The sequence below is a fragment of the Cololabis saira genome, chromosome 19 (genome assembly GCF_033807715.1).
Source record: "Cololabis saira isolate AMF1-May2022 chromosome 19, fColSai1.1, whole genome shotgun sequence".
Taxonomy (NCBI): domain Eukaryota; kingdom Metazoa; phylum Chordata; class Actinopteri; order Beloniformes; family Belonidae; genus Cololabis; species Cololabis saira.
The window spans coordinates 17,717,029-17,779,186 of NC_084605.1; the positions used below are offsets into that span (position 1 = coordinate 17,717,029).

At 39.5% G+C, this 62,158-nt stretch overlaps 4 protein-coding genes across 4 annotated transcripts in view; 1 reads left to right on the forward strand and 3 right to left on the reverse strand.

Moving 5' to 3' along the window:
- ccr10 (chemokine (C-C motif) receptor 10) overlaps positions 1–169 on the reverse strand; it is a 1,417-nt gene extending 1,248 nt beyond the window's left edge. The window contains exon 1 of the mRNA XM_061708112.1: positions 1–169. This exon is cut by the window's left edge and continues 1,248 nt beyond it. Coding sequence (XP_061564096.1) covers positions 1–169 — 169 coding nt within the window.
- A 26,744-nt stretch (positions 170–26,913) lies between these two features.
- On the forward strand, positions 26,914–33,580 carry LOC133419011 (receptor activity-modifying protein 1-like). Its single transcript, XM_061707993.1, has 5 exons — positions 26,914–26,950; positions 27,121–27,213; positions 28,277–28,387; positions 28,671–28,818; positions 32,684–33,580. Exons 1-5 carry the CDS (start codon positions 26,914–26,916, stop codon positions 32,919–32,921), a joined length of 627 nt encoding a protein of 208 aa, XP_061563977.1. The 3' UTR covers positions 32,922–33,580.
- Positions 33,581–38,473: 4,893 nt separating this feature from the next.
- Positions 38,474–43,836, reverse strand: LOC133419239 (UDP-glucuronosyltransferase 2A3-like). The gene is made up of 2 exons (XM_061708297.1): positions 43,771–43,836; positions 38,474–42,033 (listed from the first exon to the last, which is right to left on the reverse strand). Exon 2 carries the CDS (start codon positions 42,021–42,023, stop codon positions 40,422–40,424), a length of 1,602 nt encoding a protein of 533 aa, XP_061564281.1. The 5' UTR covers positions 42,024–42,033; positions 43,771–43,836; the 3' UTR covers positions 38,474–40,421.
- A 4,250-nt stretch (positions 43,837–48,086) lies between these two features.
- plaub (plasminogen activator, urokinase b) lies at positions 48,087–58,495 on the reverse strand. The gene is made up of 11 exons (XM_061708176.1): positions 58,214–58,495; positions 58,058–58,121; positions 57,881–57,985; positions 57,646–57,799; positions 56,220–56,317; positions 54,586–54,627; positions 53,645–53,837; positions 52,523–52,674; positions 50,921–51,061; positions 49,236–49,384; positions 48,087–49,155 (listed from the first exon to the last, which is right to left on the reverse strand). Exons 1-11 carry the CDS (start codon positions 58,274–58,276, stop codon positions 48,961–48,963), a joined length of 1,356 nt encoding a protein of 451 aa, XP_061564160.1. The 5' UTR covers positions 58,277–58,495; the 3' UTR covers positions 48,087–48,960.
- Positions 58,496–62,158: the final 3,663 nt, after the last annotated feature.

The following is a 62,158-nucleotide window of genomic DNA, read 5'->3' on the forward strand; positions in this document are numbered from 1 at the left end:
CTACGCCCAGCAAGAAGATCACACAGAAAATACATGTCTGGAAGATTTTGATGATGGCCTCCTGTTGCTCATCAGGCCCACACCAGTCGTCATCACACGTCATCACATCTGAGATGTTGCTGCAGTTTGAACAGTCATCAGGATCAGTGAAGTTGTAATCGCACGCCATTGCTGGTGGTGAAGAAAGAGTACACATATACTGTAAGCCATTGATTTTACAGAAAAATGATAAAAGGCATGTGAAAAAAAGACTAATTATTTAACAATTAGTTTACAATAGTTAACAATTCTGCTAATTCTGGTTTATTTATTAAACCCACAAGAAGAATGATCAATGTGAGCCACCTGCTTTGTCACTAGCTTAGCTGAACATCAGATTTTATCCTGGTACCGACCACAAAGGATGTATGAAGTCACACAGTCATGTATATCTATACATGAATATCCATCAACCATTTCAGCTACCACAGCAATCCCTGTCTGCACATCCATTTGGCCCAGTTTTATGCCGGAAGCCCTTCCAGCCACAAATAAACAAGTTTTTCAGACTGTGGAGAGGAAACCCAAACAAGCATGGGGAGAACATGCCAACTCCTGGGAATTGAACCAGGAACCTGCCACTAAACCACGTGCTGCCCAAAGTATGTATATGTATGTATACACACATACAGGTTGATACATATGTGTATGTATATCAAAGTAAAGTGAAGTTCACCATACGTCACCATAGTCGGGAGGCGTTATCCGCCAAACATAAGTAACCTGTGTGGGCGTGTAGAAGGACGTATTGTCCCTCGATAAGCAGGGTGTATATGCTATCACACAGGTAAAAAAAACACCGTCAGACAGATATAGTTTTCATAACAAGGATGGATGAACATCGGGATGAGTGTTTCTACGCTGGGCTGTGCCTCTTGTAAATCCTGTGTTTGTCATTTTTGTGTCCACTTGTTCAAACATGGAGCATCCTCTGTGGTTCTGGACATACGGAATACGTGGTCCTCGGCTCCAATGGTGGGCAGCTCGCAGGTCTCCTCCTCTCCCAGTTACTCATCTTGTAAATATAGATCCTACCCAATAAAAAATTAAAGCTGCAAGCAGCGATGAAAGGGCCCTCGCGCGTGCAATTTGCACCAATTAAGGTCAAGGACTCAAAACTAAGTCCGATGACACCACCCACAACTCTTTATGTCAAACCATTCAAAAGTTATGGCAGAAAATAGGAACTATGAAATATCGACCAATCAGAAGAAGGGGCGGGGCTAATTCACACCAATTATGGTCAAGGGATTCAAAACCATGTCCGATGACACCAACCACGAGTCTTTATGTAAAACCATTCCCGGTGGGGGCACGGTGGCGCAGCTGGTAGTGCAGCTGTCTCACAGCAAGAAGGTCCTGGGTTCTATTCCCACCGGGGACGCTGTGGGCGCTGAAGTGCGTGTTAGTTCCCCCATGACTTCGGCGCCCACCCCCTGGGTGGGGTTCGAAAAGTTTTCTAGGGGGCGCTGTTGAGCCATCTTGCCACACCCATTAATGCAAACCATGAAATATCAAATTTATCGCCAGGCCTGGCTTGCGTGCAAAATTTGGTGACTTTTGGGGAACTATCAAATATGGAACAATCAGATGAAGGGGGGGCGCGGTTTTTGGCGTCTAGCGTCGCCACGGTAACGCTTTTGAAAGAGAAAAGTAATGCGCGTTGTCGCAGGATGGAGACGCATATTTTGATGTATAACACACCTGGGTGCACGTTACAGTTCGGGCCGTATTAACTGCCGAAGGAATGGCATAAATTGCGCCAAAATTACGTGATTAATTCAAAATGGCCGACTTCCTGTTCGGCTTCGGCCATGGCGCCAAGAGACTTTTCTTGAAGTTGCGACATGATACAGGTGTGTACCGATTCTTGTGCATGTACGTCAACCCGTATTGTGGGGCTTTAAGCACAAAGTTTTCTAGGGGGCGCTGTTGAGCCATTTTGCCACGTCCATTAATGCAAATCATTAAATATAAAATTTTTCGCCAGGCCTGGTTTGCGTGCAAAATTTGGTGACCTTTGGGGCACGTTTAGGGGGGCAAAAAGGCCCTTCTTTCGTCAGAAGAAAGAATAATAAAAATTCCTAGAGATACAATAGGGCCTTCGCACTGTAAGTGTTCGGGCCCTAATAAAAATAAAAAATCCTCCCATGGTGGGCTGTACTGAGGTTATGTGATCAACAAATACTGTACTTCTCACAACACTTGTGTTCACATTAGACCTGAGCCGCGGTTAAGACTACCCTCGGAGGAGTTATTTGCGGGCCAGTTCGACACGCCTTCACGCGCCGGTCAATGTAAAGAGGACAAGCAACACGCTAGATCCACACAGTAAATGCGATATCAGATTATGGGAAAGGGGCTTATAAAAGTGTTGGAATGCTGATATATGAAATAGGCTACATGTGATGTTATAGCATTATGAATTTAAGCCCAGTCATTAGTCATTTTGAGCCTGCAAAAGTTATTAATAGAATAGATAAAATCTGACCCAAGGCTATGTCAAACAAGCTGAGGGATGTTGTCAACAAAACAACTTTCTCATTCATTTGTTTTTCTTTAAATATTTTTATGGCTCTAGTAGCCTTTATTGAAAGGAGCTTGACAGAACCTGAAGGGAAAAATGAGAGGAAAATGTTCAGACTGAGAGCTGAACCTGGACTGCCTGCAAAAGGAGGCTCAAGACACCTTTTTAGCTTGGCTTTTATCTGATCTCATTTACCTAGTCTTTTCAGCTATTTATTGTATTTATTGTATTTACTTTTTTAGCTTTTTTTATTATCTTTAAACCTTTAATCCATTTTAGTGACTTTGTATTTTATGTTATTTATTATTCATCTTAAGTTTTGTATAGATTTGTGTGTGTCTGCTCCGCCCATGGGGGTGTCGTCATGGGGATCCCTCAGGCCTGGGTAGCTGGAGGTGGGACTCCACCTTCTGTGTGGGGTCTGTCCTGGTCTGTCCGGGTTGGGGGGGTCTCTGTGGCGATGCTCCTTGTGGTCATGGCCGGTGGAGCCCCTCGGTGGGGACGGCCACCCATAGGTAGTGTTTTCCTCACCTGGATCGTTAGTGCTAAGCCATGTCACCAGTCCACTTATTGTGTGTGTGTGTGTGTGGGCGTGTGAGTGTATGCACATGTGTATGAGTGTGAGTGAGGGTGTGTGTATGCTTGGGGGGTGGGGGGTGGGGTCGTATGGGATGTTTTAAATTGTACTTTTGATTGTTATTTTATTTTGTATGTAAAGCACCATGAGTTGCATTTACACTGCATGAGTTGGTGCTATATAAATAAATAAAGTTTAAGTTTAAGGGCGGCAGTTTCTGGTTATGGTGAGCCTCCTCAACCAAGTGAGCTTTCTGGTGGGCATTCTCATTAAAATTGGATGTACAATCTATGTACTTATTTTGCAGCTTAGTTGTGTAAAAGATATAATTTTCAGTCTGAAAGATTTCCATCGTGCAGTAATAGCAATCTTATGGTAGTAGCAGTCGTTCCCCTTCAGGCTGAAAGCCAGCTGAATGGCCTCTGTCCTGCAGCAAAATCCTAGCTAACTTCCCTCCAAATCCCTGCTGCTGGAGTCCCCATCACCCCCCCCCCCCCCCCCCCCCCCCCCCCCCGCATTTCTCCTGGGAGTGTCAATGTGTTACTGTAACTCCAACTATTCATTGTAAGACAGGGTATGACCAGGAGGTGGCGGCATTCTCACAGAATTCTCATCCTCCACAGTCATTCTGACGTTATCAGTCAGTGTTCTACTGTTGGTTGGACAAATCGTTTTGAAAAGCACAACAAAACGTGCTAATTGTACAGAACACCATAAACTTGCAAGGCAAAACTTTCAAAGCAAACAAAGAGACGCCTGTGGTTCCAAGCTAAAGGGGGGAAAGGTTTTTATTAGTCTCATCAGGGCTCCGTCTCAAACCTGATTTAAGCTTCCACGTTAAACCAACGCAGAGCCTACGCCGTTGCTGTGACGCCGTCGTGAACCCTTCGGACTTCTCCGTCACTCCATTTTGCCGCGGTGCAATACCCCCCAGAGTGCTAGTTGATAATATGTTTAGCTTCCAGCTTTTCCGGTCACAGTGAATCGAAGAGATAAGGACTATTGTGCAAAAAACCAGAACAATCCCCAAAAAAAATCACACACACACGATGAAAAGAGCGCTGAAAGTTCACTACGGAACCGGAAATGCGTTGCTACCAAGCAAACCAATCACAGCCCTCTCGGTCTGCGTTGGGTCTGCGTCACCTCGACGCTGTTCGGATTAAATTAAATTGTTAAATGTATGAGGGTTTTTTTCTATAAGATTGTACACTGATGTTTGCTCTCAGCGCAGGACCGCCTCCTGTTTTTATGAGCAGACTGATTAGCTGAGTTCTTCTTTAGGTGAGGTTAAGATTAATGGTTCTCCTCCTGTTTTTCTCTGAGTTTTGTTTGTAGTAGATCTTTGCTGGGTTGGCATGTCGGATTAGAGATAGACAACAGAAAATATATGGCTGAAAGTGTGACATGTTTAAGTTTCTATGAGCGTTGGAGTGTATGGCAAGCCAAAAGGGCCAAAAAGTGGGCATGAAATAAACGCCCGTGCTCATAACGGCGTAAAAAGCGGCGTTTCCCGTGGTCGGCGGTTGCACAACATTAAAACCAACGTTTCGTACAACTATGACGCGCGTAAAAAACACAGTTTTCGTTCAAACTTGAAATCCCTCCCCCTTGATTTTGGTCTGCTCTGATGCCTTTCTCATCAGCTCTTAACGATTAACTTTTAGTGGCTGGAAAAATCAGGGGGGAAGGAACTTAAGTGTTTTATATGCATAGTTGTACAAAATGGTTTTAATGTCGTGTTTTATTCGCTCTTAATGAGGACAGCGGGAAACGCCACTTTTTGCACCACTCACATAAAACACAGATTTTTATGGTGGGTTTGTGCTCATAACAGCATTTTTTTACGCCGTTTTGTTCAGCAGAGCGTTCATTTCATGCCTGTTTTTTGGCCCTTCTGGCTTGCCAGAGAGTCAAAGGTAGACTCTGTTAAGGCTGAAATATGGTTCTGCGTCACACACACGCAGAGCACACGGCGCAGTCGTGACGCCGTCACGAACCGTTCAGAGTTCTCCGTCTCTCCATTTGGTCGCGGTGCAGTACCCCCCGCGGCCACTAGTTAGCGATCTTTTTCTGAATGGTTTATCCAACTTTTTCCGGTCACAGTAAATCAAAGAAATAAGGACAACTATTGTGCAAAAAACAAAAACAAAAAAAATCACACATAAACGAAGAAAAAAGCCCTGGAAGTTCACTACTGATTCAAACCGGAAACCGGAAATGCTTCGCTTTCAAACGAACCAATCACAGCCCTCTCGGTCTGCGTGTGGTCGGCGTCTCCTCGACGCGTAGTTACAATTTTCGGGAGGTGCACGTCACTGACGGCGCATGTGACGGCGTGTCCTCTGCGTGTACAAAAACCACACGCCGTAGACACGGCGTCGTTTTGACGCAGAAGCATAATTCAGCCTTTACTGTGCTCTGAGCTTCCAGCTCATGCAGCTGTCAGGAGCTACCGACCTATCAGCCAATCAGAAAATAGATTTTTGAAGGCTTAGCGGAGATAATCTAGGTTACAACACACACACACAAACACACCTACACACACACACAAACACACACACGCTTCTTTCTTTCTTTCTTTCTTTCTTTCTTTCTTTCTTTCTTTCTTTCTTTCTTTCTTTCTTTCTTTCTTTCTTTCTTTCTTTCTTTCTTTCTTTCTTCTGATGAAAGGAGGGCCTTTTTGCCCCCCTAAACGTGCCCAAAAAGTCACCAAATTTTGCACGCAAGCCAGGCCTGGCGAAAAATGTGATATTTAATGGTTTGCATTAATGGGCGTGGCAAAATGGTTCAACAGCGCCCCCTAGAAAACTTCGTGCCTCAAGCCCCACAATACGGTTTGACGTACATGCATCAAAATCGGTACACACCTGTATCATGTCGCAACTTAAAGAAAAGTCTCTTGGCGCCATGGCCGAAACCGAACAGGAAGTCGGCCATTTAGAATTAATTGTGTAATTTTGGCGCAATTTATGCCATTCCTTCGGCAGTTAATTCAGCCCGAACCGTAACGTGCACCCAGGTGTGTTATACATCAAAATGTGCGTCTCCATCCTGCAACTACGCGCATTACTTTTCTCTTTCAAAAGCGTTACCGTAGCGACGCTAGACGCCAAAAAGCGCGCCCCCCCTTCATCTGATTAGTCCATATTTGATAGTTCCCCAAAAGTCACCAAATTTTGCATGCAAGCCAGGCCTGGTGATAAATTTGATATTTCATGGTTTGCATTAATGGGTGTGGCAAGATGGCTCAACAGCGCCCCCTAAAATACTTTTCTCTGCCATAACTTTTGAATGGTTTGACATAAAGACTCGTGGGTGGTGTCATCGGACATGGTTTTGAGTCCTTGACCATAATTGGTGAAAATTAGCCCCGCCCCTTCTTCTGATTGGTCGATATTTCATAGTTCCTATTTTCTGCCATAACTTTTGAATGGTTTGACATAGAAAGTTGTGGGTGGTGTCATTTCTGATATGCTTAAGGGGGGCGGTGGCCATGAGTGCGAGGGCCCGTTCATCGCTGCTTGCAGCTTTAATTTTTATTTTTTATTATTCATCACTGAGACAAGTTATTCAATATAGCCTGAATGTTGTGACGAGACAACGGCACTGGAGTGTTATCCTTAGTTATAGAATAAATAAAACGGTGTATTTAATATAGTCTAAGTTGTTCTCTCTGAAGAAGCTGAATCTATGGGACACTGGGAGGGAGACATTCCTCCACACATGTGCACCCCCATGCACCCCCCCTCAAAACAAAATCTCACTCCACGCAAACTTAAAAACTTGAGAGCCATGGTCTTAAGTACTTTAGCAGTGACACACAATAACTAATAAATATAATATAAATGTACTTTTCTTTTTTTAAGCACATCTTTGATTTGAATAAACTTTGGTTCAATAAATTATTTGTTTCAAAGTGCATTATTTTTTAAATTATTGGTTTTTACACAATGCCATTCTTTAACTTTTCTTTTTTTTTCACCTTCATAGTGGAAATGCTTATTGCATTAGAGGTGGTGACTTTTCCAAACTCTGACCTTTCACAGTGCTAGCAGACGCTGGGTGATTGCTGTTTTGGGAGTCTGTCTGAAAGGAAAAAAATATCATTGGTAGCCAATATAATAATGTGTTAGACACATTGGTTTGAATGGTGATGAAACTAGACGTGCCTACATGCACCGCTGCCTGATTGAAGCACATTAGTTGTGGAATGTTTACAATAACAACTGAAGAAAGAAAAAGTTACATAGCATTGGGAGCAAAGCAGTGGGGGGGGACTTGGAGATGGTAATGTTCTGGATGATGATGTACTTTACTTTACACATAATTCATTGCATGGGAAACAGACTAAACCTAAAATTCTACGTACCGGTAATTACTTTTCTTTCATTTGCAAATTGTAAAAATGTAATGTTTGGAACAGATAACAGTGCAGGCTGCACACTCCTATTCGTGCTTTACTATGTCATGAACACCATGACTCATTCTGGGAGTCCTCAAAACAAAACAGTAACACCGAATTGCGTGAGTAACATAATTGTTAACAAAATAACTCTTTTTTTACACAAAGCCCCCAGAATGACTTTGAGTAGAATTGTTCCCTCACGTTAAGATATCAGGAAATACCAAGTCTTTTGTAGTGAAGTTGAAAGTCAGAAATGTGTCGCTCTTCTCCTCAGTGTCAGCAGGCAGTTGTGATATTTGAGTCACTTCACAGCAGGTTGCGTGAGACTGGCATCAAGCTGTTGGCAGAGGGGAAACCGTGGGCACTTTCAAGGTCTACAGATCAGTCAGTGTCGCGTGCTAACAGTTTTCATTAGTGCCACAATCACCTTTTTTCATTTCATCTCTGTCCTAGTCACTCTGTTCACACGAACATTTTTTTTTAACTTAAGAACATTTTAGTTCTTCGCTTGATAATTGAGACTTGTTAAGGAGTTCCCCTGCAAGGTAAGAGAAAAGGGAGAATAGATTATCTCCATAGAGTTTAGAATCTAGTCAAAGTTTGGTTGGAGATTACAATACACTTGAAGCGTTGTCATTAGAAGTAATTTGAACATCAATTTAGGAATTTAGGTCTGTATTACAGTCACGTATTTCCGTAATTTTTCATTGTTATATTGCAACACTGGTGCTAGATGAAGAAATGCAAGAGCAGTGAGAAATGTGTGTTACAGTAATTAAAAGTAGAATTCATTAACTAATCCATGTCCACAAATTGTCTCATAGCTTTAGAAAGTGAGCATTTTTGAGAAGTTAAATCTATTTTCCAGAAATTTAAGAGCGCTCAAAAAGTTCCTTTGCTCATTCATGGTTTCTTTACCTATTCTTGCTGCTTTTAAATGAAAACTCACATTGATCCTCTTAGAGAGACCGAGGCTCTAGGTACGAGTACTGTATGTGGTTGAGGATTATAACGGTTCTTGTCATGGAAAAACTCAAACATTATATAGATTCTAACAAAAGGTCCACAGCTGTAAGGAGCAGGATAGTGAGGGGAACAGCTGTTTAAATGCAAAATAGTAACGGGGGCCAGCTGCGAGAGGGGAACTGATAGTGGGGGATACGGAGGATGTGGATGCAGATGAAAGGTGTTGGTGTTATCTATTTTGTACTGTATGCCTTCTCTAAGAGAACTAGCACCTATGTGTGGATGCAGGGGGCCACAATTTCCCTTGAATGACCATTGTTTCAATGGTCCATCAGGTACCCATTCCCATATAAAAGAAGTCAAACAACATGTTGCTTCAGACTCGACTGTCCAGCCTGCGTGCTGCACGTTGACTCTCCTGATTGCGCATCAGTTAAAATAAACTTTGGTAATCTCGAGCTCACCGGTGTTGTAGTTTGTTAAGGATCTGTACTTTACTTTGTGCAATTTATAAAATTTTCACAACATTCTCAACCTAACTGAATTTGAAATAACAACTTTGTTCCTTTTTACATGATTCCTGAGGGACATAACCGACATGGATATTATGTATTTTTCATTTTTACCATTATGCTAATGATACATCACTGTTATAAAGATATTATATAAATATATGGCTATTTATATATGATATAAATAACTAACTCCTCGCACCCTCTCGCCTTTGTATTTAATGCACCTTTATTTCTACCACTGGCTGATGAGCAGAAGTGACAAACACCAAAACTGTGAAAAAAACCGTCTCAGTAGAACCAGTGCCCCCTTTTAGAACTCCCTTAAAGCATACATGTTTGAAGAGGGCTTTTTCTTTTTTTAACTGATACTTGATGTAGATTTTTATTGGTTGACTGCCCTCATAGTTTATGATATATTACCTGGCTGTGGTGTTTTGTTTGAGAAAGCTGTTGTACCTAATTTTACAATATTATCTGCTGCTTGTATAAATACATTTATATGGATTTTTTTTTTTACTTTGATAGCTTTGTAGAGATTTCCCAAGTGTCTGCAGCAAACAAATATTTGAAAAAAATCCCATGAATATGAGTCATATGTGAACAAAGATTTGTAATGAACCACAGCCACACACTCTAAGTAATTAAATACTGATGGTGTTGATATCATGTAGCCTTTTTGTGATGAAGTTACTGTAAATAATTTTTTTTTTACCTCCAAACTGCTGCAAGATCTGGGAGGTATGGCAAATGGATGTGCAGTCCTGTTTGATCTATTGTTTGAACTTGAGCTATCCCAAAGACCTGCAATACACTTTTGAATTTTTTCTGAAGATGCTTATGGGATTGGATGGGAACAAGCTCTCCAATGAGGTGCAGATCCTGAAAAACAAACTGCATGAGTACTGTATGTTAGGATTTTATGAAATTGTTAAAAGCATGAGGGGTTTTTCTATAAGATTGTACACTGATGGTTGCTCTCAGTGCAGGACCACCTCCTGTTCTTATGACCAGACTGATTAGCTGAGTTCTTCTTTAGGTGAGGACGGTGAAGAGGAACGGATGTTTAAGATTGATGGGTCACTTCCTGTTTTTCTCTGAGTTTTGGTTGTCGTAGATCTTTGCTGGGTTGGCATGTCGGATTAGAGATAGACAACAGAAAATATATGGCTGAAAGTGTGACATGTTTAAGTTTCTTTCCCTGCAGTTGACCTCCCAGATAAGGTTCAACAGATAAGGTTCAACATCGGCTCCTATAACGTACAAAACACCTCCCTTTTTCAGTATAAATATGACTGAATTGATGACAACAGTGTGCATTTCTCTCTTACCTACAGTATGTGGTTTGAGAAAAGTGGACCTCCGGCTGGAAAACATTGTGCATGATATAATAAAAGCTTGTATTAACATTTGATTCTGTTCACTGGTTTTCTTATGGTGCACCAGACAAACGAACACGAGGATCTTTCAAGTATGTCACCCGGAGTGGATAAGACTGGACTGTTAGTTGGACTTGTTGATTCAAAGGCAAGGAAAGATCTGAGGACCATTAATGATTGTGCTGTTTCAAGTTTTTATCTGTGGTAAACATTCATGTTTCTTCAACATGTGGTGTACTGTAGTTAAATTCAGGTGAGGCCACTTGCAGCAGGCAAACTTGACCTTTGGACAAACATGTGGATGCCAGTATTGATACTTAATAAGGAATAAAAGCCCGACAAAACTGAGAATTGGAAAAAGAAATACTGACCTAATGCTGACTGGACAAAAATATTTGAAATGTAAAACGGAAGCACTTTTTGTTTTGAAAAAAAAATTTTCCCATTTTTTTATCACCCACTGCTCCTACCTAAGTCAGAAGGGGCAGTGTGTAGCCCAGGACTGCTGCATGTTTTTGTGAGGGTAGAAAGAAAAGCAACAGCTTTAGGAAATGCGATAGAGTTTAATGATGTAGTCAGAGGTGGTGGTGCAAGTGTTGAGAACCAGCTCACTGACTAGCAGTTACAGTAATCTATGAGAAGCTCCCAGCTTGTTGCAATTTCACTGACGATGATGCTCTAAATGAGAGTTTAAAATGCACAACAGTAATGTAGAATGTGCATGTTGGTGTTGTCAGTAATTGTAACGCTGTGCATTTGTGTTAACTTTGTTCCCCCTTCATAACTCTGCAAAAATGCATGTCCTTGTTCTTCTGTTAAAATGTTAGTGGCTAAAATTGTAAAAAAATATATATATTATAATATTTAATATGGAATATACAAGTACATCTCAAAAAAGCGGATTAATGTGAAAAATATTTGTACTTTTTCATTAGACATTTAAAGTAACTGGCTTTCAAGTATTTCTCAGATTCATTTTGAACCATTTCAAAATATTCTACTTTCTTGAGATGCACATGTGTGTGTGTGTGTGTGTGTGTGTGTGTGTGTGTGTGTGTGTGTGTGTGTGTGTGTGTGTGTGTGTGTGTGTGTGTGTGTGTGTGTGTGTGTGTGTGTGTGTGTGTGTGTGTGTGTGTGTGTGTGTGTGGTACCATGCCATTTTGTTTCTGTTCTTTTGTATTTTGTATTTTTCATAGTCTCTGATTTTTGACTTAGTTTATATAAATTATTAGTTAATTGCTCAAGTTTATTAACCTGTTTTAATAAAAGTTTTATGTGAATTTAAACAACTTCAGTTGTATCAATTTGATATCCACACCTAAATAGAACAGCTTTGCTGCACAATCAATGTAAATGAGCAACATAGCAATGTTATATTTCGTGTAGTAAATTGAATTCTAAGTAAGTAAGTCATGCTAAGTAAAATGAACCTGTGTGTGTCAGTACGTCAAAGCCAATGACCAAAAGTTAATTCAACATGACTCTATGATGTAGCATTTAAGCAACAGAAGTTAGTTAGACCTACTTAAAAAAATGTTGACAGCTTTGTAGGATGGTCAGAATAAATGCATCAACACTGTTTACTTTACAATTTAAAGTGTTGCTTCTTGTCAGTTTGTGCTTTGTAAACTATTAATGACATATTTTCCCACAAATTACACTAAAAACCTGACAACTAATGGCATAAAATATAAAAGTAATTTAATTAAATTATATCCACTTAACATCAACTGTACCATGTGATTTACTTTTACAAAGCTTCTACATTTTCCATTTGGTTGACAATATCAAGACTTTTCCAAATTCGCCTTGATTGATCTCCATCAATACATTAAATATCAAATTAATTTCACCCACTAAACTACAATCATTTAAATGTATTATAATGTCATGTGTGACAGTTGACGGGAGCTTACCTGTGTTGTTAGAGGTGTTGAGAATTGAGAAGTCTTCTTGACTTTTCTGCACAACAGACCCGTCCACCTACACTCAAAAACATCCCTGTGGCTCATCCTCCACCACCAGCAGCCAATGAAAGCAGCTCTGTGTTTTGCTGACCTTGCCATGCCCCTGTGATGTAGGGTATGTATGAAACCTCTCCACCCAACTCTCAGGGATTACACTTTTTTCTCAGCTGTTCACCACTCATATTCCAGGTTAGATTACTTTTTAGTTAGAAGCTCTCTGATGAGAGATATCTCAGAATCCCAAATCCATCCAATTATTATTAGCGATCACGCACCAGTTTCTTTCACTCTGGGGAAGAGGGGGAGCGTACCACCCTCCAGAAATTGGAGATTTAATACATCATTGCTTAAAGACCCTGACTTTATTAATTAAAAAAAAAAAAAAGGGACATATATTTGCAAAATAACGATCAACCGGAAACATCAGCGAGTGTTCTATGGGAAGCAGGAAAATGCGAGTTAAAATAATTTCCTTTTCTTCAAATAAGAAAAAGAAAGATAACTTAAAAACAAAGGAATTAGAATGCGAAATTAAAGCGTTAGAGGAGGCCTTCCGGACCTCTGCAGACGAACATATCCTTAATAGAATAAGGAAAACTAAGATAGAATTAAATCAAATATTTGACACAAAAACGCAGTTTCTAGTACAAAGGCTTTGCATGGAAAACTTTGCATACGCTAACAGATGAGAGAAATATTTAGCCAATCAATTAAAAGTAAACAAGGAAAAAACAACCATAACATCCATTAAGGACCAATCAGGGAAGATTACGCATGATCCCTGTTTAATAAATTCATTTTTTTTTCAGAATTACCCCTCCTATTATACATCCAGATCAAACAGGTTTCATTAAGGGTAGACATTCTTCTACTAATACTCGTAGATTGCTTAATATTATAGATTATTCGAGTATCAATAAACAGGAAACTACTATCATATCTATAGACGCAGAAAAAGCATTTGATCAGGTAAATTTGAAATTTCTATTGGCAATTCTACCTAAATTTGGATTTGGCAAATCTTTTATCGACTGGATAAAGATATTATATAGCTCTCCCAAGGCACGTGTAAGGACAAACGATCAAATCTCAACAAGCTTTAACTTGCAAAGAGGTACCAGACAGTGTTGTCCTCTTTCTCCTTCACTATTTGAAATATTTATTGAGCCCTTAGCAGCTGCTATTAGGCAAAATCTAAATATTAAAGGTATACAATGCAAAACATTAGATCACAAAATGAGTCTTTATGCGGATGATGTACTACTACTCTTCCTCAAGAATTCACAAACCTCACTATCACAGACAATTGCACTTATAGAGGGATTTTCATCTCTATCTGACTATTCTATTAACTGGTCTATTAACTGTATTAACCACAGTTTTGTGCATTAACTGCAATTTCCGAAATACAGCCAATACTAAATTACAATCAGGAAACATTAGATATCTAGGCATAAACATCTTCCCTAGGCTGTCAGAGTTAATAAAACTAAATTATGTTCAGCTTTTAAAGAAAATAGAAGATGATCTTACCAGATGGAACTCTCTTCCCATTTCACTCATGGGAAGAATTGTCACCATCAAAATGATGGTTTTACAAAAAATAAATTATCTTTTTTCAATGATACCATCCAAACCCCCTCCCTCGTTGTTTAAGTCGCTGGATTGAAATGTGTCAAAATTCTTGTGGAAGAATAAAACTGTAAAAAAATGTATTAGCTTAAATACATTACAAAAACCCAAAGAATGTGGAGGCTTAGACTTACCTAACTTCCAGTATTACTTCTTAGTTAATAAACTACAGTATATTTTAAAATGGTGTAAAAATCATTCTTTAGATAGTCAATGGCTGGATTCAGAACAAGTGTTTTGCAATGATCTGGAAATCTCAGATTTACCATTCATCAGTCAAAGCATTAATTGGGTTTGTATGTGTATGTATATGTATACATATTGTATATGTATGTGTATGCGTTATGTATGTATATATATATATATATATATATATATATATATATATATATATATATATATATAATGAATAATAATGACTTGGATTTATATAGCGCCCTTCAAGGCACTCAGAGCGCTTTTACAGAGATCATTATTCATTCGTACACATTCTCACTGGTGGTGGTAAGCCACGTTTTGTAGCCACAGCTGCCCTGGGGCAGACTGACGGAAGCGTGGCTGCCATATCGCGCCAAACGGCCCCTCCGACCACCACCAACATTCATACACATTCAAACACATTCAGGGGCAAGGTGGGTAAGGTGTCTTGCCCAAGGACACTACGACAGCAAACTGGGACAGAGCGGGATTCGAACCGCCGACCTTCCAATCATTGGACGACCCAGGACAGAAGAATATATAAGACAGAAGTTTACCAGATATAGTATTATTTTACCAGAAAACAATTGAGTTTAGACAAAAAAGTCTGGAGAAATCAGAGCCTGCAAGGCCGTGCAACAACAACAGACTGCAAACAACAGGTAGTGACGCAATGCGTGACGCAATACGTTACCCAATCAGGATCAGTCTCCAGTAACTCCAAGTGACTTCTCTGGTCCGCGTTTATAGGCTTCTTTACCTAGTGGGGTCGGGTGGGTGGTGATCCTGTAGCCCTTGGGACTGGGGGTTGACTTGGGGTGCTGGGATACGGGCTTCTAGTGGCCCTTGGGGGGCGGGGAGTGGGGGGTGTGGGGGTTGTCGCGGTGGAGCCCTGTCCCTGGCCTGGAGGGGACATTGTGGGTTTATGGGTCGTTAACCCGTGGTGGCGGGTGGGGTGGTTGGGGAGGGCCTTGGTGGGGGCCGCTGCCTTAAAGGGGACCTATTATGAAAAACAAGTTTTTTCTTGCTTTAACATATATAAAGTGGTCTCCCCTCAGCCTGCCAACTCAGAGAAGGAGGAAAGCAACCAAATTCTGCAGTGTCTGTACAGCCCGCCCATTCAGATTTGCGCATTTTTGTTACGTAACCAAAATGCAAACCACGCCCACAACTCTAAAACCGTGTAACTGCATGCGAGCGTCCGACTATCGCGTAGCACTGCGTGACATCGGACGCTCTCTGTCCATCTCCCTCCAGCAAGCTTCCACTTTATTGAGGTTTTTGTAGTGAAATGAGGAGGTATCATAGAGATAACTTCTCATTTCAACTAACTGGATCAGCCGTTCCTCATCCGTGACCATTTCCTACAGTGCTTTCAACCGGCTTTCAACGCGAGCGGCAGGAAACGGACAGCTCAAAACGGCACGCCGCGTCGTGCTGAGCAGCGCTGCGTCGCTGCAGCCAGTTAGGACAGTCCAATAGAAAATAAACCAATGGAATTGATTTTGTCGCTGACGCTCGCTCGCATCGCATGCAGTTAGGACACGGTAACTCCGCCGGCCGGAGCTTCCACCATTTTTTCGTAGCGGTGTATCGCGTCATCGCGTCAGGCAGCCAATCAGCACAGTGCCTCATTATCATAGCCTCCCCACCCACTCAGAATCCCACATAGAGAATTATTGTCCATGTCTTTGTCAGTGAGTGTATGTGTGTAAGGGTTTCCTGCGATGGAAGATGCACCAAACTTTGGGCCTCCATTGGCAGAAAGTAAAAAAAAAAGCCTTTGGTCTCTGAGGGGCCCGCTTTCATAGGGGCGGGTGCGCCTGCCTGCGTCGTTTTGACTGTTACACACACACAGTTACACAGACATACACACCTGCTCACTCACCTACATACTCACTCGGCAGTTTTGGGGGACAGATAATCGCAGTAGCCTAGCTTTGATTCAGTCTCAGTGACCTGAATGGTTGCTGTTTGTGTATCAGCCTGTTCTCGTGTCTGTCTGTTTGTTTGTTTGTTTTCTCTCTTACAGATTTCAAAGGCTTGTGTGCGTGTTGTACGTTTCCCTGTGTTTCTCTCATTTCAGACTAGCAGCGATAAAAAAAAGCCATTCAAGAACATAGGCAGCATGAGCTACCATTTTGCTGTCAATCAGAAATCAAATTGTGCGGTTAGTATTTAGTTCAAATCCTTCTTTTAAAAAACCTCCAATAATTGTGTCCTTTGTAATTGTAGTCAATGCAACGTTCAGGTTGATCCTGCTATGAATTTTGTACTAAATCCTTAAAATTCTTAAAATATTCCAGTTTTCCAAAATTCAAGGCCAATTGGATTATAATCCACCTCCTTCAGACCTTATTACTTCAGCATTCTTTAAGCTAGAGACGCCGTTCAAACTTTAAACTGAGACTTTAAACTCTTACCAGTTGATTCGACTTCTTAAAATGTTTTGAAGATTCTGAAATATTACCCTTTAAGTTTTTTTTTGTTTTTTTTTAACTGCATTTACAATGGATTTCAGTTGTTCAGTTCAGAATGTTCAGAATTCATCACAAACCTTGTGGTCTTTGGGGCATTATTGCAGTGCTTTCTTTAGTTTCTCACTGCCAGATGGACCCCCACCGGCCAACCACTGTCGTCATTGTCACTGAGGGTTGGCCCCTTCCGGTTTGAGGCAGAAGCATTTGCCTCTTATGACACTTGGCAAGCAGTGCCTCTAATTAACCTGCAATGGCTCTGCGCCCCCCACTTTGGGAACCATTGATTTAACCAAAGATTTCCCCCCAGCATCATTACCTAAGAGAACCTTAGGACCTGGATTGCCATCATCACATTGTCAGAGGAAACACATTTGAACTACAGTAAATGTAGAGCATGAGTTAAAGCGCAAACATGTTTTCTGAATTCTGCAGGAAAGGTAACAATGACAAACACCAGACCACAGGGACTGGCTGCTCGAGCATGAGAAACTTGCATGTGTGCTTCATTTTGAACTCTCTAACATGTCAACAGCTGCGCTGTATACCAACCCACGCTTAGCCGAGCTCCTGACTGCCCCGGGACTCCCTCTTCTGGAAGTGACAAGCCGTCGTGGAGTCACACGCACCTCACTCAATAATCAATTGTCTTCTCGGACATATATACTTGGATTTCTCTGAACCTCCAGTTTAATCCTTAGCTAGATTGTTGCCTATAGCTTGATTTAGGTGTGCATGTAACCACACTGACTGTGGTAAATGTTTGAGTTCGAACCGTTTGCTTGTTTGTGTGTGTGGTTAATGCAAACTGGTGTGAAACTGGTGACCTGCTCTTCAACCTGTGAGCAAACCCCTGGCTCAACAGTCATGGATGCTGTGTAATTCAGATGGCATGCACATCAGGCGCAGCAGCTGTTTTCACCTTCAGTTGTTCAGATTAAATCAACAAATTATTGAAAAACAAGTTTTAAGACCAAGATGTTTTCCAACACTTGGTAAAATAAATCTAAGTATCTTTAGCAAAACACGTGCCCTGGTGTGTTTTGAAGACGTGAAATTGTGCATGTGTAAATAATATAATGAACGTAAATAAATAAATTAAGAATATTAATTTGAAAAATAAATAAATAAATAAGTAAATAAATAAATAGATAATTATCATATAGAGTGATATAATATAGCACGATATAATATAAAGTAATATATGTAATACTATAATAGCATATAATATATCCTAATATAACATAATAATATTATGACATATAACAAAATGATGTCACCATACTATAATATATACCAATATAATAATACTATAATATAACATCCCATAAGATCTCATAACATAATATAATAATACACTACAAAACAATATATCATGATAATGCCAAGAATAATTATTAGAATTAGAATTGGTAATATATATATATTGCAATGAGGGGCGAGGTCGGACCGGGGCATCAGGGAGGCGAGCAGGGGTTCCCCACCAGACTCCAAGTTGCCCTATATTGTTTTTAAAATTAAGGTGAAAACCTGAAGTGAGTTGGATAAATATTTTGTAATTGGAACTAAAATCTCATCATCCATAAATACAAAGTATTACAAAATAAGTACAAAGACTATCCATGAATGGAATGAATATTTTGTATTCTTTTCTTTTTAGATAGTTGAACTTGTGCTTTTTTCCAAGAGCAGAATACCGGTAGTTGGTTTTTAGCCTCTAGAACAGGCATGTCAAACTCAGTTTGGCTCTGGGGCCGGATCCAGACTTTTCTGTCTCAGGTGGGCCGTATCAGTAAAAGAATGTCAATTCCAAATATTTAGCTTTTTTATCAGTACTATGCTTTATCATTCAGCCTACATTTGTAACCTACCCTACATATTATAATGACGGATGACAAGGGATCTTCTTTAAGCACAACACATTTATTCACAACACATTCATCACCAAACATGAAAATCATTTATTTTTCTCAATTGTTTAACAACTGGTTTATTTTAAAAGTTGCGTGGATGTAGTTTTACACCTGAACCAACTCACCCGACTAAACAAACTCAAGTTGGAGCTATGAAAAAAATATTTTTGCCTTAATTGTCATACTGCTTTGAAATAAAAAAAGAAATACAAAATAAAAAAGTTATAGCAGTGCATAGCCAATAAGATTAGACTACATCAAATCAAATCACTAGGCTGGGCCTACTGAAGCTGAGAATATACTGCACAATATTAAAGGAGCTTGAGGCATGATTGAGGCAGGATTTATGATATAAATTCGTAAACGTTTTAAGTTTTCTAGTGATAATGTCAGATGAAGCGTTCCAAACCAAAACGAATGAGCCCTCTAGTGTATCTCTCCGTTGCCTTGAACAGGCTGTGTGCTGCAAAATGTGCTGCAATTCCGGGCCGGAATTTCCCGCGCTGTCCTTCGGATGTGACGTCACATGACGCTGCATGCGCGTTCTCCCCGTTCTCCCGTGCCGGCTTCGCTGTTGGCTGCAGTACCCCCAACGGCCGTCGTGGTGAAACCACGTCTTTAATATGAAACCAGATGAATCTTATCTTTAATGATCTGTATTCATGAGTGCAAACAAATTTTGTGTCATCACACATTTTTCCCTCTCTCACTGCAGTCTACTTGCTGCTGCTGGCTCCTGAAACTTGGCATCTTTTTTCCTTCACAAGTGCATCAATAATAGGTGTCCAATCCTGAGTAGCAGCATATTTAACAATGTCATTTAAGTGTTTGTTAACCTTGAGCGCTGCTTTGTTTTATTATTGTTAATTACGGAGCACCTGTTCACAAAGATAAGTAGTTCCAAACATGGATAGAACCTTTGCAGCCATGGCTGTTAATTTGGGGTAACCTGGCACGAGATATTGATAAAACGTATCCAATCCCACGGACCCAAATTTATCCTTCATAGTGGAATCGCACTGCACGTCTATAAACTCGAGTTGAATGTCAGCTGGCATATCAGAAGGCTTCACTGTAAATGGCGAGTGAAAAAAGCCAAATTTGTTCTGAAGTTCACTGAATACCTGAAACCTCTGCTCAAACTCTCGCAGCAAATCTGTTATGTTGTCTTTATATTTATCCAAATCATTGTCTGGACGGTCCGCTGCCTTCGGACGCACAGCTGTGAGACAAGAGAAATGTGCGGTGTCACCGTTGGATAGCTGCGTCTCCCACAGTGACAGTTTCATCTTGACCGCACTTATGCTGTTGTAATATTGAGTGACAACTCTGTTACAGCCCTGCATTTTGGGAATGGTGTGTTGACCGATAACTTGTTTAGTAGTGGTGAATGGTGAATTTATTTGACTTGGAGGGGCGGAGCAGGGGTCCCAGCCTAGGTGGGGGGGCGAAGCATTCCAGATGGGCCCTTGTGGCCTAAACATCCCCGTTAAAACATAATCGCTAAAAAAATGCCACAGATCAGCGCCTCTGACACACAACCACAGCACGCAGGCGACACGGTCAGAACGATTCAAATGAGGTTCTAGCACCATGGATTTACCAGTCATTATGTCAAACTTAATTATAAGCCTAATGCAGACTTTAACATATAAGTATCAAACTGGAGATAAAAATCATGATGTCTATGGAAGCCCATTTCCACCAGTAAAAGAAAAAAAAAAGATTAAATCTTAGCTTTAAAAATAAAAATATCCCCACGGTAAGTCATAATTATGACTTTCTATCTCATACTTTCAACTTTTTATCTCATACTTTCGACTTTCTATCTCATAATTTCGACTTTCTATCTCATAATTTTGACTTTTTATCTCATAATTTCGACTTTCTATCTCATAATTTCGACTTTCAATTTCATACTTTCGGCTTTCTATCTCATAATTTCGTCTTTCTATCTCATAATTTTGACTTTTTATCTCATAATTTCGACTTTCTATCTCATAATTTCGACTTTCAATTTCATACTTTCGGCTTTCTATCTCATAATTTCGTCTTTCTATCTCATAATTTTGACTTTTTATCTCATAATTTCGACTTTCTATCTCATAAGTTCGACTTTCAATTTCATACTTTCGACTTTCTATCTCATAATTTCGACTTTCTATCTCATAATCATGACTTTCTATCTCATAATTTCGACTTTCTATCTCATAATTTCGACTTTCTATCTCATAATTTCGAATTTCTATCTAATAAGTTCGACTTTCAATTTCATACTTTCGACTTTCTATCTCATAATTTCGACTTTCTATCTCATAATCATGACTTTCTATCTCATAATTTCGACTTTCTATCTCATAATTTCGACTTTCTATCTCATAATTTCGAATTTCTATCTAATAATTTTGACTTTTTATCTCATAATTATGACTTATCGTGGGGATATTTTTATTTTAAGTTTTCATCTTAGCCATAGATGTCGGATTCGACGAGTAGCACAATTCAGACACACGTGTTCAACCTACACGACAACAGTTTACAATGTGCGACAACATGTATTTAACACTGGCCGAGCGACACAGCGGTCAAACAGCAACAAACAATATAGGAAAGGCCATATATTCAGCGTCATGACAATGTTATCAGAAATAATTAATATTATGACAGCTTACCAATGATGGTTTCATCCAGCGGTGGGCAGAGAACCACAACAAAACATATTTACTTCGGGGGGGGGGCACATTTTACGATCAGCCGGTTCTTCATCGCCGCAAACCTTTCAATCACTTTACTCTCATCAATGGCGATGTCCCTCTTCATTGAGAGCAAGGTGAAGTTTGAGGCCTCATCCATGCAGCCCGGAGATAGTTTTTAATCATTTCAGCCTGCTGAAACTCAGCATGACTTTGCTGCTTTAAGGCTACTTCTGATGCGACAACTGGCTAAAGGCCGATTTATGGTTCCGTGTTACACGGTAGCCGACGGCGTAGGGTATGCGGCGACGCGTACCCTACGTTGTAGGCTCTGCGTTGGTGTAACGCAGAACCATAAATCAGGCTTAAAAGTAAACAGACAACATGCGCGCACATACCCGTGCATGACAGGCAGACACACAAGGGCAGAAGGGACTATTTCTTTTATTTTTATTTTTCAAACAACTTTATCCTTATAAACCCAAGTGTTATAGTCCAACTTTCCTTATTTTATTCAGAACACCTATTTTTTTTCTCCTCTTCGGCGTGGGCCCCCACGGAGCAGTGGGCCCTGGGCGGCCGCCCCCTCTGTCCCCCCGCCTGCTCCGCTAGTGCTGGGACACTTTGCGTTGCGCATGTTTACATCCTGTGACTAACTCGTGTCAGTGCCGCAAGTTGGACGTGAGCGCTTTTACACATTTACTGCCCTCTAGCGGCCCGAGGGAGCATTTGGTTTGTATTTATTTAAAAAATCATAACTTTTGATAGAAATGAGATAGAGGCTAGCTTCTTTTTTTGACATGTTCAGAAATGTATGCCGGGACAGATTAAATCATCTAACGGGCCGCGGGCCGTATGTTTGACACCCCTGCTCTAGAAGGTTCTTGGTTCAAATCCAAGCTGGGTTCTCTCTGTGATGAGTTGCATGTTCTTCTTGTGCTTAAATGTTTTTTTTTCTACATGAAAGTTGATTGGTGATTCTGAATTGTCCACATGAGTGCAAGTGCACATGGAGCCTTGTGATGCATGGTTGGTCTGTGTGTAGCGATCCCACCTCACAGCGAATGACTGCCAAGATGAGCTCCAGCCTCATGTGACTTTTAACAGGATAATGCAATTAATTTATAAAAGAAGCATTTAATGAATTTGTTGTGGAAAAACCTATAAACACCTCTGTATTATATGTTTAAACCACTGGGTGACTATCTGGGCTGAGTGCATTAAATTATCATCAGAATCAGAATCAGAATCAGAAAAGGCTTTATTGCCAGGTCAGACATAATCAGACGAGAGAACTTGACTCCGGTTTACACCGATGGCACCATTAATACGGACGCCATCATGAATAAAGACTTGAGAGATGATCCAAGTTTAGTACATTTAATACATCATTTGCATACAAGTGGGTCAAAAGGTACATCAGGAGTCTCGATGCAGAAGTGACACAGAAGTTTAGGATGCATGGTACTTTGAACACCGCAAAATGATGAAGACTAAACACTAAAGGTTCTCATAGCAGGTCATTGCTCCTGTGTGTGACAACGGAGGTGAAACTCTCAAAGACAAAATATGACTGCACAAACTGTATCAGGCTAAGACTGATATTTCCATCACATAATTGATTTTTCAAACCAGCAGCATAGCATTTCCATGTTCAGAACTGACAGCTCAATTAAAAAAGAAGTCTTGTTGTAACTGAATATTCAGTTTCTATTTAATTGTCATCTTGAGAAGAATTTAAATCTAGTTAAATACACCCTCCATTGATTAAAATAAGCAGCTGTTCTTTAAATCTAGATTTAATTTGCAATAAAATTGTGCATCGATGTGAAACTGGATTATTTTTTTCTGTACTGCGTCTGACAAAGATTCGCTTCCTACCGCAACTTCACACCTTCTGCTTCTAATATTGCAGACTCGCACCAGCAGACGGAAGCTCAAACTAATGTCTCACATCGGAAAACCATCAGTCTTTCAGCACATTTACAGCCGATCTGCACCAGAGCCATGGGAAAAAATGCTTTCAAAAATGTAAAGAAAATAAAAAGATAGATATGCTTTGAGTTTTAAACTTAAAGTTTATTGAGCTCATGAGTTGAGCTCATGAGTTTATTGAGTTGATGTTATTGTATTTGCGGAGGTCCTACATTTCTGGAAATGTTTATAATACTGGTTTTGACTTTTGATCTATTCTTTGTACTTATTAGGAAAAGTTTTAATAATGTTTATATGCTTGAAGTTATAAGAGCTGGCAGGACTGTTCAGAAACACGAGAGAAGGGTAAATCTTCAAGTCAAAGGGCAGGATAAATGCTGCTGCTTGGAGGAAGAAGTAATCGCCCCGGGGATCTCTTTGAGATGTATTAAGATGGAATTGGTTGTTTTTTTCATAATATGCATTTTTATGGATTTATTTTTATCTTTCGCTCTTAAAAAGAAAAAGTATAGAATAATATATATTTTATTTTCTACCGCAAGTGGCCTCCACATGAGTCCTGATCCCTTTTACTGCCAGTCAAGCCTACAACTATTTTTCATCACTCAAAAACATTTCCACAGGTATTATTTTTATTAATTTTTACCAATTTATTATAACATTTATGCATATTGACTAAATCATGATTTAAGAACCGGTTAAAGTTGTTTTTATGTTGTGGATATTTGTGGAAAACATGATTCTTTGAGAGAATCAGTGCACTGGTTGTGAATATCCCAAAAAATGTTGTAGTATACCTTTCTTAAAAACATTCAACTGGTTTTACACAGAGAATGATTTTTTTTTTCTTTTTGCCAAACAGCAGATTCTTAGAAGACCTCACAGATCTCCTTCAGGGTTAATGTGACATGGTGAGACCTGAGCGGTGAAACAACCCGACTGTAAGTGGGACAATCCTGACAACTCTGTGTCCTATGTCTTTCAACAAGCAGAAAACCACTAAATGCCAAAGAAGTTTCCTGTCTCTGCAGTGTCTGCAGTCAGTGTTGATGAAAAAACAAAAACTTCCAACATTCTGCACTCTACACAAAACAACAAAAACGGGATGTTTTTTTCTTTCTCTTTTTTTCAGGGGAGTTGTCCTTCACCTACTGTAGCTTCGTTTGTCCTAAATGTGCATCAATCAACATGTTGTCTGAAAAGACTCATTCAAATATTTTTTACATTTTAACGGTGGCTTCCTGCACTTCTGCAGGAGGCTTTACGTAAGCCAGCAGAGATTGTTTGTATGTTTTCCTGATTCTGGTCCTGTTCCCTTCAGACGGCCACTAAAAGAAGCAGGAAATCCCTGAAGATCTGTGAGTAGAAGCAGGAAACTGGGTGTGTCCCATTGGGACACTTCCACTCCAACACGGAGATGTATCAGCCTAGTTTTTGATGCTATCGTGTGTTTAGGTCAGTAGCCCGACGGGGGAAGAGCACTTTCTTCTTTTTAATAGGCGCCACAATTAACATGTCATTTTTGTTTCATGTATCTGGCATACAACTACTACAAATACTGTATGAAAATACAAAATACATCATATACGTCGTTGTTATAAAGGCTGTGCAGTATTTAAGGAACATTAAGCAAACAGGAAGAGGAAGTGCATTTGTTGAGGACTATGTTCAAATGTGTATCATAATAAACCAAGTTGGAATATATTTTTAAGCTCTTCAACAGTGTGTGTGTGTGTGTGTGTGTGTGTGTGTGTGTGTGTGTGTGTGTGTGTGTGTGTGTGTGTGTGTGTGTGTGTGTGTGTGTGTGTGTGTGTGTGTGTGTGTGTGTGTGTGTGTGTGTGCGTGTGTGTGTGTGTGTGTGTAGAACATTTCTGCAGTTAATTGTTTATTTTTAAACTGACAAATCATTTATCAATTTACAGAATTATTTACAAATGAATTCCTACTTTTCAACATAATTTGTTTTCTTTTGTTTGTTTAGATGTTTTTTTCTACATTTCTACCTTTATTTAATTTCATTGTACATGTATAATTACAAAAAAAATAAAGAAACAGACTAATTTTATTGTTATTTATAATTAGCCTAATATATTAATTATTTTGTTCCCCGTTGACAAAGATAAAATGTTTAATGTGTTAACCACTGAAGCTGATCTGGATGTTCTCAGTCCTTAGAAATGTTTGAAGTGAAATGAAAAATCAAAAATATTCTTAAAAACATAACCAAATGTTGTTGGTTATAAGCCACCCAGGTTTTGAATTATTATATACAAGAACCAAAAATGGAAAACATTTCAGATTTGATCCTTATTTTGTAGATTTTTATATGTAAAAGGAGCAGCTTGGACAGAAGGTCAGTTCCTTTTTTTCTTCTCACACACTACACAGCCTCTGAGTGACCAAAAAAACAAAACCACACACGTGCAAACGCGCGCACTCCCACGTGTAGCTTCCTGTCTGGAAATTCCTATATTCAAACGATAAGATCTAAATAAAGTAGAGTATAGTGATGTGAGTGCATTTCTTTATACAGTCTGGCTGCTGTTAGGCTGACTCTTTGCGTTTTCCACTCTGAAGATAGTGATCAGTGGCGTTTTTGTTGACGACAATCAGGATCTGTGACTGAGATATGTGGCATCAGCTTTCAGTACCGACACAAAACTCTGAATCTCCGCTGGTTTTTGTTCATTTCTGCTGACAGAATATCACCAGGCTCCTCTCTGCATTTGCCGATGACAGGAACCTTCAGGTATGCAAACAGACACCTGTACTACCATATTTGCATTTTGAGAAATTAGCATCTGATTTATCAAAGTCTGGTTGGGAGTTTACTGTTCCTTACTTTAAACATCAATGCTTGCTGCAGTCACTTCATTTTTACATCAAGATAAACAGGAACACACAAGATGTGAGTCATCTCAGTATGCATCATCTTAAACTGACAGCATCTCGCTGGAGTTTTTATTTACCAAGTGCTTTCACATACTTATCAAGAGAAAGGTGGAGAAAATCTACCCTCTAAGATTTAAGTAATACTGTACACCAGTTGTTTTGGCACATCTCTAGGAATCTACTCGCATTTTAACCCTAAAGGCCAAAACCTCAGCTTTTTCTCCTCACACCCAACAGATCGAGCAATAATGAAGCTGCTGTGTTGATAGAAAGATAGAAGGAGGTGTATTTAACTTTAATTATCTATTTAATTTTGAAGATGTTGTTCATTTCCTGCCTATAAGAGAGCCTTTTCTTCTTGACAGTGCAAGTTTTCAGTGCCTTCACTGTTACAGAAGCAATTATGACATTTTTGAGATGCAACAGCTTAAAAAAGCCCATTCATTTTGGATCAGATTATCAGTGTGGTACCAATGCACAAGACAGGCAGAAATTAAACAGATTCAATGGAGTCCAAATAAATACAGTCCAGAAACTATCCGTTAAAAATAATCAAACATTTTTTATTCAACAAACTGGTGTGTTCAAATTGTAAAATAAAACATTTAAAGCTCTCATCACTTCCTGGCTGCTCCTATTTTCCCATCATCATCATCAGGTATTTTTGCACCTGCAGCTTGAACACATTCATACACATCCACATGCAGCAGGAATAAGATAAAAAGGGTTGGGCCTCTTCCTGAACCCAGCGAGCTCGCCGGCGTATAGCTCCAGAAAGGAGGTCCCTGCTACTCCACCATGATCTTTTACCTCTTCATCCCTGCTCTCCTCCTTGGTGAGTCTGCACACTTATTGGGCATTTCATCTTTCATTCGTGTTATATTTATTTTTTCTTTAATTACTCTGTGGCGTATTTCTTCCCGATACGTGGGAACTGATAAGAGCTTCTTGAGGTTTTTTTTTTTAACATGACTTATTGTGATGATGAAATTGTCTCTTGTCTAGGTTTTGTGGAGTCACAACTAACACATTTCTCAGAGGAAATCTTGAGTAAGGTTGTGAACAACCAAACATTCGGCAAGTTCACAAATGACAACAGTAAGTTCACTTCTCGTGTCTTCATCACTGACTCTAGTGCTGATCAGTTACATTGTTGATTGATCTGTTAGCCTCTTAAATTGTCTAAATACAACCCACAATGCAAAGATACCCAATGTATTACCATAGATGGGATTGGGAAGGTCTTCATTTCTCACAGTCCCACACTAAGGAAAACATGAGTATTACTTCTTCACTCTTCCACATGGGGGATGTGTTTTATATTCCTGCAAAACAATGTTTTATTTATTTGTTTCAAGTTTAAGAAGTACCTGCATGAAAAACCAACTGATTAATACATTTTAAACACATTCTAATCACAAGTTTACGGCTGGATTTAGCCACACAGCATTAAAACGACTGAAAGCTGTCTAATGTACAGTACATATCACCTTTACGTTGCAGTAATCAAGTTTTCTGTATATATATAGTTTTTCTGTATGTATATATATGTCTGTATATATATATATATATATATATATATATATATATATATATATATATATATATATATATATATATATATATATATATATATATATATATATATATACATATATATACACATATATATACATACATATATATACACATATATACATACATATATATATATATATATACATATATATATATATATATATATATATACTGTATGTGTGTATATATATATATATATATATATATATATATATATATATACGTATATATACACATATATATACATACATATATATACACATATATATACATACATATATATATATATATATATACACATATATATACATATATATATATATATATATATATATATATATATATATATACTGTATGTGTGTATATATATATATATATATATATACATATATATACACATATATATACACATATATATATATATATATATATATATATATATATATATATATATATATATATATATATATATATATATATATATATATATATATTATTATGGAGAGCACAATCTCACATGAACATTTGAAATCATCCACTTACCATGCGCTGTTAAATAAGGTGAACAAACTCTTGTCTGCAGCTACGACAAGACCGAACAATTTGACTACCGGTTTGTTCGAAGATGAGCTGACTGAAATTGAGGCTGTGCTGCGCGAGAACCAGACATATGCTGTTATCCAAGAGGACAATGGTGAGAAGACAGGTCATGTGCATGTGATATGCAACCATTCTGTTGCATTCAACATTTCCATGATGATTCAGTTTCTATGCATTTTAAATATTGTGAAATTGTATGAAAAGGTTTGGACTATCTAGTTTTCAGTTTTCAAGTACAAAACATAGATAAAAGAAACACCTGGTGCTTGATGAGCTGCTAACTTCCACTTTACCCACAGAAAAGCATCAAGTTTGTATTTGTGTTCTGTGTACCTGTTAGTAAACGTATGCTTCAGGTATTTCTATTCATCCGACAGAAAGGTCCCAGCACCAGGAGTTCCCAGACAAACAGTACAATCATGCTGAGCTGATATACTTCAGCCACAGTGTCTGTGGTAAAGTGTTCCATCAGGAGATGCAGGCCATCAGCACAGAGGACTGGTGCGTCCTAGACAACATCATCAGGTGGGTTTTTCTTTCTCTCTTTGTCTGTACCTGTGATTCAGTCATTGGTTTCTTTGTGTGTTTCCTGGAAGCCTGATGGGGATTTTCCATTTTCAAAATATGCTAAAGTTGGACTGGTCTTATTCTAATACGTGTGGAGGGAATAATAAAAGCAAAATACTTCAGGAACACCACAACAGCCTGAGCTCGATTGGTCCAACGTCAGTTAAAAACAAAATCACGTGGACACTTTAGACACAACCGTGAAAGTAAAAGTATGACTTTATCTTTATGTTGTGCCTGTATACAAAGATAGGGAAATGAAAGCAGTCTACTCTTTTTCAGGAGTTATATTATTTTAAAGTAATGTAATTGATGACATTCTTTATTCTACTCCAAGTTTATCATGGCTTTTATTTTGAAATTATTGGTCTTTTGTAAAAAAAATTAAGAACTGTTCTGAAACAAGAACTAATGTTAAATTAAACTGTGACCTCAAAAGAGTTATATGTTTTTTTTTTCTTAATAGTTTTTATTTTTATGTTGTTTTTCCACTTTGTTTGATTATTTCATTTTAGTTTTAATTACTTAAACAAGCACACCAGTAGTCTTAGTTTAGAAAAACTGGTTGGTTTTAGTTTCGTGTTAGTCTTAGTTTTTGAGGTGGTGACTAACAGATTGACAAAAAAAAAGCTAGGAGGAAATAAACTTATAAACAACTCTGTACAGTACAAAAATGTCTTTATTCTTAACTTTGAGTAATTAGAGTGAGGAAAAAATTAATCAAGTAGAAAAATGAAGCCACAAACAAAAAATGTCAATACACGACATGAAAATGAAAACAAAGTTCATTTTTCACGCTAGTTTCAGTTTTAGTCTTAGTTTTTGTAAACTTTATTAGCTCTGCATCCATCATATCTGCTTTGATATATGTACAGATATACTTGTTAACTTCATACACACACACACACACACACACACACTCTCTCTCTCATACACACAGTAATTAATAGTGCATGACTTCTGGGATGTAGTTTGTGTATTAGACTGGTCATCTAGGGCTTTTCCAGGAATTTTTTAAAAAGCTCCAATTCGTGCAGTTTTTTCTTATCCTGCACATTATTTACTACATTTTGCAGTATCTGTATGCACTTTTTTACATTTTGCAGTATCTGTATGCACTTGTCATGTAGTATGCAGTTTTGAAAACAACCGCTCCATTGACTAAGTTGGCATCATTTCACTCTTGGAGGAAACATTTTTTCTCCTCCATTTTCTTCTAGCATGAATGGTCTGAACAGATCGGGCCGTGAAGGCAGCAGACAATATGTTGCTACCACAGAAGTGTGAATGCGTCCACTATTGGCGCTTTTCCACTAGTACCTACTCAGCCCAACTCGACTCGCCTGGGTTTTGTGCTTTTCCACTAGGGGTCGAGCTGGGTCGAGGTGGGTCGAAGCGTGCCGAGTAGGTACTTTTTCTGTAGCTACTCTGCCTAGGTTCTAAGCGGCTGAGTCGGCTGCATCTGACGTCATCACACTACACGCCACCGATTGGTCGGGGGGCGTGGCCGTCAGACGGATGTGGACATCAGTGAAAGAGCGACTCGACAGGCAATGGCAGCGCAAAAGTCTGTCTCGTGATCCAACTCTGAGGTGCAGATGTTCATAAACCTGGTGGCTGAGGAGAGAATTAAAAAGGGATCTAGACAGGCGATTAGGAACGACAAGATCTACCAGGAGCTCTGTCACTTCATAGCGGCTCCCGGCTGACTTTTCAGCAGCGCCGAGACAAACAAACAAAAACAAAAAGCGTCACCGCTTGAAGCTTCTCTCACTCATTTTTTAACTTGATATTGAACACAAGCCACAGACCCAGCAGCACATTTATCATCTTCTCCAGGTTCTACATCTTTAGTGTTGTCTTCTTCGTTTAGATCACACAATCAAATATGTCACAGCAGCTTCGCTCCAACTGGCCTACTTCTCATCTGGGTATTGAAAAGAAACAAGGGCAAGGTGAGTGGAGGCGAGACGAGTCGAGTCGGGCTGAGTAGGTACTAGTGTAAAAGCGGCATAAGTGATGGTTCATGCGAAATGCCAGATGCCTCCAAGACCAGAGACAAGGCAATGTTTTCATGAGGTTTTTATTTGCATTTCCCACGATATTCATTTTCTCTTAAACACCATTTAACAACTTAAACCTGGTAAAAGGTCGGTGGTGGGCCTGGTGATACTCTTTCACTGCCCCCACAAAGACGCTCTGTGTGCATATGTGACATAAAATCTGGTTGCTGCCAACAACACTGCAGCACAAAAGGGGAAAGTCTGCCAAATGCAGACTGTCCACAGTTATTCACAAGGAAGTTCTTTATCAGAACTATAGCGAACCGTCCGATAACATCAGTGCACAAACTCCTGGCTATCTTGGACAATGCCAGCCACCCTCTGCACAGTCGACAACCGGAGAAGCCGGTTCAGTAAGAGGCTGCTCCTCCCCAAGTGCAGGACCAACAGACTGAGAAACTCCTTTGTCCCCCGTACCAAACTGTTCAACTCCTCACTGGGGAGAGGAGGGCCAAGAAGAACTGAAGAACAGAAGAACAGAGGGACTGTGGGGGGTCAGTCAGTCTGTCTGACTTTCTATTTTTAGTTTTTATTTTTATTTTTACCTTATACTTTTATTTTTATTATCTTTATATGGGTGTTTGGTTTTTGGGGTGTTTGATTTGTAAATGACAGTGCTGTGTGAGTGAGATGGAGATGTCAATTTCCCCGAGGGAACCTCCCAAAGGGATTAATAAAGTCGTCTGAATCTGAATGTGAACATCAAGGACATTGGCTGAAGAGTAGATCTGGGCATAGTTCACAGACATACCACTCACACAAACACACACATGCACACAATAATAAACACACTTCCCCCACTATTCAACACCTTCCCTGGCTCCTCCCGTATCAACCCTCCCAACACAGCAAACCAGATCTAAAGGCTTCCCTCACCCCCCGCTCTCACCCCCACTCCCTCATCACAATTTCCGTTATCTGCTCTGTTTATGATGAAGCAGGAAGTAGTTTAAGTTAGGTTGGCTGTGCCACCATGTGTGAGAGCTCCAGGGTTCAAGAAAAGACGTTTTAGTTACATTTAACAAAATCAGTTTTTCATCATGAAGTTACATCATATGAAAATATGCAGGGACTTTGTCTTAAATGCTTAAATTAAATAAATTATTAGTGTTTTTTTCATTGCCGACACGTTGTTGAATGAAAATGGTCACTAGTCTTTTAAAGGTACTTCAATATTATTTAAAGTGTCCATATGGTGTATCCTGTTTAAACAAACATAAATGTGAATAAAAAGGTTTTACTCATGAAGTAATAAGTGTGAGAGTTGAAACGGAACGATAGAATGTAATTTGTTCTGAACAGCTGCATGTGTAAACAGATTGTAGTTACTGAGTCAACGCAGCAGGGGGCGCTGCAAATGAAGGCGTCACTTCACAGACGTTTTTCTAATCTAATCTTTCTGTCTTCATTTGAGATTCGTTCTCTCTATTTCAAGCTTTCCTGAAACAAAACACAGCTCTGTCCATTTCATGACACTTTCTTGTTTTTGAATCTTTTCATATCAAATTTTGAATGATATATGAGACAATAATAGTTTTAAACATTTTTTTCCTAGTTCATTAATCTGACACATTTTTTAAATCAATTAATCAATTGTACAAAGCTTAAGAAACCAGGTTTGTCTAATTTGATTTGTTCAATACCTGAATATGTAAAATATGTAAATATTAAAACTCACAGGCAATAAAGAAGATGTTTTTTCTTTTTCTAACTGTTAATCAATTATTCATCATATTTGAACTCATCTCCATCTACTGCAGACCTTACAACGACTTAACAGAATGCTTGAAGAGGCTCGCTGATCTTTGCTACAGCTACTTCCCGAACGCCGACATTGAAGACTTCTTCCTTTTCATCCACTCCAACTATTTCCAAAACTGCACCAATGAAGAGGAAGTCCAGTTTAAGGACGCTCCTCACAGCCTGGTGATCGTACTCACCGTCATCCCTGTGAGCATCATCCCTGTCCTGGTTTATTTGGCAGTTTCAAAAAGTTAAGTGCTGGCTGTGATGCAATAGAGGGAACGAAGATCGGCACATATTAGGAAAACAGTTTGAAAGTGTACAGTATTCAACCCCAAATCATAAGAAGCTGTGAAGGTCAAAAAGATGAAGGCATGAGTACAACACTGGCCGGCCTTCAGTGTCGATCCGTACCTGATTGAAAAAACTGAAACGATGACCACCTCGGATTGCTGCACATCTTGGTAGCTCCGACTCCAGAACACCTTTAAATGTTTCCAGAAGGAATCACAACATTAAAAAGTGTTGAAAGTGGTTCATTTGCTGTAAGCCCGAATGCAAACATGGATGTATATTTACAAGTCAAATTATGTTTAGATTTAAAAAAAAAAAAAAAAAACATTGTATTTAGAGTATATATTTTCACTTTCTTTTTATTGCATTTTCATTACTGTTATAACTGCTTCTGATTGGGGTGTTTATTCGTGTTTTAATGAGAATGTCTCAACAGAGACAATTTTATGAGGAGATCAATACTGCATCCCAGCTGCTCAAAATTCAGGCAAGAATTGCTTCTATCAGTAAACTTCCATTGGCATTAAACTGATATGATACAATATGTTGACAGCTTATTATTTTCATCAGTTTTTTTGTTTTTAAAAAAAAAAAATAAATAAAATTGTCAAATTGTTTAACTTAATTGTGTTGTGAGTACGTCAGAGGGCTACACAGACAAAAGTCCCAAACAAAAAAAATCCTCCAGCAGCATAATCTCAACTACATAGTAATTAAGGTTGAACACAGCAGATAGTCGTCTGTCTGTTGCAGCTGCATGTTGTGCTTGCACTGTACAGTCAGAGGTAACTCTATCCTACATCTGTCCTGGATGATGGAGGCAGCTCTCCTCAATAACTTCTTCAACTGCATTGTTGAGTCCTTGCTGAGCAGCTGCATCACCGTGTGGAGGGCAGCGCTGCAGAGAGTGGTGAAGTCTGCATGGAAGATCGCCAGGACTCCCCTGGCCTCCCTGCAGAGCATCTACCAGCACAGAGTCCACAGGAGAGCTGCTGCCATCATCAAGTCATATGTCTCACATTTTTTATGTATATTTACACATGTGCACACACACACACACACACACACACACACACACACACACACACACACACACACACACACACACACACACATATAGAACATATAGAATCCCTTAATAAATCAATATAAATAAATTAATCCGTTTTATATGAATGTACACAAAAGTAATAAATCTATACCCATCTATATACACATACCTACAGTGGGGCAAAAAAGTATTTAGTCAGACACCAGTTGTGGAAGTTCTCCTACTTAAAAAGATAAGAGAGGCCAGTCATTTTCATCACAGGTATATCTCAACTATGAGACAAAATGGGAAAAAAATCCAGAAAATCACATTTTCTGATTTTTAAATAATGTATTTGCAAATTATAGTGGAAAATAAGTATTTGGTCAATCACAAAGGTTCATCTCAATACTTTGTTATATACCCTGGCTTTGTTGGCAATCACAGGTCAAATGTTTTCTGTAAGTCTTCACAAGGTTTCCACACACTGTTGCTGGTATTTTGGTCCATTCCTCCGTGCAGATCTCCTCTAGAGCAGTGATGTGTTGGGGCTGTCGCTGGGCAACACAGACTTTCAACTCCCTCCAAAGATTCTCTATGGGGTTGAGATCTGGAGACTGGCTAGTCCACTCCAGGACCTTGAAATGTTTCTTACGAAGCCACTCCTTTGTTGCCAGGGCGATGTGTTTGGGATCATTGTCATGCTAAAAGACCCAGCCACGTTTCATCTTCAATGCCCTGCTGATGGAAGGAGGTTTTCACTCAAAACCTCACGATACATGGCCCCATTCATTCTTTCCCTTACACGGATCAGTCGTCCTGGTCCCTTTGCAGAAAAACATCCCCAAAGCATGATGTTTCCACCCCCATGCTTCACAGTAGGTTTGGTGTTCTTTAAGAGGAGCCTCTTAAAGAAGAAGTTACAGGTCTGTGAAAGACAGAAATCTTGCTTGTTAGGTGACCAAATACTTATTTTACTGTGGAATTTACCAATTAACTCCGTAGAAATCCTACAATGTGATTTCCTGGATTCTTTCCCCCCATTCTGTCTCTCATAGTTGAAGTGAACCTATGATGTAAATTACAGGCCTCTCTCATCTTTTTAAGTGGGAGAACTTGTGCAATTGGTGGCTGACTAAATACTTTTTTGCCCCACATATACAAGCAGACGCTTAACAAACAAAGAACACATAAATCCTGTTTAACATGTCTGCAAAGGGGTCAAAGAAGTAAACCTTATTTAATCCTACGCCGCCTCTCATTACACTTTACATTCATCTGGTTTTCTGAGTCTTGTGAATTTATGGGGAAAAAACAAAACATTTACATATAAAGTAATGCAGAAATTCATCTAATATTAGTTTAATGCTAAATTTAGCACTGTAAACATCCAGATAGACTTTCACCTCCAACTACACACTCACGTGTAGTATGAGTGTGTGGTGGTTTCACACCCACATTCACAGTGCACCCGAGAGCACTCAGGCTTCCCCCCACCTCCCAGAATCCCATCATGCTGCACTCTGACACCAAACCCACCCTTGTGCAGGCAGCGCAGGTTCACTCAGGTTCCTGTCTACACCCATTTCCTGTCAACCTACTTCGAATAAAGGGCACTCGTGTCAAAAAAAACAAGGTTCACCTCAGATCATCAACCCTGTACTTGTTCAGAATCACCTGTCTGAGCCTTTTCTTAAACAAACTCAGGCTTGGACGTTGCTTCAGTTCCGGTCTGAGTTTATTGGATGTTGAATGTGAGGTTTCCAGCAGATCGTGGTCGATCACACCCAGAAACTTAACTTAATTAACTCTGTCTACATGTACACACCCTCTATCCCTTTTAAATCACTGTTCCCCAAATGTAATGATACTTTATTTATATAAAACCACGTTTTTGTTCAGTTCTAAGGTGATGTGAGAAGGTGAACAACCCCTCTCCTTCTCACCGTCACTGTCGGGCTTTGTAAATATGTGTGGCGTGTGCCAGTGTTGTATCGAGATCAGTTCCCCCGTCAAGATGTGTTTCCCCCTGGTCCCGCCCCCGTCCGAAATGGCCCGAACGGTCGTGCCAAAAAGTGTTTAAAATGGTCAAATATGATGATATCAGCCTGTAAATCACAGGACTTATCTGTGGTGGTGAAATAAGTCAGCAGTATGAATTTGAAAGAAGTGTGAGCCTCCCTTCATGATAAACAGAGGGGGAACGCATTCTGACAGCAGTATTTCAAGCTGTCAAGCTGTTCTAATTTATGTAGAAAAAACAAGCTTTAGATTGTTTTTAAGACATTCAAGGCCTGTTTAAAATATACATTAAATGCCATAATATGTCCCCTTTAAATAGGGGAAAAGTAGTGAGGGAAGATGTATAAATGACGGACACAGCTCACACAGCCACACAGGGGCTTTATCGAGCCGGGGCCCGGGTGGGCATGGCCCATGGTGCCCAGGGGTGGTTGGTTTTTTGGTATATTTATATTTGCAGTAATAATTATATTAAGTTGTATTAGATGTGTGGGCATTATATGAAGTGTTTAAAGTCTAATGATTATTGTTGATTATATTATATTTTGGGTGAGGTTATACAGCAGTTGGGGACCGTTATGTTACGTTTGCCCCAATTACGTTTGGCAGGCTGCTGTATTTAAAGGAGCTTGAGGCCGGATTGAGGCAGGATTTATGAAAAAAATTCGTATACGTTTCAAGTTTTCTAGTAATAATGTCAGATGAAGCGTTCCAAACCCAAAAGAATGAGCCCTCTAGCGTATCTCTCCGTTGCCTTGAACAGGCTGTGTGCTGCAAAATGTGCTGCAATTCTGGGCCCGAATTTCCCACGCTGGGCTGCGGATGTGACGTCACATGACGCTGCATGCGCGTTCTCGTCGGGGGTACTGCAGCCAACAGCGAAGCCGGCACGGGAGAACGGGGAGAACGCGCATGCAGCGTCATTTGACATGTTTTCAGACAGCCAAAGTTTAATGTTTCCAGGGTACGTGATGAACTAGACTTGAGTGGAAGACAGCTTTGCAGATCATGTGCATATATATGAAAAGAGATTATGACGGAAATGATTGACCCTAACGGCAGCATGTACTGTATAATGAAAATAGGACAGGGCCCAAAATGGATCCCTGAGGCACACCAGAAGTCAAAGGGGCTGAGGAAGATGATGTGTCAGTAGTTTCTTAAATAGGATCTGAACCACTGCTGCACAAGACCCTGCAGGCTCACCTGTTGATCCAGAAGTTTCATGAGGACTGAGTGGTCAACAGGGTCTAATGCCGCAGCATCAATAGCAGCACTGGTTTATTAGCATCCAGGGACAGGAAAATGTCGTTCTGGTCCTTTAGCAGAACAGATTCATTACTGTTACGGGTTCTAACTCTTGATTGGAATATCTCATAAGATTTTTATTTTCTAAAGAGGAAAGCAACTGGGTGATGAACAACTTTTTATAGAACGTTGGATAGAGAAGTTAAATGAGACACTGGTCTAAAACTGGAGAGGACTGTAAGATCAGGATTATTCTTTTTTAGCAGAGGCCTCACCCCAGCTTGCTTAAAAACAGTTGGTACGGATCCTGAACCAAGACAGCTGTTCATAAACAAGAGGAGACAAGGGCTTTCTGTGTGAAAAATCTGTTGACATGGAGACGTGTCCAGAAGACAGCTTGTTAGTCTTGACTGCTGGACCACTTCAGAGAAGAATGATAAGGACACAGACTCAAACACATTAAACTGAGCAGAAGGCGCAGAAGAAGAACATATATCGTGACTTTTTTATGATTGTTCAACCTAACAGAAGATTTAAGATGTTTATTTTCATATACAACAGGAAAGCAAGTTCTCTGTGATATGAGATTCTTTCTTTGCTGTCCACCCTGATGCTGGGGTATAGGTACAAAAAATAGAAAATACACAGTGTAATAACAAAAAAATGCAAAAAAGAATCAATAAAATACAGAAGAAAGTCAGTCTCAGGTTGACTTTGACACATTTGATAACATTAGAGGTGTGCTGGTTCAGTTATCAAAGAGTTATTAATAATTGTCCTTCGACAATTATTCATAATTAATAAAGTAGATTATTTATCAAATTAAATTATCAAAATGAATTAATCAAAACGGGGCACCACCTGACTTATCAGGAAAATGATAACTAAACAGCAAAGTCAGTCTCAAGGTAACAGTTATTCCACAGAATAACAGTGAAGGAAGGAGTCCGAGCACAGACCTTTGCAACCAGCAGTTGTGACAAATATGTACAAAATAAACACAAACAACTTTTCTCCTTCAAATTATTCAGAATTTATTTACACCCATGTTAAAAGATGATAAAACAACACTTAGGATAAATTCCGACGCCTAAACTACACATGAACAACAACTAACTAATCATTAAACACAAACTTCAGATCATCTGTGTGTATATATATATATATATATATATATATATATATATATATATATATATATATATATATATATACAGCTCGCTTAAATATGTCATTTAAATATATCAACACTGCCCTCCCCCTGACATTTATTTATTCTCACAGGACTACATGCATCCTCAACACATTGCACACCCCCCTCTTTTTTGTATCTGTCCTTTTCTGATTATAAATACCTGGCTGTCTTAGCGAGCACAACGCATTATATATTTATTCACACACACTACAACACATTACACACTCTCCAAACTGCACCCCTCACTGTCTCGCTCCACTTTTGTCTTCGGCAGAATGTTTTTCTTTCTCCTTTTTTTCTTTTTTTGTTTCTCTTCTTTCTCATTCCTTTTCGTGAGCGACTAATGATATATAATAGACTGCCAAGGGGGCTGGTAAAGGAGACACACTCACGCACATGCAAACATACACAAAAAAAACCTTGTTTGGAGATTAAAATGCATATATATGCTTTAGGTTTTTACCAAACTTTGTATTGACCATTAATATATATGCAGACAAGGAAAAAAGAAAAAAGAAAAAAGAAACCTGCAGGACAGTGGGCCCCAAGGACCAGGGAGGAGAAACACTGCTGAAGATGATGAGATAGTCAATGTATACTTTAGGTTGAGTAACATTATTCTGAAATTGTTTACAGTTTGTGAATACGGTTTTGGCAAACTAAAGAACCTGTTACCCGTCTTTGGTTCTGAGAGAAAGTTTTTCTAAAATGTTCATTTTACACTCAGTTATATCAAGGACCAGTCGCCAAAAAAAAACAAGTTTTTTGGCAAATTGACTGCTCTTTCTTTTTTATTATTATTATTATCATTACCTTTTTCATTTTAATTCTCAACAGCAAAAATATTATTCAGGTGCTCTAGAAACCACTGGTAAAAAAGTAAATAACTCTTATAATATGTACCGAATCTCTTCATGTTACATCATATCTTAAACTTTTAAAAAAGTACTAGCACATGAATGAATGCTAGTGAATTTAATTACATCGTAGGAATTTAAATAATCAGACGTCAGAACAGTGTCGTTATAAAATCACAAAGCTTTGTGAAAAGGTTGATTATTTTATATGATTATTTTTGTTGTTTAATTTTGAAGGCTACACGACAACCAATCAAGTTATAAAGTGTTACAAATTTGTAAACCAAAAGTAAGCTTTAATAATTAATTAAACTCTAGTCACATGTTTAATATGAATCCTAATGATTTCCATTAAAATCATCTGAGGTGCATACATTAAAGGATGGTGCAAATGTTACTCTGCATTTCAATACCATGTGGCTGGATGTCGTTTCATGCAAATGCAACTCAAAAGAAGGGAAATGTGCATTTATCTTTGTAAGTGTGCTATTTCCAGTTGTAGATCCATACAAAGTGTTCACTTGTGGAACATAGCAGTAGTGGAAAAGAGCAGTATTAGGTCAAAATAAAATTATGATTAATGACATTTAAGAAAAGGAGCTTTATGTAAACAGTACAACAGTGTGACTCCGTCTGAGGTGAGTGTCTTTAGTAATGAATGAAGCTCTGAGAAGCAATCAGTTCATCTTGAACTTGGACTTCTCATAGGATTGGATGAAAATACAAAAAAAGTAGTCTGAGCAACACATTTCTACTGAGCTGGTTCATGTCAGCCCAGCCCAGTGTGCTTTCCACATACATAACATTTTGAGTATTTTTTAAACAAACAAATAAAAAGTATATGAATTCCTTGCATGAAGATACCTGTCAAGAAGAGGTTATGTAATTTGCATGTTTGTTTGTTTTTAGCAATTAAAAACATTTTTTTATGTAGAAACCCAATAAAGTGTCATGCAGACTGGACTCATTTTAGTTAAAATTGTCAAATACATCACTGGCCTGTCAGAGGTAAGATTATCTATTTTAATAAGCAGTAAATTGGCATTAAAATGATGCAACAGTGTGAGCTAAACAAATTACATTCACGTTTTGATTGCATGTGTGAGGAGTCACTCCTGCTTTGTTTTACTCTTCCTGCACAGTCGAAGGAAAAGGAACCTTACGGCTCCAACTACCACGGCTGTCGGCAATAATAGGATTGACAATAAAAAGCAGAAAACATCTACTGAATAATAAGCATACCAGGGCATCTTGTAAGACTCTGTACGTAAATGTGCCGCTCCTTTGTGCCGCATAACAAACTCAATCCAATAAACAGCAGTGTCCAGAGGATGCACTGGCTTATCTCGATGGAGGGCAGACAGCCGCTTCATGTTGTTCCTGTAGGAGGGATTGTAAAGAACCTCTTGTACTGCCTGCAAAAAATTCTGGCTTGTGAGCTTTGATGCATCCACGACCTTCGCAGCTCCTCGTGCTTCCAATCTTAAAACGTTTTCGAACTGATCAAACAGAAGAGGGATACCTACAACAGGTACTCCGTGGTAGATGGACTCGTAGATTCCGTTTGTGCCACCGTGAGCCACAAAGGCTTTAATCTTTGGGTGACCCAACAGGTCATTTTGAGGCATCCATTTCACTAGAAGAGTATTGTTCCCCAAATTGCTGGGATGGTCACCAGCATGCCTCCAAAGGACCTTTTGGGGAAGTTGGGCAAAAGCAGCGGCTATTTCTGAGGTAATTTCTGTGGGCAGACCTTTCACCAGTGTTCCCAGAGACATCAGGATGAAGCCATGCTCTCCTGAACTCTGAACAAACTCCTCCAGCTCTGATGTTAGAGGCTTAGAGGGCTTACACTGAAACCCACCAATGTAAGCAATGTTTGGCATGGTTGGCCGTGGGAATTCAAAAACAAAGTCCACCCTCATGAGCCAGATGTCTGCTCCCTGAAGAAGATGGTAAAAGTTGACATCTCCACCAAGATAACGTTCCACCAGTCTATCGTAGTGAGGACACACAATCAACTTGTCTATGCATGTGTTCAAGGCATAAAATAATGTGTTTTTGACTCTTTCCCAAAACATCATCTTGTCAGTAACTGCCAATCCCGAAATTGGAACATATGAGGTTGGAGATGGTGCCACCACAAAATGACCCTCTCCACTGGTGATCCATCTCACATTAAAAACTGTTGGCAGCTTTAGTTTGTGAGCAACGAGAACACCGACAGGTAGCCCAGGATCCAGAAGAACCATGTCAAACTGAGAGTCCCGAATACTCTGCAACAGAGTCTTGTTCTCAAATATTTCAGCCCCCAAAAGGCTGGCCTGATAGTGAATGTTCGACAGCGCACTGAGCATCTCCCAATAGAACTTCATAAAGCCAATAATAGATCCTCCCTCCTTCTGGATCTCCATCATCTTAACCAAGAAGGTTACAAAGAAGTCCTCCTGCTCTATGGGAATAGCTTGTGGCAGAGTGACGGTGATGGAACGGTAATGCGGTGCATTTTCTTTGATATACCAGCTGGTGGTGGTGTGGACAACGGTGACCTCGTGGCCTTTGGTGTGAAGGTTCTGAATCAGCAGGTTCATGTTGACCCAGTGGCTGCCATCCACTGGGAAGACCAGAATCCTTCCGGCTTTGACACCAGGGCCAGTCAGGATGGAGACACTCATTAGCACAAGGAGAGAGGCTTCCGAAAGGATTGTCATTTGCTCAACTCTGTGGAAAACAAGAACATTTATCTTTCAAACTGGTAATTTTTCTGGAATAACCACTAAACCTTTTGAAATGTGTTCCTTGTTAACAACAGTGTGAAGTTGCATTACACTTTGGTTCTGTGTAGACTTTCTTTACACCACTATTTTTACATTATCTGTTAGTTTCCTCGCATAGACAGCTTTTTATGTGCTGGCAATATAGAAATACAATCCTAACAAAATTAACTGAATTTGAATGAACCAGATTAAATCCTTTACTTGATAGGATTCAGTTGTAATATGATTGGATTGAATTCAACTGTGTTTAGATTTATCTGTGCCCTGACATGGTTTTTATTCACAGTTGGTGCTATGTAATTAGATTGAATTTATTTGAAAGTGAAATAAACACATACATAAAAATGTAGAATAAATTGGTGAAATAAAACATTAATGTATGTAACAACAACAGATAGACATTAAAAAGAATATTTTGATCGATGTTGTCCAGAAAGGGAATGTGGGGGACATAAAAGCTATGTCTCTGACTTCAGTGATAGAGGTTTCCTATTTTAGATATAATTCAAAGATCAAAAGCTGGTGTAAAACTGTTATCATGTTCATTTAAAAGAGCATCATTTTGCATTTTTGCCAAAAAGACTATTTCTTTATAGTGATTTGCATCCTGCAAATCCCTGGCATGTCCATGCATCAAATCTTGATTCCTCACAGATACTCAATTCCAACAAGATGTTCAATCTTGAAATATATTTTGTTATTTAAACAGGGCTGAATGCGCTAAATGCTCAGTAACTCACACCTGGGAAACAGTTTTGCTCCACACAAGTATGGTTTCTCACTGGTCTAAATTGTCATGGTTCTTTTGTTGCATTTGGAGGACTTGTATAAACCTTAACACCAGTTTGCAATGCTTGTTACTTTGAAAACTGTGAGGTTAATTAACCTTTAAACTTGTTTTTGTCCTTACGAAACTGTCACATGCTTTGTGAACAGATGTTACAACAGCCACTTCCTGATCTACTCAGGGTTTTGGACTGTTCTGGTGACATCTGTCTACTGTAGTGTCATGGATTCAATCACACGATATCACTTCCACCCATTATCTACTGTTCACTGTTCACTGTCCTTATTTGGTTAGTTCCTGTCAAGTTTCTTAATAAAAGCATCATACAGAGGGGAAGCCTTTGGGAAGAATTTGCTGTCGGGGGGCTCTCACAGAGAGCCCCTGACCCCCTGTTGCTCTCCCCCTTCTGCAGAAGTGTGTTAAAAGACCATCTCAGGCCAGTCTCTGTGTCTTTCCTTATTACGAACTTATGTAATGTTGATTTTGCCCTAACAAAATCATCTCAGTGCTTTTGTATTTTCATGCTCTACATGATCCCTGTGGTCAGGATTTGCTCATGATTCCACCGTGTAATGACTGTAAGGCAATCAAAAGCTCATGTCTAAGAAAAACAAGACATGTTGCTCAATAAATCAAAGTCCAACTGAATGCATGCCCTGCTAGAGTTACTGTAGCCTACTGTAGTCTCATGATCTCATTATCTGTATGCAGCAGACTGGCCAACAAACCTCAAACATTTAGAAGCAACATGCCCTGAAGTGCAGTTTCCTGTCCTCACGCCAGTTTTGTTTAGAAAGTTAAAAGAGGAATGTCCTGCCACACTCTTTTCTATCCTAAAGTGCAGGGTAAGCAGCTGTCTGGTAATATGTTGTAGAAAAAAGTATTGTAACCTACCTTAAACCTCTCACAAAAGTGGAAAAAATGTAGTGTGTGCCTGCTCTGGAGGAATGAAGTCCACCTCTTTTGTGCTGCAGAACTTAAACCCCTGATTATGTGTTACATAAGGAAAAGGGGGAGGAGTGTGCAAGGAACAGACTTTGGGGGATACATGAATGAGGGGGGAAAGAGTCATTTTTCTCACCTTGCCCACCCTCTAAATCCGAAACAGACGTTTCTAGTTCATGGTTAAGCTTGAAGGATCTGGCCTGTGTTGTCCTGCAGACAGAGATCATTCTGTCAGATACAGTATTTAGCTTACTAACTAGTCATCACTTTTCTAAATGAGCCTGAAGAAAACAACACTAGTGTTATTGGTACTGATGATCACTAATGTAATAATAAAAAGAAATAAGAAAAGGTTCTGTTTATATGGTGATGGTTCCCGAAGTTCCGCTGTGGCAGTGGCGTGGTCAAATTCACCATACAGTTATAATGATTATCCTCGTATTGGGATTGCTATAACTCTGAAGGAGCTAAAAAAGACTGCATGCAAAGAGTTGAGCGAACTCCAAGGGACTGCAGTTCCTGTGGTGTAGACATAGACAATAAAGGGTGAATGCCGCATTTGCTACTGGAGCCATACACTGACTGGAGCGTAAGAAATGTTGTCGCCATTTTGGACCAGTCACAACTCAGCAGATACTACGGATGAAAGATGCCAGAGCTGTGCAGCGTTTCCTTGCTCTCTTTGGCGGACAATCCAAACCAGGAAACCGGGAATTACTTTTCACAAATCACTATTAGCTGTTGTTATGCCCCCCCAGCAGGGCTCTCAAGCTTTTAAGTTTGGATAACTAAGGATAACACTGTAGTGCTGTTGTCTCCTCACAACATTCATACTATATTGAATAACTTGTCTCAGTGATGAATAATAAAAAATAAAAATGATAACAAAACCAAAGGGGCCCCTTGAACAGCAGTGGTCTCATTCTGCTGTAAACAAACAAACAAAACAAAAACATTAAATACAGAAAAACATTTATCGGTGGTGGTTTTTCTGACCCTGTGTGTGTGTGTGTGTGTGTGTGTGTGTGTGTGTGTGTGTGTGTGTGTGTGTGTGTGTGTGTGTGTGTGTGTGTGTGTGTGTGCGCGCGCGCGCGTGCGTGCGTGCGTGCGTGCGTGCGTGCGTGCGTGCGTGCGTGTGTGTGCGTGCGTGTGCGCATGTGTGTGTTTGGGGGTATGTGTATGTATGGGCGTAGGTGGATGTGTTTGTGAGTGTAGGTAGCTTTTTGTGTGTGGGTGTGTAAATGAGGTTCCTCTTACAAAGGATTAGTAGCATATACAGTATAGGTAGGATAGTTAGGCTATATGCTGGAATAATTATAGCAGTAGAGATGTGTGTGCAGATAGGCCTAGATAAGCAAAGCTAGCTCTTATTATGTGTGTAATTTTGTATGTTTTTAATGTTTGTATTGTGCATGTCAAGTATGTGTACTTTTCTAACTCCTTTCTTTTAATTGTGATGTGAGCCCTGTTAGGGACGAGTGTTGCAAATTAGCATTCGCTATAAACGCTACAGGCATCAGATAGCCATAGAATAGAATAGAATAGAATAGAATAGAATAGAATAGAATAGAATAGAATAGAATAGAATAGACTTTATTGTGCTGCAGACCACCACATCAGACACACAGTTGTGGAGCCTCACGTACTGCAGTCTGTTGGTGAGGTAGTCGATGGTCCATGCAGCCAGGTGACAGTCCACTCCTGCCATTAATGTCTGTCTATGTTTTCTGTATCTGTCCCTTCCAAATAAACAAATTAAATTAAATTAAATTAAACCACATGAAACCTACACCGACTTCCTCTCTCTGTTAGTTCTTTTCTACAAGTGTTGTCCAGCAACAGCTGTAATTAGAGTTCTTTGATCCGACGTCTGCACTTGAGTTCGCCTGCTGTACTCCAGACCTCACTGAGTGCAGGGGGGGGGGGGGGGGGGGGGGGGGGGGGGAATCACACGGTTCTTACGGTAGCCTACTGCCAGCACAGCACAGGATCAAATTAATATAGCTGACTGATTTTATTGACAAAAGAGGTCTTTGATAATGTTTGATAAATAAACGGAACGCCACCCAATTGGATATTTTTTGTTGGAGCGCTACGCATTGAGGACCTCCTATGACTTTCACACGGAGGTCAACAGGCTGGCCTCCACATATTAAATTAAATAAGAGCAGAGTACTTTACTTTGGAGAAGATCTTTAAATATAAGCCTTTAGTAATATAAGGCCCAGTATCCACAACTGGACCACAGTGTTTTGGCCCGAAGGGAATGCTATAGTAAGATTCAAGCATTTTGCAGGAAATACAGGTTAACCAGCTTGATGAGTCACTTCGTGGAATGGTCCCACTCTTAGTTTTAGTTCTTGAGATGTTGACCTACAGATATTGATGAAAGAATCCTATCAACAGTGCCATACAGAACAAACATCCTTTATTCTTTCCTTTGAGTACTCAAAAAAATGATAAAAGGTAAAAAAAAAAAAAAAGCACTGGCAGCCAGGATGGAGTGGATGGACAATGTTAAAGAAGCTTAAAGGAGGCAACCTGGATGCCGAAACAATACTGACTTGGTGATTGGGAGATAGGTGGAGGGTGGAGCTTCAGAAACAATACTGACTTGGTGATTGGGAGATAGGTGGAGGGTGGAGCTTCAGGCCAAAACAAAAAATGACAACATAAACATCAGTTGAGGGCTGCAACTCCTCTTTTTAAACTGGAATATCCTGGCTTGAGTGCTGTTGTCAGTGACATAAGTATTTGAAATGAACATGATTTTTAAATGTCTGTTGACATATCGGGGTCATTTTATGATTCGTTTTATTATTGCTCTTACATACAGCTCCTTTAAATGTAATAGAGGAATCATATTCTTTAATTGGGGAATTAGATTTCAAACAGTGAGATGGTGACTAAAAAAAAAGAGAGTTTGCTATGTGATCTGAGCTCTCACAGGTTTGGTTCTGCCTGCATGATCCAAAGCCAGGACTGTGAGGATCATGTTCTTTAATCTGTTCAGTGCATTCAACAGCCTCCAGCCGGCATTACTTTGTAAGAACCTCCAGTGGACACAGGTGGATGCCTCCACAATCACCTGGATGACTGACTACCTAACAAACAGACCACAGCTGGTGAGACTGGATGCTTGTGTGTCTGAGCAGGTGGTCAGCAGCACAGGAGCACCACAGGGGACGGTACTCTCACCCCTGATCTTCACTGCACACCTCAGGCTTCCAGGACAAATGGGAGTCTGGACATCAGAGAAATACTCAGATTACTCTGCAGTTGTGGGGGGTATCAGTCCTGGACCAGAGACTGAGGACAGAACTGGTGGACCATTTTGTGGCATGGTGGGAACAATCATCTTATCTTGAACATGAATACAAGATGAGATGATGATTCTCACAAGAGTTAATTTCTTGACAATCCATGCGTGACAATGATATTGTATATTCCCTGAGCCCCTCTTCATCATTTTGAGCCCAATCAATCCTTTCTCACCTTTTATTATGCAGCTCTCTTCAGAAAACAAAAGAAGAACTTTTTTAATGGAATAACCTATTCATTCAGTATATTCAGGCTGTCAGCTAAATACCTGAATATTCTGTGTGGTGACATTCAGCGACTGTGCGGGCACAAACCAGGGTTTATTAAGGCAAACCTAAATCACAACACTGCTCCCTCAGATTCACATCAAGGATCTACATATGTGGCACATAGAGGGTACTTCAATTCCTCTTACCAGTGTACGTGTGTGAGCGCCGATCACTCTGGAAAAAGGGAAATCTGAATTTAGACCACATGAGATTTTCCATTGCTTCAAAGTCAAATCTTTGTGCAATTAAAGCCTTTTTGTTTGCCTAGGTCACAAGTGGTGTTTGGGTTACATAGAGCTCTCTGCACTTGGTGGAAATGGTCTTACTTTCTCTGTCAAACACTGATCTGAGGTCTGATGTTCTCCCTACAGCTTTAACATGTCACAATCATAGCTTCTTTACTTTGAATCCAAACTTCCACTGGAATACCAGATGTCCCTTAGAAACGGAGCATTCCCATTATCTGTGAAGAATAATAACAGATAAAGCTTGCCCTCATTTCATAAACACATTTAAAATGATACTCGTCCAGCTGACAAGTATGTGGACACCAACAGCCGCAGATGAAACTTGAGCCTGCACTTCAGATTTTTATGTCCAAAGAGTAAAGATTTGGTTCATTATAACAAGTGTTTGAACAAAAATTGGTAGAGACAAAGTTTTTCAAGATTCCAACATTTAATACGCAAGGTTTATACTTCTATTTTTAAAAAAGTGATAGGAATGATAAAATATGTATGTATGGACAAAATAACATACTGAATCACATGCATGGAAAACACACAGAATAGTGGTCTGTATGTACCACTAGGGGGTGGTACGGAGAGGTGAAGGTTCAAAAACCGCAGGTATAACCTATTTCAACCAGCTCCAATCATCAGCGCTCCGGCCAAAAAGAAAACCCACTTTGAGTTCATGATGAACCATGAACCTTCTCGGGAGGAAATAAAACATGTTTACAAGTACAAGAAAGCCGGGACAGGACGGTGGCACACAGGAACACGTAAGAGGAAACATACAGTCAGTATACAGTACAGAGCAAAAGTTTGGACACACTTCCCCATTTGTTTGAATGAGAAGGTGTGTCCAAACTTTTGGTCTGTACTGTATACAAAGCAAGACAAATATCTGACATCCAACTAGTACACCCAGCAACAACCTTGTGCAGGGTGCAAGCAGCAGAGAAGGTAAGAACCCTCCAAGTCAGATCCTTGCTCAGACATCACACACATACACGTGGATCCAGGTGTTTTCTTATTAAATATGTTCCCCACACAGTTGTGGGGAACATATTTCTAAGTGAATGGGTGGAAAACATTTGATCATCTTTCAGGCAATCTATGGTGATTAACTCAAAGAGATTGTTTATCAAATAGTCATTTTTAAGTCATCTTCATAGTTTTAGGGTTGTGCATCTCAACCATATATAGAAGATGAAAGTCTTTGCAGCATTCCAGGGTTTACTCTCAGCTGTTAGCCTTTTGTTTTTTTTGTTTTTTTGTTTTGACAGTGTGTTTATCAGTTAAAAGTTAATTCTCTCAGCTTAGAATCATTTCTGAGGAAACATGGCTCCAGCAGTGATGGAGGACAGATTTGTCTTCTCCTCTATCCATTTGTTGTAGTTTGTAACTCTGGTGTAAACACCAGGGCGCAATTCCCTTGCACAGCCGTCTCCCCAGCTGATGACGCCAAACAGGAAGAGCCTTTCGCTCACCTCGCATACCAGTGGACCTCCTGAGTCACCCTGTGGAAGAAAACATTATGGAAACTAGCATCTGATACACAGGAGCAAATCTGAAGTCAAGTCCAGGCATGTGCAAATACCTCACAAGCATCTTGGCTCCAGTCTGGATGACCAGCACAGAACATGTTTTCAGTGATCATATTTCCATAATGATCCTCCTGTCGACACACTTCATCAGCGAGGAGGTTCACCTGAGCCTCTCTGAGGTATTGAGACTTATACCACAAACCTAGTGAGAAGAAGAATGGTTAAAATACTTTACAGATGTAAAAATACTCAGAGGTACAACAATCTGGGTCAAAAAAAAAAAAAAAAAAAAAATTGACTTAGGAAAATGTCGTTCAACGTAAAAATAGTGAAGACTTTGAAGATCCCATCATCTACACTGTATAATATCATCGAAAATTCTGAGTTTCAGGGGAAATCTCTAAGCACAGTGGCAAAGGGACAATGCAGAAGGTCTGGACTATTGTGATCATTGGGTCATCGGGTGGCACTGCATTAAAAATAGGCATGATTCCCTACGGGAAATCACTGCATGGTCTGTGAACAAACCTTGCTGTGCTATCAAAATGCAGCCTATGACTCTATGTAGCAAAGAAGAAGCCATATGTGAACACCATCCAAAAACACAGTGTCAAAGCTCATTTATGAGGCTAAATGTATGAGGCTAAATGGAAACATTTGAAATTCTTTTTGGAAAACTATGGACACTGTGTCCTGCAGACAACAGCGGAGAGGAGCCATCCTTCTTTTTATCAGCGTTTAGTTCAAAAGGCTGCATCTGATGTTCTAAGGCTGCATTACTGCCTATGCAGGCTAGCTTATACACATCTGGAAAGGCTCCATCAATGCTGAAAAGCATAGAGGTTTTACAGCAACATCATGTGACATAGGGTAGAGGGATAGAGGGATAGATAGATGGAGAGCAATGGCCGGACTGACTATGGTAGGAGCACTGGCTGATAAAATGATTGGAAAAAAATCAGGATACATTTTTTTTTTTTTTAAAACAACACAAAAACCAATGCTAAACCACATGCTACATCCATCACAACAGCAATGTTTTGCAGAAGAAGAGTACTGGTGCTGAACTGACCTAGAAATCATTTAATGAATCATGAAACGAGGATTCAACACCAAGCACCTAGAATCCTGTATCAGACAAGAATGGGAAATGTCTCTCCTAAAACTCGATTCCCAGATTTTTTACAGACAGCTGTTAGAAGAGTGGACGCAGTACAATGATCCAAGATCCTGTTCAGACTCTGAGTTGTGTTCAATGTGAATCAAATTCAAAACGAGCCAAAATTTTCCATAAAAATGTCAAAATATATCTTGATTTCAACATGTGATGTTATTTATGTTCTATTGGGAATAAGATATAATTTCACGACATTTGTATATCATTGGATTCTGTTTTTATTTACATTTTACAGTGTTCCAACTTTTTTTTTAAACTGTTGGCTGTACTTTAGGGGAACAATTTCATTTAATAATATATATTTTAGTTTGCTATTTTTAAACATTATATTTCATGTTTATTTTAATATTAATGTGCTTTTATTGTCCGAGTGGAAGTGTGGTCAATTTTTATGTTTTGGTGAGCTGCTGGACAGTTGAATTTCCCTTCGGGGATGAATAAAGTTCTATCTATCTATCTATCTATCTATCTATCTATCTTTTGCCCATCTGTCACATTTATACATTTACATGGCTCACGTTTACTTCACACTAACAGCGCTAGTCAGAGGACTCTCTTCACCGTGTTTCTCTTTCCCATAGCCAGCAATCTCACAAGTGAATCCCGGGGGGAGGTTTTGCTGAGGTGGCGGTAGGCACACCGTCTTCACTGAGCTGCTCTCCTCAGCACATTTCCCTTTTCTGGCCTTCAGTTTCAACAGGGCTGCAAGAAAATATTAAATTAAATACTGATTTTACTGGATCACAGTAAGTACTGCAAAATCAAACTACAAAATCATTAGCAACAGAATTTAAAACACAGTTTTTTTTTTTTTTACCCTACGAAAGTAGATTTAATGTCTAAGCTTAATCACAACAGTTTATAATCTTAATTTATCCAAATAATTGTTAATATTTGAACCAAACCAGTTGGTCATTTTTACACACAAAAAAAGAGGACTTCGTGTTCCAGGACACAATAATATATTTGTGACGGCATCACATGCTTCCCTGAGATTGTGTTATAAGTTTTTATCAACATTTTTCTGAAAGTCTGGTGTAAAAGAACTTTAATTTCAAATGTTCTCATTGATACATAATTTTATTAGGGATGTACTTTGCAGTGTAGAAAACGTAATTTGAGATTCAGCATGTTCACTGCAATCCATCAGATCACAACCCCTGATACATGTGTGATGTGCCATGAGTGGACAGTCACTGAAATGTTGCAACAAATTAATTCTGTATGTGAGGCCTTTGGTGTGCCGGTCCATCTTTTTTCTTCTTCTAATACATCATTTGTTCCACCATCCAAGCCACTGTTTGTTTGTTGTTTTGTTCTTTTTTTTTTGTAGATGCTTATTCTGTTGACAGCCCCCTTTAAAGATAGTTAAAGACCATACATTATTTTATTTCCTTTCATTGGTGCTTTCATGCACAGACCTCCAACATCAGATGGATTGATTCCAGGTTTCTTCCCCCCTAAAGGGGAGTTTTTCCTTGCCACTGCTTGGATTAAGGTTTTTCTCCCACCAGGGGAGTTTTTACCTGCCATTGTTTATGTTATGTTTATGTAATAATTGCTCGGGGGTCATGCTCTGGTCTCTGGAAAGATCCAAGAGACAACTTCTGTTGTAATAGATGATATATAAATAAAATTGGATTGAATTGAAATCTACTTTTTCTTTGAGCAATTGGTTGAGGCCTTGCCCTCACAACACTTGTAGTTATTTCATGTTATTTTTGCTTATGTAGCGAATACAACACATGCAATAACCATAGTTAGGCCCAGTTTACCCATTGACACTCTGACGGCCCCCTTTATTCTTTATTTTGAGTAATTAAAAATAGAAAAAAAGAATTAATTAGAAAAATGCATCTGCAAACATTAAAAATAAATCAAGGCACGAAACAAAAATGAAAGAGAAGTTAGTTTTGCATTGTAAATTTCAGTTTTTATTTAGTTTTAGTTTAAAAGAAAAACTTTAGTTTTTAGTTTTATTTCAGTTAAGGGGATTATTTTTGCACTGTTAGTTTCAGTCTTTGTTATACTAACTCTGACAGATCTAAAAAATGTTTTATTTGATACTTTTGAGAAAATCTTGTGCTTAAAATGTCACGAGGTAACATTATACTTTGGCTCTGTTTTTGTGTGTTGTCTTGTGTGCTGTAGATGTATTCGCACCAATGTCATTGTTGAAGTTTCCTTCGCTGTTGTCAAAGCCCTCATGGATGAAGATTGTTTCCACCCTGAATGTTTGCTCCACAGATGGTTTGCTGTCATTCAGAGCATTTTTTCCCAGGGTGACTGAGAAGCGCCGCGGTTTGCTCTGAGACCTGGAACATAAATTCCCAACAAAAAAGTTCAATCATTAGGTGCTTACATACTGGTGTTCTGTAACATTTCTGTAAAAGTGGGCCACCAATTTCACTACATTGGCTTTTACATACTGGCCCAAGGAAGAGAGGAGAATCCAGCAACCGTGTGTCCTTACAGTACATACAAAAAACCGGCATTCCAGCTGCATGTACAACATCAGTACAGTATTACATGTAATCACAGGCCTACAGCTTTCCCAAACACATTCCACACACACTACACGCAAACACCACACATAAAAATTAAACAAGTGAAAAGGGAATGCTCCTCCCCTTCTCCCTGTCCTTTTCTGTTTGTAAATACCTGGTTGTCCTATGTTTAAATGCTTTCTTTTATTCCAACACAACAAGCAACTCATTCACACACACTACAAAACATCACACAACCAAACGTCACCCATCACTGTCTTGTGTTTTCTTTCCTGCTCTTTCACATTCCACCATCGGTGATCTTAGTCCTCTTTCGCAGAATTTTTTATTCTTTTTATTTTTTTCTAGGGATCAATAAAATATGGCAGACTGTCAAAAGAATCAGAATTTAAGCCTTTCCGGTAAGCGGCTCTTACATAAGGCGCATACAGTACATTGGCATTTCTTTGGATAAAGCGTCAGGATTGTTTATATGTTTAATTGGTACAGGGTCTGTTGTCTGGCTTTCATTTGCTTTATGTTCCTTTTTCTTTTTTTGGTGTCTTGTAAGCCCACTCGGGCTGGGCACTTAATGTGCATGACACGTAAATAAAAACTTCAATCAAAAACCATCAATCAATCAATCAATCAATCAATCAATCAATCAATCTTTGTGAAACATTTCCCACTTTTGCCAGTCACAGTGCCTGTATGTAAGAGGCACTTTCTATAAAGGCGTATGTAAGCGCCTATCTCAGCAGCTGCTGGTGTGACTGCAGGAAGTGATCTTGTGTCCTACCCGGAAGGGAAGCAGTGGGCGGCTGTGAGGATCCAGCAGGGGGAAATCAGACTGCCCCCACAGCGGAAAACCTTATCCATGGATTTGCCACGCCAGAATATGGCAGCAACCCACGGGTGGTATTCCACAGTGGCGACCGTTCCCCCCACAATCTTCATCTGCTCTCTTCTGGTGCGCTGGCCACATGTCAGCTCTGCAAACAGGAAGTGAATACAAATTGTGGCAATGGCAATGGCAATGACTAAACATCCATCCATCCATCCATCCATCCATTTTCCACTGCTTATCCGGAACCAGGTCGCGAGGCAGCAGTCTCAACAGAGATTCCCAGACTTCCTTCACTCCAGACACTTCCTCCAGCTCTTCCGAGGGGACTCCGAGAGATTCCAAGGCCAACAGAGAGACATAGTCTCTCCAGCGTGTCCTGGGTCTTCCCCGGGGTCTCCGATACAGATGCCCAAGCCACATCAGCTGACTCCTCTCAAAGTGAAGGAGCAGCGGCTCGACTCCAAGCTCCTCCCGGGTGACCGAGCACCTGACCCCGTCTCTAAGGGAGCGTCCAGCCACCCTGCGGAGGAAACTCATCTCGGCCGCTTGTATCCGGGATCTTATCCTTTCGGTCACTACCCAAAGTTCATGACCATAGGTGAGAGTAGGTGCGTAGATTGACCGGTAAATCGAGAGCTTCGCCTTTCGGCTCAACTCCTTCTTCACCACGACGGTCCGGTACATCGACCGCATAACTGCGGACGCTGCACCGATCCGTCTGTCAATCTCACACTCCATCGTTCCCTCACTCGTGAACAAGACCCCGAGATACTTGAACTCCTCCACAGGACTTCTCCACCCACCCGGAGAAGGTACGCCACCCTTTCCCGGTGGAGAACCATGGCCATGACAAAACATGAATGTGGGAAATAAAACATTCAATATGGAATTACCTGTTTGGGGTTCGGTAGGTGCAGGTGAAGGCGCAGCTGGAACTGCAAGATGAAAGTTGATTTATTTACCCTGATGAAACATGCACCTTGGGCTTATATCTCTTGGAGCATTTAAACCTTAAAGTGAGTAGATATCATTGACATCCACCTTTGAAAAAGCATCCCAAAATTCAGTAAAGAACAGCTCAACTGACAAAACAAAACTGAGCAACCTCAGGCTCTGTAGAGTTTGAGATTAAAGATAAATACTCGTCTGAGCTCCTGGCGAGTTCTGATTGAACTTGTTGTCAATGTAAAGCACTTTGAATTACCTTGTGTTGAATTGTGCTGTATAAATAAATTTGCCTTGCCTTGCCCTTTCTCAGCAGAAATTCCACGTAAATCTGACGCAACAGAAACAAAGCCGCACCCTTTTAACACGTATTAATCACAAATAGAATTAAAGCTGCATGAACGGGCCCTCGCACCCTTGTGCACGTTCAGGCGTGCTGCAGTGGAAGTGTTTGTATGACTTGCATGTAGATGTCTTCAGGCCTGGACATTTAGCGGATGACACCACCCACGACTCTCTATACCAAACCATTCAAAAGTTATGGCAGAAAGTAGGAACTATCAGATATCGACCAATCAGATGAAGGGGCGGGGCTAATTTGCACCAATTATGTTCAAGGACTCAAAACCATGTCTGATGACACCACCCACGAGTCTTTATGTCAAACCATTCAAAAGTTATTGCAGAAAATAGGAACTATCACATATCGACCAATCAGAAGAAGGGGCGGGGATAATTCAGGCCAATGAAGGTCAAGTACTCAATACCGAGTCCGAAGACACCACCCACATGTCTTTATCACAACCAGTTCAAAAGTTATGGCAGAGAATAGGGACTATCAAATATCGACCAATCAGAAGAAGGGGCGGGGCTAATTTGCACCAATTATGTTCAAGGACTCAAAGTCCGATGACACCACCCACAACTCTTTATGTCACACCATTCAAAAGTTATGGCAGAAAGTAGGAACTATCAAATATGGACCAACCAGATGAAGTGGGGGCGCACTTTTTGGCGTCTATCGTCGCCACGGTAATGCTTTTGACTGAGAAAAGTAATGCGCATCGTCGCAGGATGGAAACGCATATTTTGATGTATAACACACCTGGGTGCACGTTACGGTTCGGGCCGCATTAACTGCCGAAGGAATGGCATAAATTGCGCCAAAATTACATGATTAATTAAAAATGGCTGACTTCCTGTTCGGTTTCGGCCATGGCGCCAAGAGACTTTTCTTTAAGTTGCGACATGATACAGGTGTGTACCGATTTCTGTGCATGTACGTCAAACCGTATTGTGGGGCTTGAGGCACGAAGTTTTCTAGGGGGCGCTGTTGAGCCATTATGATTATGCCACGCCCATTAATGCAAACCATTAAATATCAAATTTTTTGCCAGGCCTGGCTTGCGTGCAAAATTTGGTGACTTTTGGGCCACATTTAGGGGGGCAAAAAGGCCCTCCTTTCGTCGGAAGAAGGAAAATAAAAATAACGAGGAAAAAAAAAAAATTCCTACAGATACAATAGGGCCTTCGCACTGTCAGTGCTTGGGCCCTAATCAGGATTTTAAAAAAAAATACTTACAGGACACAAAGCCGCAGTGAGGAATATCACAGTATTCCCACACCAGCTGCTGGTCTTTCCAAACATAACACCATGGGCGCAGTCTGTAGTAAAGGTTTCTGAAGGAAAACAGTATGACATCCATGAAACTATATTGCATTTCAACGAATTGGGATTCAAATAAAATAGTTTAAAAACTATTGTACTATAAATGAAAGAGGTTTGGTGTAAATGCCCTGACAACCTATTTGTCTCCAACAGTTTCTTATCAAAATAATTTATTTTTTTTAATTATTTTTTATTTATATAGCATCTATTACACCAGAAGTTGTCTCTAGGATCTTTCCAGAGAACATGACCCCTGAGTAATTATTACATAAACAGTGGCAGGTAAAAACTCCCCTTTAGGAGGGAAGAAACCTTGAAGACTGACGGATGTCATGATGACTATGAGCAAACTAAAGTGTCTCAGTAGGTGGACCAGCAGAGACCTGTTAGTTAATACAGACATATTTCATCATAGCTGCTATCAGGCCACCATTACTATGGAACCAACTTCCATCTGGGTTAGGAGGCTGACACCACCTCCACCTTTAAAACTAAACTTAAAACCTTTCTGTTTAGTAAAGCCTATAGTTAGTGTTTAGTAAACCTCTAGCTGGTGTTGGTAAATCTCTAGGTAGTGTAAACTCTAGTGTGTTAGAGTCAGTAGTCATAGTTGTAACTATAGAACAAGACTATAATAGTTAGTCTCAAATATAGCCTTGTGGTAGATATGCTGCTATAGGCCTATGCTGCAAGGGGGCACCAACATGATCCACTGGGCGGTGCCTCTCACCCTTCTTCTCCTCTCCTCTTCCCTTCCTTTCTTCTCCATTTCCATTTTTATTTATTATAAGTATCTCATAGCCATCATTTTTGTCCATCGTTCCTGTAGTTTCTTGTGCTGGCCCCCTTTTTTCTCTTTTGTGCATGTTTGCAGGCCGGAGCTTTGGGAGCTGCGTGCTGGCGTGCGCCCTGCGGAACCCCCCCCCCCGGTCATCCCGCTGCTGCTTCCACCTGCCTGCTGTGTGCTGCTGACGTCCCCGACTCCCCCAGTCTGGCCTTCGGCAGGAGGGTCCCCCCTTATGAGCCTGGTCCTGCTCAAGGTTTCTTCCCTCCTAAAGGGGAGTGTTTCCTTTCCACTGTTTGGCTTAAGGCTTTTCTCCCACTAGGGGAGTTTTTACCTGCCATTGTTTATGTAATAATTGCTCGGGGGTCATGTTCTGGGTCTCTGGAAAGCGTCTAGAGACAACATCTGTTGTATTAGACGCTATACAAATAAAATATAATTGAATTGAATAGCATTAAGCTGATCACTTGGAACATCTTTTCATTGTTTTGCACCATTCCATTTATTTAAATTTAACACAGCCTCCTTGTATTGACTAGATTAAATGCAGCTTACCTGCAGTAGTTGTGCCTTCCTGAGTGGAGGTCTGAAGACAGGTAACGCATTCGGGTGTCTGAATCCCACCTCTCACATGTTTTTCCACTGATCGATTTAGACACTGTGCCTCTGTAGTACAATCCAACACCCTCAAAGCATCTCTCCCTGTTCACTAAACCCACCGCAGAAACCCAGAGAGAGAGTCAAAATATGAAAAACAGAAATTAAGTTTGGTTTGGGATAAGCTTCTCACCTGTTTCACAGTGTGTCCCACTGAATCCGCCAGGACAAAGGCAAAACATGTGTTTACCAGTGATCAGTGAAGGTGTAGAGGTTCCTCCATTGAGACAGAGCTCATCTACAAGATGAAATAACACAATTTCATGCTGGGTTTGCCCTCTGGAAGTTCAATGATTGCAGAGTGGTTTACCTGAAACTCCAGAGGAGGAAAAAAAAGTAGAAAATCCTTCTCTTTTTTTGTGCTTACACAGGACCTGAAAATATATATTTTTTTAAATAATAAAAACCTGTGAAGAAAAGCAAATGCCAAATTTCAGCACGGATAGAATAAAAAACTTCATACTACCTTAGTTACTGACAGGGCTGACAGTATGCACATAAAAATAACACAGCTTCTCATCCTGGTCATGTTTCTTCACTGCAGAGTGAAATCCAAACAGATGGCATGAGCGTACTTGCAGAGGACTGTATAAGAACCTCTTCTAGCGCTGTTGTGTTTTGTCTACTGTGTGGTGGGAGGAGGGCTAGCCCTAAGTAGGAGGCACCTGTGTGACAGCTATCTGGCTTGCTGGATTTGGTGTGAAGAAACAGCTTCTTCAAGAGTAAGTGAATGAGTCATGATCGTTAATCCTGTTTTCGGAAAGCATTGTAATAAAATATGGCAGAAACAGCCCTGCAGCTGCTTACATGCTGAAGTTTCATGCTGAACAGATTTTGCGTAAAATTACATTTGGATAAATATCTCTACTCCATGGGAACATCATCTGCTGGGGAGCTGAGTTTACTGGGTGTCTAATGAAACTACAAACACTGATGATTACTTTAAAGTTGTTTCATGCTTCCTGAACCGATATTTCATAATTGTGTAACCTTGAGGATGTGCCGATACACAGGGGCTTCAATTAAAGAGGCCAAGACGGTCAGCGTGGGTCAATCTGCCATTTATTCTACAATGGATAAAACTCTAAAATACCACAGTCAATGAAGGAAAAGAAGATAGACAGACATATCACGGCTGGGGAGCCAACCACTCACCGCCTAGACACTGGGAGTAAAGTAAATATCAAAGAAAATAAGTATAAACCTAACACACATCAAATGAAAACACCACACTACAAGTGAACTCCCAGCGCCTCGACCACACGGTGAATGGAGGACACCGCCAGCCGCAACACTAGAAAACAGGAGAAGACAGAATGTTAAAACCAATAAAACCAATACAACTAAAACATAAAATACCAAACTAAAATAAACGGCAGTCAGTGCTATGCCTAAAAGTAAAAGAAAGCACTGTTAAAATGTTGTTTGTAGGACATGTTGTGAGGTTTAAATCATCTTTTACATACCTCTACATTTTAAAACAGTGAAAGTTTCAGTCCTACAAACAGAGACCCACAATTAAAATCATTAAAATACAAATACCTCAGGGTGGATATACATGCACCCCTACGCTACCCTAACAATAAAACTACTAGACATAAAATAAAACAATGCTAAAAAACCCTAAATGTTCCTTACCACGGGGCAGAGTCAAGAACACAGCCAACTCACACAAAGGACAGAGAGCGAGTGACACCCTGCGTCACACCTGCTGTTAATCAGAGTTCCTGTGTTCCTCTGATTGGTCTCTCCGCTGACCTACTGCTACAATCTGCGCCCATGAACTGAATCGATATTTGACGCATACTGATACATGTACATTTTCACTGACAACTGGTATGGTTAATAATCAACCATTTCTTGATTTACCATTTGATTTCTCCCATTCTTCTTGGTATCCTTGCAAAACTGGTTTTGTATTAAGTATGATTTTATTTATTTATTTGTTAATTTTCATTTTTACGAGTATTATTTTTTTTATTTTGTCTTATTTTATGTTTGTTGATTATTTATTTTCTATTTATACATTTTTTAAAACATTATTTTTATATGTTTTATTGGTATGTATATGTGTATACATATTTCCCATTATGATCTTACGAATAGGTTAATTGGTTCTTTTGATTACTATATATATATATATATATACATACTGTGTATATATATATATATATATATATATATATATATATATATATATATATATATATATATATATATATAATGTTGAACTATACTCTGCTTGGAGATTTGATTCTTTCCAGTTCAGTTTATTTGTACAACTCCAGTTCAGAACAAACATAATCTTAGGGAATTTTGCACGAAGATTAAGCAGGGTCAGTGAAATTTGTGCTGTACCATGTCAGGTAGCATCTGCTTCTACCTGTTTTCTTTCTTTCTTTCTTTCTTTCTTTCTTTCTTTCTTTCTTTCTTTCTTTCTTTCTTTCTTTCTTTCTTTCTTTCTTTCTTTCTTTCTTTCTTTCTTTCTTTCTTTCTTTCTTTCTTTCTTTCTTTCTTTCTTTCTTTCTTTCTTTAAATGTTTGCACATGAGAGGTTCATGATCTGGGTCTCTGAAAAGTGCTTAGAGACAATTTGTATTGTAATAGAAGATATATAACTAAAATTGAATTGAATTGAATTAAAGTAACAATAACATGAACTATTTTTTCAAACAAGATATTCCTTATTTTAGCAATATATGATGATGAAGGAAGGCAATTTTCAAAACTTTTCTATGTGAGAATTTAAGGATGAATCCTGGTCAAACATGACTCCACAGATAGTCCCAGTAATGCCAAATGCCAGGAGGAAGGTTTTCTGCACTTACTCTGTAATTTACTATCTTTACTGTGTATTGATTATTTTCCGTACTTTTCATTTGTTTTCGATAAAAGCATCAGCTGAATGTAATGCAATTACATGATAGACAGTCTGCATCTAAAGTGCTCTCTTCAAAAACAACAACCTCAGTCTTGTCAGGGTTGAATTACAGGAAATCCATAACATCTAGTCCTAAAGACATTTGTAGTCTAGGTAACTTACTCATCTCATCAGGCTTCATGGATTGAAGTTTCATCAACATGTATCGTTTAATGAATTTTATGCCATCCTGCCTCATAATAGTACCTAGTGGAAACATATATACAGTGGAAAGAACTGATCCAACAATGCATCAGTGGGGCACCATGATCAGTTCTGGTTTATTCTTAATTATATGAATACACTGGAATCTATCTGGTGAATACGATTGACACACACAGACAAATGTGTTGGTAGCTGGCCATTAAAGAAAGAAAAACTCACAATGGTTGCTTACATAACTTGAAACTGACAAAATTAATAATAAATTGTGATTAACGGAAAACTGACTTCTGAAAATGAGACATTGCTTTTGGATTGTGGTTCTTCCAAACCATTATAAGAAAAAACAAAACACAAAAAACACCAAAACACAAAAAAACCCCAACTAACTAAAGAAAGTGCCATGGAAGAAAATAAAGGGACCCTGAGATTAATGTGTAGTTGTAACTCAACGACACCTCTGCACCTGTAGGCAGGTGTTTGACCCCCTCCTCATGAACAAACTGCTCCAGAGCAATGACTTCTCATCCTTTCAACAGGCTGACTGCAAGATTGAAGACAAGTGTGATCTTTTTTTCAAACACTCTTTTTATTTTATTTTTGGCACTAATTCAACAAAAGTTTTTCCACTTGTTACAATGAGTGTGTACGGAGGCCCAGAGATGACATGGGGAAAAAAATACATAATTCGTTCCCACGAAATACTAATTTGTGGCCACGAAATAATAATTTGTGGACACAAAATACTAATTCGTTCCCACGAAATACTAATTTGTGGCCACGAAATACTAATTTGTGGCCACAAAATACTAATTCATTCCCACGAAATACTTTTTTTCTCAAGCATGATTTTCAAATTACATCCAAATCTCATAATATAAGACCTCCCCCACCCAAATGCATAGTGTATTTAAAAAATATAATGTGTTGCTGTATTAACTAAATTGTGTGGGTTTGTCCTGAAGTCACAGTCCAAATTAACGTGCTGGAGCCTGTGGATGTCAGTGTCGCTCCGAGCGCAGTGTTCAGCCCGTCCACGTCCACATCCACCGGTGACCGCAGTTACCGCTGACGAAGGAGGTGACGGAACTCCTCGTCTCAAACAAACAACGCTCTTAAGGGTAGATGGAGGTGCATTTATCAGGTTAAGAACCTGTAACGCAAGAAGACAAATATGTGCTTTAGTATCCCGGAAGTCGCAAAGTTTAGATCCTGCTCAACTGGTGATGCCTTTAGGAACTGTCAGACTTTTCACTATATATGTATATATATATATATATATATATATATATATATATGTATATATATATATATATATATATATATATAT

Coding starts and splice junctions, on each gene's coding strand:
- LOC133419011 (XM_061707993.1), top strand. CDS start 26,914: ATGATCTTTTACCTCTTCATCCCTGCTCTCCTCCTTG. Junction 26,951..27,120: donor CATCCCTGCTCTCCTCCTTG/GTGAGTCTGCAC, acceptor TCTCTTGTCTAG/GTTTTGTGGAGTCACAACTA. Junction 28,819..32,683: donor GTCCTAGACAACATCATCAG/GTGGGTTTTTCT, acceptor CATCTACTGCAG/ACCTTACAACGACTTAACAG.
- LOC133419239 (XM_061708297.1), bottom strand. CDS start 42,023: ATGACAATCCTTTCGGAAGCCTCTCTCCTTGTGCTAATGAGTGTCTCC.
- plaub (XM_061708176.1), bottom strand. CDS start 58,276: ATGACCAGGATGAGAAGCTGTGTTATTTTTATGTGCATACTGTCAGCC. Junction 58,122..58,213: donor CAGCCCTGTCAGTAACTAAG/GTAGTATGAAGT, acceptor ATATATTTTCAG/GTCCTGTGTAAGCACAAAAA. Junction 51,062..52,522: donor AAACTTCAACAATGACATTG/GTGCGAATACAT, acceptor ATTTTCTTGCAG/CCCTGTTGAAACTGAAGGCC.